We start from the raw sequence: 72,089 nt of genomic DNA, 5'->3' as shown, positions 1-72,089 counted from the left end.
GAATTGTCTCTCTGCACGGTATCCCTCAAGTGATCTCTTCAGACCGTGGCAGCATCTTTACCTCCAAGTTTTGGGATTCTTTTCAGAAGGCCATGGGCACCAACATCCGCTTCAGCACAGCTTTCCATCCTCAAACTAGCAGTCAAGTCGAGCGTGTCAACCAGATTCTTGAAGATATGCTCAGGGCTTGTGTGATCTCATTCGGCATGAAGTGAGAGGATTGTCTTCCTTATGCTGAATTCTCCTACAACAACAGTTTTCAAGGAAGTTCGGGCAAGGCCCCATTTGAAATTCTGTATGGCAGGAAGTGCCGCACCCCTCTCAACTGGTCCGAAACCGGTGAACGTCAGCTTCTTGGAAATGACTTAATCACAGAGGCAGAAGAAATGTGCAAAGTCATTCGAGATAACCTCAAAGCAGCCCAATCCCGCCAGAAGAGCTACTATGATAGTAAGCACCGCAATTTGGCTTTCAAGATCGGAGATCATGTTTACCTCCGCGTCTCTCCTATGAAAGGTACTCGTCGCTTCGGTATCAAAGGGAAGCTTGCCCCCAGATACGTGGGACCTTTCAAGATTGTCAGCAAGAGAGGCGATCTCGCCTATCAACTCGAGCTTCCTTCAAACTTTGCAAATGTTCATGATGTGTTCCATGTCTCTCAGCTCCGAAAGTGCTTCAAGACTCCTGACCGCACCGTCAACTTCGAGGACATTGAGCTCCAAGAAGATCTTTCTTATCGTGAGCACCCAGTCGCTATTCTCGAAGAGACTGAACGCAAGACTCGCAACAAGTCAATCAAATTTCTCAAAGTCAAGTGGTCACACCATTCCGACCGTGAAGCTACCTGGGAACACGAGGATCACCTCCGTTCTGAGTACCCGGCGTTCTTTCAGTCCTAGATCTCGGGACGAGATCCTTTTGTAGTGGTGGAGTGTTGTAACACCCCGGATGTAACTTACCCAATTTGTACTCCAACTCTTGCCGTTTCCGGCGTTAAGTTATTTTATTTTCTCGGGTTCGGGTCTTTGTCTCCATGTGTTGTTGTCGTTGTCATGTGTCTCATATCATGTCATCATGTGCATTGCTTTTGCATACGTGTTCATCTCAGGCATTCGAGCATTTTCCCTGTTGTCCGTTTTGCATTCCGGCGCTTCGTTCTTCTTCGGTGGTCATTTCTACTTTTCTTTCGTGTGTGGGGACTAAACATTTCCGGATTGGACCGAGACTTGCCAAGCGGCCTTGGTTTACTACCGGTAGACCGCCTGTCAAGTTTCGTATCGTTTGGACTTCGTTTGATACTCCAACGGTTAACCGAGGGACCGAAAAGGCCTCGTGTGTGTTGCAGCCCAACACCCCTCCAATTTGGCCCAAAACCCACCTAAACATGCTCCATCATCTAGAGCGTTCGATCACGATCGCGTGGCCGAAAACCGCACCTCATTTGGACTCTCCTAGCTCCCTCTATGTCTATAAATAGATCCCCTCTCGAAAATCCGGATCCTCCCCCGTCCTAACCCTAAAATTTCGGATCTCCGCCGCCGCCGGACACGTCCGAACGAAGCCAGACACGTCCAGATCCGCCGCCAGCCACTCCACGCCTGCCACGTGGCGCCGCTGTTCCACTCCGCCGCCAGGCCCGGGAGCCCTGAGCCGGCCCTCCCGGCCCAGCCGCCCCGCGCGCCGCCTCCTTCAGTGCTCGCGCCGCCTTCGCCCTTCGTCACCGACACCGGCGGGCTGCGCCGCCACCCCTCGCCGCCGGCCGGCGCCCCGCGACACCACCGCACTGGCCCCGCCCGCTCCGGCCGTCGCCAGCCGCCGGCGCCCCGCGCCGTGGGAGCCCCCGCCGCCACCGTCCTCGCCCGGGGCCGGCGAGCCCTTCCCCTCCTTCGGCCGGACTCCGGCGACCTCGAGCCTCTACTCCGGCGAAGATTCTGGCGTTCCTCGATTTCCATGCCCCGATCCAGATCTGGCCGTGAACAGTAAACCCTAGGTCGAATTTTTCTTCTAAGTCCCGGAATCCCAGATCCATGTGCCCATATTCATCATGCTATATCTTTGCATCCGTAGCTCCGATTCATGCATATAGCATATCAAAATGTTCGTCTCAGAGAGTACATCATTTCATTCCATTGCATCATTTTCATTTGAGTTCATCTTGATGCCCGAAATGCTGTTAGAAGAGGGCTACTTGAGATAATTGTCAGATCTGCTACTCCTTTTGCATATTTGTCATTTTTGCCATGATTATTGTGTGCATGTTATGCCCATGAGCTCTACATATGTTTTGTTAAGGGTTTTGTCATCTTTCTAGAGGTGCAACCCATGTATTTTTGTGATGTGTGTGGTGACTAGCACAAGCTTGCAAAGTGAGGCACTTGGTAATGCTGATTTCAGGGACTTAGCATTTCCACTAAGTCCTTGACCTGTTTATCTCATATGGCCATATGTTCTTGTTGTTTCCTAGCGATCCGTGCCTCTTTTGAGGATGATCAGTAAGGATGTTTTGTTAATCTTGTAGTGCTCTATCCATCCATGTCTTTGTTTGCAATTATGGAGCACCCTAGCTTGAGTCAATCGAGCTCTACTTTTGCTACTTTGTGAATCTGGGCAGATTGTCAACTTGTTTGCAATTTTGCCGACGATGTTGTAGTTGATCCGTGCATGCTATGTTATTGTTCTTGCCATGTCTAGCTTGCATTTTGTGTGTTCTTGATGGGTGTATGCTTAGATTGTCATGACTTGCTCCGTAGTGAGTGCATCGAGCTCGTAAACATGCCTACTTGATATCTGTTTTCAGCATGTGCCAGTTTTCACTAAGTCTGAAAACTGATTATATTTTTGCCATGTTCACATGCTTGCAATTGTATTTTCTGATCCCTTTTGACTCAAGGTCACTAAGGGACTTTTGTTAAGCTCTCTGAGTAGCTCCATGCCATACTTTACTTTGACATCTTCAGGTCCTGTAGAATGTAGTTTTGTTGCTCCGAAGTGTGCTACCTGATCTGAAATTCCAGACAAGTGTTAATTTCACTAAGTCTGAGATCTGTTTACCATATGCATTTTTGCCATGCTTGTTTGAACCTGTTAATGGATGAATTGGCCATATCTCAGTGCTAGACTTTTGTTAAGCATCTTGAATGCATCCCTGCCATGTATTTGGTTGTCATGTTCGAATGTTGTAGCTTGTTCATCTCATTGCATTTAGATGGCTACTTGCTGTAAATCGCAGACCGGTGTCATATTTGAATCGCTTGCCATTTCCAAACCGTAACTCCGATTCCGGCGTTCTTTATATCATTTTCAAGCGATTTCATCTCATATTTCCAGTGGCACACTTGGATTTCCAAGTTGAGGCCAGGTTCTTGCATTTCCTGTCATATCTTGCTTATGCATCCCGCATCGCATCCCGCATAGCATACCATCTTTGCATCATGTTGTTTGAGTTGCACGTGGTTGATTTGTGTCCTTGTTGATTGTTTGTCTTGTTTGGGTAGAGCCGGGAGACGAGTTCGCTAGCGAGGAGCCTGTTGAGTTTGCTTTCGAGGATCCAGTCAACTCTGACAACTGTGCAGGCAAGATGATCATACCCTCGAAATCACTACTATCTTTGCTATGCTAGTTTGCTCGCTCTTTTGCTATGCCAATGCTACGATGCCTACCATTTGCTTTCAAGCCTCCCAAATTGCCATGTCAAACCTCTAACCCACCATGTCCTAGCAAACCGTTGATTGGCTATGTTACCGCTTTGCTCAGCCCCTCTTATAGCGTTGCTAGTTGTAGGTGAAGATTGAAGGCCGTTCCTTGTTGGAACATTTATTTACTTGTTGGGATATCATTATATTATCTTGTTATCTTAATGCATCTATATACTTGGCCGGGAGGGGGCGCTGTGGTTAGCGGTGGCGGCGGGAGGCGCGCCGGAGCCAGGGGCGGCCGCAGGAGGCGTGCTGGAATGGGGGCGGCGACGCGCCAGAGCCGGGGGGCCGGTGGCAGGAGGTGCATTGGAGGATTGGAGAGGTTGCGGGGAAGGTGGGCGCCAGAGTAGATAACGTGGGTTCTGGTTCGGGAGGATCTCCTCGGCCCTATATAGGGCTGCTATGATCAGAATAGTTATTCTAATACCATGATCATAATACCGTGATCATATATATAGCCAATGAAGAAAAATGATAGAAATGGTGAAGACAATGAAAATTGAAAAACAACTAAGGAATTTCAAAGAACAGAGGAAAAGCTCAATTGAAGATTTTCAACATTTTGTGGTGGCATGACCCACCGTATAAGAATGATGATTTCAGACACCGCGCACAATTGTCGTAGGGTTCTGAGAATCAAATTCTTCGTTAATTTCTTCACACTTAGTGTTAGTCTTCATTGATTGAAGAAAAACGTTTCTCCATGTGTTGCACATCTAAGTCATCAATTTTGCATAAGTGTTAGGATGGATACGGTGTCCTTTTCAAAGAACATTCGAATATTCTAGGATATTTAGCTCACGTCGCAACTTGCTAAATCTCTTCTCATCCAAGGGCTTAGTGAAGATATCGGCTAGCTATTCTTTAGTCTTCACATGCTTAATAGAGATGTCGCCCTTCAACACATGATCACGAAGAAAATGGCGATGAATCTGAATGTGCTTTGTCTTTGAGTGCTGAACTGGGTTATGAGCAATCTTGATGGCACTCTCGTTGTCACAGTAGAGTGGCACATTCTTCACATTGAAGCCGTAGTCCTTGAGAGTTTGCTTCATCCATAGCAATTGAGCACAACAAGAACCAGCAGCAATGTACTCAGCTTCAGCAGTAGACAGTGATACGCAGTTCTGTTTCTTCGAGGACCAACAGACCAAAGATTGTCCAAGGAAATGGCATGTGCCAGATGTTGACTTGCGATCCACACGATCACAAGCATAGTCAGAGTCTGAAAATCCAATGAGATCAAAAGCCGAGCCCTTGGGGTACCATAATCCAAGTGTTGGTGTGTGAGCTAGATATCAAAGAATATGCTTCATAGCCTTATGGTGTGATTCCTTCGGTGTAGCATGAAATCAGGCACACATGCAAACACTAAGCATAATATCTGGCCTAGATGCACATAGGTACAATAAAGAACCAATCATGGAGCGGTATACCTTTTGATTGAAGTCAATACCATTTTCATCAGTGCATAGATGGTCATTTGTGGGCATAGGGATTTTGACTCCTTTGCACTCTTGCATGCCGAATTTCCTCAGTACATCCTTGAGGTATTTCTCCTGAGATATGAATATGCCATTGCGTTGTTGACGAATCTGAAGACCTAAGAAGAATTTCAATTCTCCCATCATAGACATTTGATATTCTTCACTCATCATATAGGCAAATTTATCAGTATAACGTTGGTCAGTACAGCCAAAGATAATATCGACAACATATATTTGGCACACAAACAATTCACCATCATAAGATTTAGTGAAAAGAGATGGGTCAAGTGAACAAGTTTTGAAGCCTTTCTTCATGAGGAATTCCTTCAAAGTATCATACCACGCCCGTGGGGCCTGCTTGAGGCCATAGAGGGCCTTATTGAGTCTGAAGACTTTGTCAGGATGCTTTGGATCTTCAAAACCTGGGGGTTGAGCAACATACACTTCTTCCTCAAGCTTACCATTGAGGAATGCACTTTTCACATCCATTTGATATAAAGTGATATCATGATGGTTAGCATAAGCAAGTAATATGCGAATAGCTTCAAGTCTAGAAACAGGTGCAAAAGTTTCATCGAAATCAATTCCTTCAACCTGTGTGTAGCCTTGAGCTACAAGTCGTGCCTTATTCCTCACCACAAGGCCATTTTCATCTTGCTTGTTGCGGTAGATCCACTTTGTGTCGATGATATTATGCTTGCGACTATCTGGACATTTGACCAATTCTCGGATGTTGTTGAGCTCAAATTGATGTAATTCCTCTTGCATAGCTTGAATCCACTCTGGCTTCAGAAATGCTTCATCTACCTTAGTGGGCCTTGTGATACAGACGAAAGCAAAGTGCCCACAAAAGTTAGATAAATGTGAAGCTCTTGAGTGTGTGAGAGGACCTGGAATGTTGATGTCGCTGATGATTTTCTCAATTTGCACTTCATTTGCGACCCGAGGATGAGCGGGTTGATGTTGAGGAATTTGATCCGCATTTTCTTCAGCACCATTTTCCTCAGGTGCATTAGCATGAAGTTCTTCATGCTCTGGAATAACTTCTTCAGCTGATTCTTCAGTAGGAATGACATCCTCTGTAGCCTTGAGCTTAATAGATTCCTCAGGAGATATTTCATCTGTCACATGAGGTAGGTGCTCCCTTTGCGAGCCATTAGTCTCATCGAACTGCACATCTAAAGTTTCGACAACCTTGTGATGACAGGTGTTGAAGACTCTGTAGGTGTGCGAGTCCTTACCATAACCGAGCATAAAACCTTCATGTGCTTTCGGTGCAAATTAAGAACTGTGATGAGGATCTCTAATCCAACATTTAGCACCGAAGACTTTGAAATAACTCACATTGGGTTTCTTGTCAGTGAGAAGTTCATATGTTGTCTTCTTGAAGAATTTGTGAAGATATACCCTATTGATGATGTGGCGCGCAGTATCAATTGCCTCAGGCCAGAAGCGAGGAGGCGTCTTGTACTCGTCAAGCATAGTGCGGGCCATCTCAACAAGAGTCCTGTTCTTGCGCTCCACGACGCCATTTTGCTGAGGAGTATAAGGAGAAGATAACTCATGAGTAATACCAAGTTCATCAAGATAGTCATCAAGGCCAGTGTTCTTGAACTCAGTTCCATTATCACTCCTGATGTGCTTGATCTTCACACCAAAGTTAGTTGAAGCCCTCGAGGAAAATCGTTTGAAGACTTCCTGCACTTCAGTTTTGTAAGTGATAATATGGACCCATGTATATCGAGAGTTATCATCAACAATGACAAAGCCATATAAAGATCCAGCATTGATAAATGTGGCATAGTGAGTAGGGCCAAATAGATCCATGTGAAGCAATTCAAATGGTCGAGTAGTAGTCATGATAGTCTTTGTTGGATGCTTGGCCTTGGTCATCTTTCCAGCTTCACAGGCTCCGCATAAGTGATCCTTGAGGAATTTGACATTTTCAATGCCAATGACATGCTTCTTCTTCGCGAGCGTGTGCAGATTCCTCATGCCAGCATGACCAAGTCATCGATGCCATAGCCAGCCTTCTAAAGCTTTTGCAAGAAGACATGTAGCAGGTTGTGGTCCTGTAGAGAAATCAACAATATACAAATCTCCTCTCCTAAAGCCTTCGAAGACTTTGGAATTGTCAGTTTCCATGATCACAACACAATGATACTTGCCAAAGACAACCACCATATCAAGATCACAAAGCATTGAGACAGACATGAGGTTGAACCCTAAGGACTCGGCAAGCATGACTTTGTCCATGTGTCGATCCTTTGATATTGCAATCTTACCTAGACCCAATACCTTGCTTTTGCCTTTGTCAGCGTAGGTGATATGCTTCAGATGTGATGGAGATAAAGCAGTGTCCATCAATAAGCTCATGTCACCAGTCATGTGATTTGTACATCCACTATCGAGGACCCACTCAGTGGCTTTGGGTTGATCATCCTGCAGATGAATTAGTGCAACTTACGAACTCATATACTTCACCAATGAAGAATATGGTATCAATTTCATCAGAAAATAGAACAGATAAAACAATGAGGACATGAGAAGTGAAAATTCATTTCTTCATGATTAGCTTGCGTCCTTTCAAGCATATTCAGGTCTCCAGCAAATTCTTAGGACAATTAAGTTTGTCTGGAGACCTGATCCTACATAAGAGATTAGTTCTTTTTCTTCACCACCCACATCTGAAGGGGTGGCAAAGAGTTCATCATTCTACGAGCTCCATAAGAGAAAGGTGGCATTGACGCCAATCCACTTCGTTTCACATAAGAGGGGTTAGGATAAGCATAAGAGTTGGCAGAGGAATTCTTCGAGGACTTATGGACATAATGATTTGATGAAGCACATATCCATAATCCTTAGATCTTCCCTGCGAAACAGACGGGTTAGCATGATGATGTTCATATGAGGACTTTGACCCTTTTGAGGAATTTGATCCATGTGAGGAGTTTGGTCTGTATGAGGACTTGGATCCATATGAAGAATTTGGTCCATATGAAGAATTTGATCTAGGGTTCCTACTCTTCACATGTGGTGTCATGATGACATTCACCTGAAGATTTTCAAGGCACCTTTTGGGAACCCAGATTTTCTTCATAGGAAGACCGTTCCTGCAGTTAGTGCCAACATATCTAGCAAATACTTCACCATTCTGATTTTTGAACAGTTTATAGTTAGAGTCAATGGATCATCAGAAGAATATGAAAATTCACATGTAAAGCTAGATAAAGTAGATGGATCCACTAAAGGTCCCTTTGCAGCAACCCATGAGGTTTTGGGATACTGCTCAGGTTTCCAGTAGGTCCCATCAACATTGATTTTCCTCTCAAAGGCAATACCCTCTTCCCTAGGGTTCCTGTTGAGGATCTGCTTTTTAAGCACGTCACAAAGAGCCTGATGCCCTTTGAGGCTTTTGTACATGCCTGTCATATACAATTCCTTCAGCCCTGCATCATCAGTGATACTAGCAATGTCCTCAGATGAGGAATTAGTGATAACAGAGGCAGTTGAAGAATTTGCAGCAATGGAAGTATTTGAGCATTCAGGTGAAGAATTAGCAGTTTCACATTCAATGCACTTCAAACATGGAGGAACAAATTCATCCTGAGTAGCGTTGATTTGTTGAGCAAGTAATGAATCACGCTCCTTCTGAAGATCTTCATAACTCACTCTTAGCTTCTCAAGATCTTGCTTTCTTTGAAGAAATTCATAAGAAAGCTTCTCATGATCAGATAGGAGAGTGTTATGATTTTGAAGATTGTCAAACTTGGACTGAAGTCTCTAAAGATTTTCAGTCAAGATTTTAGTGCGATCCATTTCCTCGCCTAACATATCATCGCTTTTATCTAGCATATTTTGAACCTTTTCAAGAGCTTTTTGCAGTTTCACAGCAATCTTAGCAAGTTTAGAATAGCTGGGTTTGAGGTTTTCATCAGATTCATTCTCACTAGACTCAGATGAGGGATATTTGAGTACCTTTGAGCCTTTTTCCATGAAGCAATAGGTGGGAGCGTAGTCCTCATCGCCGTCATCAGTAGTGTTGGGGAGGTCCTTTTCTTCAGAGTTGAAGATGGACTTGCTGACGAACGCGGTAGCGAGGGCTAGGCTCGCCATGCCAGAGTCTGACTCCTCAGATTCCTCCTCTTCCTCATTTTCCTCAAATTCAGCCTCAGAATCCATTTCCTTGCCAATGAATGCTCGAGCCTTCTTGGAGCTGCTCTTCTTGTGAGATGAGGACCTTGAGGGTCTTGATGACGAGGACTTTGAAGATTTCTTCTTCTTCTTTGAATCATCAGAACTGTAATCCGTGTACTTCTTCTTCTTCTTCGATTCCTTTTCCCACTAAGGACAATCTTGAATGTAGTGTCCAGGTTTTTTGCATTTATGGCAGAGTCTCTTCTTGTAATCATGGGATGAGGAATCTGATCTCAAGTCACCACCTCTTAAGGATTTACCAAAACGACCACGTCTTGAAAACTTTTGGAACTTCCTCATGAGCATTGCTAGCTCCTGGCACAGTTCTTCAGGGTCACCAAGGCTGCTGTCAGAATCTTCACCATCAGATTCGAATACTGCCTTGGCCTTCAGAGCCCGTGATCTACCATAACTTGGTCCATAGAGATATGTCTTCTCAACAAGCTGGAACTCATGAGTGTTTAGTCTCTCTAGGATATCAGCGGGATCAAGTGACTTGTAGTCTCCACGTTCTTGTATCATCAATGCCAAGGTATCAAATGAGGGATCAAGCGATCTCAGCAATTTCTTCACCACCTCATGGTCGGTGATATCAGCGGCACCAAGTGCTTGAAGCTCATTTGAGATGTCAGTGAGGCGATTGAAGGTTTGCTAAACATTTTCATTGTCGAATCTTTTGAAGCGGTTGAAGAGATTTCGAGGAACGTCAACTCGAGAGTCACGCTATGTTGAGACTCCCTCATTGACCTTGGACAGCCTGTCCCAGATAAGCTTGGTTGTCTCCAGAGCACTCACTCTGCCATACTGCTCTTTGCTCAGATGGCCACATATGATATTCTTGTTGGGGAACGTAGTAATTTCAAAAAAATTCCTACGCACACGCAAGATCATGGTGATGCATAGCAACGAGAGGGGAGAGTGTGATCTACGTACCCTTGTAGACCGACAGCGGAAGCGTTAGCACAACGCGGTTGATGTAGTTGTACGTCTTCACGGCCCGATCGATCAAGCACCGAAACTATGGCACCTCCAAGTTTTAGCACACGTTCAGCTCGATGACGATCCCCGGACTCCGATCCAGCAAAGTGTCGGGGAAGAGTTCCGTCAGCACGACGGTGTGGTGACGATCTTGATGTTCTACCGTCGCAGGGCTTCGCCTAAGCACCGCTACAATATTATCGAGGATTATGGTGGAAGGGGGCACCGCACACGGCTAAGAGAAAGATCACGTGGATCAACTTGTGTCTATGGGGTGCCTCTTGCCTCCGTATATAAAGGATCCATGGGGGGGTGCGGCCGGCCCTAGTAGGAGGCGCGCAGGAGGAGTCCTACTCCTACCGGGAGTAGGACTCCCCTCCCTTTCCTTGTCCAAGTAGGAGAGGGGGGAAGGAAGGGAGAGAGGAGAGGGGGGCGCCGCCCCTCCCTCCGTGTCCAATTCGGACTAGGGGGAGAGGGGGCGCGCGGCCTGCCCTGGCAGCCCCTCCTCTTCTCCACTTTAGGCCCATGAGGCCCATTAACCCCCCGGGGGGTTCCGGTAACCCCCCGGTGCTCCGGTTTTATCCGAAACTTCCCCGGAACACTTCCGGTGTCCGAATATAGCCGTCCAGTATATCAATCTTTATGTCTCGACCATTTCGAGACTCCTCGTTATGTCCGTGATCATATCCGGGACTCCGAACTAACTTCGGTACATCAAAACTCATAAACTCATAATATAACTGTCATCGAAACCTTAAGCGTGCGGACCCTACGGGTTCGAGAACAATGTAGACATGACCGAGACACGTCTCCAGTGAATAACCAATAGCGGAACCTGGATGCTCATATTGGCTCCCACGTATTCTACGAAGATCTTTATCGGTCAGACCGCATAACAACATACGTTGTTCCCTTTGTCATCGGTATGTTACTTGCCCGAGATTCGATCGTCGGTATCTCAATACCTAGTTCAATCTCGTTACCGGCAAGTCTCTTCACTCGTTTCGTAATACATCATCTCGCAACTAACTCATTAGTTGTAATGCTTGCAAGGCTTATGTGATGTGCATTACCGAGAGGGCCCAGAGATACCTCTCCGACATTTGGAGTGACAAATCCTAATCTCGAAATACGCCAACCCAACATGTACCTTTGGAGACACCTGTAGAGCACCTTTATAATCACCCATTTACGTTGTGACGTTTGGTAGCACACAAAGTGTTCCTCCGGCAAACGGGAGTTGCATAATCTCATAGTCATAGGAACATGTATAAGTCATGAAGAAAGCAATAGCAACATACTAAACGATCGGGTGCTAAGCTAATGGAATGGGTCATGTCAATCAGATCATTCACCTAATGATGTGATCCCATTAATCAAATAACAACTCTTTGTCCATGGTTAGGAAACATAACCATCTTTGATTAACGAGCTAGTCAAGTAGAGGCATACTAGTGACACTCTGTTTGTCTATGTATTCACACATGTATTATGTTTCCGGTTAATACAATTCTAGCATGAATAATAAACATTTATCATGATATAAGGAAATAAATAATAACTTTATTATTGCCTCTAGGGCATATTTCCTTCAGTCTCCCAATTGCACTAGAGTCAATAATCTAGATTACATAGTAATGATTCTAACACCCATGGAGCCTTGGTGTTGATCATGTTTTGCTCGTGGAAGAGGCTTAGTCAACGGGTCTGCAACATTCAGATCCATATGTATCTTGCAAATCTCTATGTCTCCCACCTGGACTAGATCCCGGATGGAATTGAAGCGTCTCTTGGTGTGCTTGGTTCTCTTGTGAAATCTGGATTCCTTTGCCAAGGCAATTGCACCAGTATTGTCACAAAAGATTTTCATTGGACCCAATGCACTAGGTATGACACCTAGATCGGATATGAACTCCTTCATCCAGACTCCTTCATTTTCTGCTTCCGAAGCAGCTATGTACTCAGCTTCACATGTAGATCCCGCCACAACGCTTTGTTTAGAACTGCACCAACTGACAGCTCCACCGTTTAATGTAAACACGTATCCGGTTTGCGATTTAGAATCGTCCGGATCAGTGTCAAAGCTTGCATCAACGTAACCTTTTACGATGAGCTCTTTGTCACCTCCATATATGAGAAACATATCCTTAGTCCTTTTCGGGTATTTCAGGATGTTCTTGACCGCTGTCCAGTGATCCACTCCTGGATCACTTTGGTACCTCCCTGCTAGACTTATAGCAAGGCACACATCAGGTCTGGTACACAGCATTGCATACATGATAGAGCCTATGGCTGAAGCATAGGGAACATCTTCATTTTCTCTCTATCTTCTGCAGTGGTCGGGCATTGAGTCTTACTCAACTTCACACCTTGTAATACAGGCAAGAACCCTTTCTTTGCTTGATCCATCTTGAACTTCTTCAAAACTTTGTCAAGGTATGTGCTTTGTGAAAGTCCAATCAAGCATCTTGATCTATCTCTATATATCTTAATGCCTAATATGTAAGCAGCTTCACCGAGGTCTTTCATTGAAAAACTCTTATTCAAGTATCCCTTTATGCTATCCAGAAATTCTATATCATTTCCAATTAGTAATATGTCATCCACATATAATATCAGAAATGCTACAGAGCTCCCACTCACTTTCTTGTAAATACAGGCTTCTCCAAAAGTCTGTATAAAACCAAATGCTTTGATCACACTATCAAAGCGTTTATTCCAACTCCGAGAGGCTTGCACCAGTCCATATATGGATCGCTGGAGCTTGCACACTTTGTTAGCTCCCTTCGGATCGACAAAACCTTCTGGTTGCATCATATACAACTCTTCTTCCAGAAATCCATTCAGGAATGCAGTTTTGACATCCATCTGCCAAATTTCATAATCATAAAATGCGGCAATTGCTAACATGATTCGGACAGACTTAAGCATCGCTATGGGTGAGAAGGTCTCATCGTAGTCAATCCCTTGAACTTGCCGAAAACCTTTTGCGACAAGTCGAGCTTTGTAGACAGTAATATTACCATCAACGTCAGTCTTCTTCTTGAAGATCCATTTATTCTCAATAGCTTGACGATCATTGGGCAAGTCAACCAAAGTCCATACTTTGTTCTCATACATGGATCCCATCTCAGATTTCATGGCTTCAAGCCATTTTGCGGAATCCGGGCTCACCATCGCTTCTTCATAGTTCATAGGTTCATCATGATCTAGTAGCATGACTTCCAGAACAGGATTACCGTACCACTCTGGCGCGGATCTCACTCTGGTTGATCTACGAGGTTCAGTAGTATCTTGTTCTAAAGTTTCATGATCATCATCATTAGCTTCCTCACTAACTGGTGTAGGTGTCACAGAAACAGGTTTCTGTGATGTACTACTTTCCAATAAGGGAGTAGGTACAGTTACCTCATCAAGTTCTACTTTCCTCCCACTCACTTATTTCGAGAGAAACTCCTTCTCCAGAAAGTTTCCGAATTTAGCAACAAAAGTCTTGCCTTCGGATCTGTGATAGAAGGTGTATCCAATAGTTTCCTTTGGATATCCTATGAAGACACATTTCTCCGATTTGGGTTCGATCTTATTAGGTTGAAGCTTTTTCACATAAGCATCGCAGCCCCAAACTTTCAGAAACGACTACTTTGGTTTCTTGCCAAACCACGGTTCATAAGGCGTTGTCTCAAGGGATTTTGATGGTGCCCTATTTAACGTGAATGCGGCCGTCTCTAGAGCATATCCCCAAAACGATAGCGGTAAATCAGTAAGAGACATCATAGATCACACCATATCTAGTAAAGTACGATTACGACGTTCGGACACACCATTACGCTGTGGTGTTCCGGGTGGCGTGAGTTGCGAAACTATTCCACATTGTTTCAAATGTACACCAAACTCGTAACTCAAATATTCTCCTCCACGATCAGATCGTAGGAATTTTATTTTCTTGTTACGATGATTTTCAACTTCACTCTGAAATTCTTTGAACTTTTCAAACGTTTCAGACTTATGTTTCATTAAGTAGATATACCCATATCTGCTTAAGTCATCTGTGAAGGTGAGAAAATAACGATATCCGCCACGAGCCTCAATATTCATCGGACCACATACATCTGTATGTATGATTTCCAATAAATCTGTTGCTCTCTCCATAGTACTGGAGAACGGTGTTTTTGTCATCTTACCCATAAGGCACGGTTCGCAAGTACCAAGTGATTCATAATCAAGTGGTTCCAAAAGCCCATCAGTATGGAGTTTCTTCATGCGCTTTATACCGATATGACCTAAACGGCAGTGCCACAAATAAGTTGCACCATCATTATCAACTCTGCATCTTTTGGCTTCAACACTATGAATATGTGTGTCACTACTATCGAGATTCAATAAGAATAGACCACTCTTTAAGGGTGCATGACCATAAAAGATATTACTCATATAAATAGAACAACCATTATTCTCAGATTTAAATGAATAACCGTCTCGCATCAAACAAGATCCAGATATAATGTTCATGCTCAACGCTGGCACCAAATAACAATTATTTAGGTCTAATATTAATCCCGAAGGTAGATGTAGAGGTAGCGTGCTGACTGCGATCACATCGACTTTGGAACCGTTTCCCACGCGCATCGTCACCTTGTCCTTAGCCAATATTCGCTTAATCCGTAGTCCCTGTTTCGAGTTGCAAATATTAGCAATAGAACCAGTATCAAATACCCAGGTGCTACTGCGAGCATTAGTAAGGTACACATCAATAACATGTATATCACATATACCTTTGTTCACCTTGCCATCCTTCTTATCCGCCAAATACTTGGGGCAGTTCCGCTTCCAGTGACCAGTCTGCTCGCAGTAGAAGCACTCAGTTTCAGGCTTAGGTCCAGGTTTGGGTTTCTTCTCTTGAGTAGCAACTTGCTTGCTGTTCTTTTTGAAGTTCCCCTTCTTCTTCCCTTTGCCCTTTTTCTTGAAACTAGTGGTCTTGTTGACCATCAACACTTGATGCTCCTTCTTGATTTCTACTTCCGCAGCTTTCAGCATTGCGAAGAGCTTGGGAATAGTCTTATTCATCCCTTGCATATTATAGTTCATCACAAAGCTCTTGTAGCTTGGTGGCAGTGATTGGAGAATTCTGTCAATGACGCAATCATCTGGAAGATTAACTCCCAATTGAATCAAGTGATTATTATACCCAGACATTTTGAGTATATGCTCACTGACAGAACTGTTCTCCTCCATCTTGCAGCTATAGAACTTATTGGAGACTTCATATCTCTCAATCCGGGCATTTGCTTGAAATATTAACTTCAACTCCTGGAACATCTCATATGCTCCATGACGTTCAAAACGTCGTTGAAATCCCGATTCTAAGCCGTAAAGTATGGCACACTGAACTATCGAGTAGTCATCAGATTTGCTCTGCCAGACGTTCATAACATCTGGTGTTGCTCCAGCAGCAGGCCTGGCACCCAGCAGTGCTTCCAGGACGTAATTCTTCTATGCAGCAATGAGGATAATCCTCAAGTTACAGACCCAGTCCGTGTAATTGCTACCATCATCTTTCAACTTTGCTTTCTCAAGGAACGCATTAAAATTCAACGGAACAACAGCACGAGCCATCTATCTACAATCAAGCATAAACAAGCAAGATACTATCAGGTACTAAGTTTCATGATAAATTTAAGTTCAATTAATTTACTTAAAGAACTCCCACTTAGATAGACATCCCTCTAATTCTCTAAGTGATTACGTGATCCAAATCAACTAAACCATGTCCGATCATCAAGTGAGATGGAGTAGTTTCATTGGTGAACATCACTATGTTGATCATATCTACTATATGATTCACGCTCGACCTTTCGGTCTCCGTGTTCCGAGGCCATATTTGTATATGCTTGGCTCATCAAGTATAACCTGAGTATTCCGCGTGTGCAACTGTTTTGCACCCGTTGTATTTGAACGTAGAGCCTATCACACCCGATCATCACGTGGTGTCTCAGCACGAAGAACTTTCGCAACGGTGCGTAATCAGGGAGAACACTTCTTGATAATTAGTGAGAGATCATCTTATAATGCTACTGTCAATCAAAGCAAGATAAGATGCATAAAAGATAAACATCACATGCAATCAATATAAGTGATATGATATGGCCATCATCATCTTGTGCTTGTGATCTCCATCTTCGAAGCACCGTCGTGATCACCATCGTCACCAGCGCGACACCTTGATCTCCATCGTAGCATCGTTGTCGTCTCGCCAATCTTATGCTTCCACGACTATCGCTACCGCTTAGTGATAAAGTAAAGCATTACAGCACGATTGCATTGCATACAATAAAGCGACAACCATATGGCTCCTGCCAGCTGCCGATAACTCGGTTACAAAACATGATCATCTCATACAATAAAATTTAGCATCATGTCTTGACCATATCACATCACAACATGCCCTGCAAAAACAAGTTAGACGTCCTCTACTTTGTTGTTGCAAGTTTTACGTGGCTGCTACGGGCTTAAGCAAGAACCAATCTTACCTACGCATCAAAACCACAACGATAGTTTGTCAAGTTGGTGTTTTTTTAACCTTCGCAAGGACCGGGCGTAGCCACACTCGGTTCAACTAAAGTTGGAGAAACTGTCACCCGCAAGCCACCTCTGTGCAAAGCACGTCGGGAGAACCGGTCTCGCGTAAGCGTACGCGTAATGTTGGTCTGGGCCGCTTCGTCCAACAATACCGCCGAACCAAAGTATGACATGCTGGTAAGCAGTATGACTTATATCGCCCACAACTCATTTGTGTTCTACTCGTGCATATAACATCAACATATAAAACCTAGGCTCGGATGCCACTGTTGGGGAACGTAGTAATTTCAAAAAAATTCCTACGCACACGCAAGATCATGGTGATGCATAGCAACAAGAGGGGAGAGTGTGATCTACGTACCCTTGTAGATCGACAGCGAACGCATTAGCACAACGCAGTTGATGTAGTCGTACGTCTTCACGGCCCGACCGATCAAGCACCGAAACTACGGCACCTCCGAGTTTTAGCACACGTTCAGCTCGATGACGATCCCCGGACTCCGATCCAGCAAAGTGTCGGGGAAGAGTTCCGTCAGCACGACGGCGTGGTGACGATCTTGATGTTCTACCGTCGCAGGGCTTCGCCTAAGCACCGCTACAATATTATCGAGGATTATGGTGGAAGGGGGCACCGCACACGGCTAAGAGAAAGATCACGTGGATCAACTTGTGTCTATGGGGTGCCTCTTGCCTCCGTATATAAAGGATCCAAGGGGGGGTGCGGCCGGCCCTAGTAGGAGGCGCGCAGGAGGAGTCCTACTCCTACCGGGAGTAGGACTCCCCTCCCTTTCCTTGTCCAAGTAGGAGAGAGGGAAGGAAGGGAGAGAGGAGAGGGGGGCGCCGCCCCTTCCTCCTTGTCCAATTCGGACTAGGGGGAGAGGGGGCGCGCAGCCTGCCCTGGCAGCCCCTCCTCTTCTCCACTTTAGGCCCATGAGGCCCATTAACCCCCCGGTGCTCCGGTTTTATCCGAAACTTCCCCGGAACACTTCCGGTGTCCGAATATAGCCGTCCAATATATCAAATCTTTATGTCTCGACCATTTCGAGACTCCTCGTTATGTCTGTGATCATATCTGAGACTCCGAACTAACTTCGGTACATCAAAACTCATAAACTCATAATATAACTGTCATCGAAACCTTAAGCGTGCGGACCCTACGGGTTCGAGAACAATGTAGACATGACCGAGACACGTCTCCAGTCAATAACCAATAGCGGAACCTAGATGATCATATTGGCTCCCACATATTCTACGAAGATCTTTATCGGTCAGACCGCATAACAACATACATTGTTCCCTTTGTCATCGGTATGTTACTTGCCCGAGATTCGATCGTTGGTATCTCAATACCTAGTTCAATCTCGTTACCGGCAAGTCTCTTTACTCGTTTCGTAATACATCATCTCGCAACTAACTCATTAGTTGTAATGCTTGCAAGGCTTATGTGATGTGCATTACCGAGAGGGCCCAGAGATACCTCTCCGACATTCGGAGTGACAAATCCTAATCTCGAAATACGCCAACCCAACATGTACCTTTGGAGACACCTGTAGAGCACCTTTATAATCACCCATTTACGTTGTGACGTTTGGTAGCACACAAAGTGTTCCTCCGGCAAACGGGAGTTGCATAATCTCATAGTCATAGGAACATGTATAAGTCATGAAGAAAGCAATAGCAACATACTAAACGATCGGGTGCTAAGCTAATGGAATGGGTCATGTCAATCAGATCATTCACCTAATGATGTGATCCCATTAATCAAATAACAACTCTTTGTCCATGGTTAGGAAACATAACCATCTTTGATTAACGAGCTAGTCAAGTAGAGGCATACTAGTGACACTCTGTTTGTCTATGTATTCACACATGTATTATGTTTCCGGTTAATACAATTCTAGCATGAATAATAAACATTTATCATGATATAAGGAAATAAATAATAACTTTATTATTGCCTCTAGGGCATATTTCCTTCAATTCTTCGCTTGAGAGTCGAGTTGCTTGAATCTCTTCACATCAGCAGCATTAATGGTGGGAGTGACAGAGGGAACATCATTCTCCACAACGTACCAGAGATCGTTATAAATTGCCTCAAGATGCATGCACATCTTATTCTTCCAGTAGGGGTAGTCCGTCCCATCGAAGGTAGGACACCCAGCAGAAACCTTGATCATACCTGCGGTCGACATAACTAAAACTCTAGGTGGTTAAACCAAAATCACACAGAACAAGGGAGTACCTTGCTCTAATACCAATTGAAAGTGCGTTATATCGACTAGAGGGGGTGAATAGGTGATTTTTATGAATTCTTCACTGGGGAATTTGCGGGTGAGGAAATTCCTGAGTGAAGAACTACTTGCAGCGGAATAAGTACTCAGAAGTAAACATAGCAGTGCATGAGCATGGTCTCCATGATGAAATGAAAACAAGTACAGAGTACAGAAAGCGTAAACACAGGATAACACAAACAAACTGAAGGAATTGAACTGAGGAAATTGAGAAAGTCTTCAGTCAAAGTCTTCAAACAGATATGAACAAGCACTCAACACATAAAAGAGGAAATGGAAGGGTTGAGGAAATGGAACCAGGTAGCTTGGTGAAGACCATGATTTGGTAGACTAGTTCCAACTGCTGTAACAGTTGTACGTCTCGTTAGGGCGGCTAGGTATTTAAACCAGAGAACACACGGTCCCGGACACCCAGTTCTGAACACGCAGTTCAGAACACTCAGTCCTCACCATCTTCCCCTTGAGCTAAGGTCACACAGACCTCGCCCAATCACTCATGGTAAGTCTTCAGGTGACTTCCAAACCTTCATAGACTTGGTCACTCGGCGATCCACAATTTCCTCTTGGATACTCTAGACCATGACGCCTAACCGTCTGGAAGATGCACAGTCTTCAAAGGTAACAAGCGTCAGATCCAGGCAGGATCAATCTCTTTAGTGATGCTCAATCACTTTGGGTTTGTAGGTGTTTGGGTTTGTAGGTGTTTGGGTTTGGGTTTGGGTTTTCCTCACTTGATGATTTTCACTCAAAGTCCTCGGAGGATGGGATGCTCTCAAATGACAAGTGTCAGTTTCTCTCGGAGCAGCCAACCAGCTAGTGGTTGTAGGGGGCAGCTATTTATAGCCTAGGGAGCAGCCCGACATGATAAGACATAAATACCCTTCAATGATATGACCGTTAAGTGGGTAGATATTTTGGGACAGCTGGCGCATAGCACAACAACGGTCAGAATTTTGAGTATCAAATTCCTCAGGGCTATCATGTTCCTCACTGTGTAGGCAATCCGCACTGGCGAATTCCTAACTCCTCAGTCAGAACAAATTCCTTAGAGACCAGAAGAACTTCGTCTCTGTCATTGAAGAAATTTGACTGAACTGTATGAGATTTCCAATGGCTTCACTCGAAGGGATTGGTAGGTGGGATTTCAGTTGAGCATCACATGGAAACTTTTCCTTAGTATTTCCTCGACCCCCTTTAACAGTACGGTGTTTCCTATGACTCAAGAAAGAGAAAATGAAACTACAAAAAAAAAGTCTTCATGCTTCATGTTCCTCGTATGAATACCAGGTCTTCAGGATTGCACCAATTTCTTCACTATCAAAGTCTTCAGAAAGTCTTCAGAAAGCCAAAGTCTTCAGTTGAAGAACTTCATTTTTAGGGGTCGACTTTATCTGTAAATATCAAACTCCTCATAGACTTATGCACCTGTGTACACTCATAAACACATTAGTCCCTTAACCTATAAGTCTTCAATACACCAAAATCACTAAGGGCACTAGATGCACTTACACTTCATATGTGTATGAGGTTTGCAGTTCGATTCTTAGCTGGGTCATGTATTTTGTGAATTTTTACATCTCGCATCGCGCAACTGATACGTCTCCAATGCATCTATAATTTTCGATTGCTCCATGCTATATTATCTACTGTTTTGAACATTATTGGGCTTTATTATCCACTTTTATATTATTTTTGGGACTAACCTATTAACCGGAGGCCCAGCCCAGAATTGCTGTTTTTTGCCTGTTTTAGGGTTTCGAAGAAAAGGAATATCAAACGGAGTCCAAACGGAATGAAACCTTCGGGAACGTGATTTTTAGGAAGATTATGATCCGGGAGACTTGGACCCTACGTCAAGAAAGAAAACAGGAGGCCACGAGGTAGGGGGCGCGCCTACCCCCCAGGCGCACCCTCCACCCTCATGGGCCCCCTGTTGCTCCACCGACGTACTCCTTCCTCCTATATATACCTACGTACCCCCAAACGATCAGATACGGAGCCAAAACCCTAATTCCACCGCCATAAATTTCTGTATCCACGAGATCCCATCTTGGCGCCTGTTCCGGAGCTCCGTCGGAGGGGGCATCAATCACGGAGGGCTTCTACATCAACACCATAGCCCATCCGATGAAGTGTGAGTAGTTTACTTCAGACCTACGGGGCCATAGTTAGTAGCTAGATGGCTTCTTCTCTCTTTTTGGATCTCAATACAATGTTCTCCCCTTCTCTTGAGGAGAACTATTTGATGTAATCTTCTTTTTGCGATGTGTTTGTTGAGACCGATGAATTGTGGGTTTATGATCAAGTCTATCTATGAATAATATTTGAATCTTCTCTGAATTCTTTTATCTATGATTGGTTATCTTTCCAAGTCTCTTCGAATTATCAGTTTGGTTTGGCCTCGATCTTTCTTGCAATGGGAGAAGTGCTTAGCTTTGGGTTCAATCTTGCAGTGTCCTTTCCCAGTGACAGTAGGGGCAGCAAGGCACGTATTGTATTGTTGCCATCAAGGATAACAAGATGGGGTTTTCTTCATATTGCATGAGTCTATCCCTCTACATCATGTCATCTTGCTTAAGGCGTTACTCTGTTTTTAACTTAATACTCTAGATGCATGCTGGATAGCGGTCGATGAGTGGAGTAATAGTAGTAGTTGTAGGCAGGAGTCGGTCTACTTGTCTCGGACATGATGCCTATTTACATGATCATTCCTAGATATTCTCATAACAATGCTCAATTCTGTCAATTGCTCAACAGTAATTTTTTCACCCACCGTAGAATACTTATGCTCTCGAGAGAAGCCACTAGTGAAACCTATGGCCCCCGGGTCTATCTTTATCATATTAATCTCCTACTACTTTGTTATTTACTTTGCCTTTATTTTACTTTGCATCTTTATCACAAAAATACCAAAAATATTATCTTATCATATCTATCAGATCTCACTCTCGTAAGTGGCCTTATAGGGATTGACAACCCCTATTTGTGTTGGTTGCGAGGATTTATTTGTTTTGTGCAGGTACGAGGGACTTGCGCGTAGCCTCCTACTGGATTGATACCTTGGTTCTCAAAAACTGAGGGAAATACTTACGCTACTTTGCTGCATCATCCCTTCCTCTTCGGGGAAAACCAACGCAGTGCTCAAGAGGTAGCAAGAAGGATTTTTGGCACCGTTGCCGGGGAGGTCTATGCAAAAGTCAACATACCAAGTACCCATCACCTACCCTTATCTCCCGCATTACATTATTTGCCATTTGCCTCTCGTTTTCCTCTCCCCCACTTCACCCTTGCCGTTTTATTCGCCCTCTCTCTCTATCCTCCCTCTCTTTCTCTATTTGCCTCTTTTTGCCCGCTTGCTTTTTGTTTGCTTGTGTGTTAGTTTGCTTGCTTATCACGATGGCTCAAGATAATACTAAATTGTGTGACTTCACCAATACCAACAACAATGATTTTATTAGCACTCCGATTGCTCCTCTTACCGATGCTGAATCTTATGAAATTAATACTGCTTTGCTGAATCTTGTCATGAAATATCTGTTTTCCGGCCTTCCTAGTGAAGATGCCGCTACCCATCTAAATAGCTTCGTTGATTTGTGTGACATGCAAAAGAAGAAATATGTGGATAATGATATTCTTAAATTGAAATTATTTCCTTTTTTGCTTAGAGATCGTGCTAAAGCTTGGTTTTCGTCTTTGCCTAAAAATAGTATTGATTCATGGAATAAGTGCAAAGATGCTTTTATCTCTAAGTATTTTCCTCCCGCTAAGATCATCTCTCTTAGAAACGATATTGTGAATTTTAAGCAACTTGATCATGAACATGTTGCACAAGCTTGGGAGAAAATGAAATTAATGATACGTAATTGCCCTACTCATGGTTTAAATTTGTGGATGATTGTTCAGAATTTTTATGCCGGATTGAATTTTGCTTCTAGAAATCTTTTAGATTCGGCCACGGGAGGCACTTTTATGGAAATCACTTTAGGAGAAGCTACTAAACTCCTAGATAATATTATGGTTAATTATTCTCAATGGCATACTGAAAGATCTACTAATAAAAAGGTGCATGCGATAGAAGAAATTAATGTTTTGAGTGGAAAGATGGATGAACTTATGAAATTATTTGCTAATAAGAGTGTTTCTTCTGATCCTAATGATATGCCCTTGTCTACTTTGATTGAGAATAATAATGAATCTATGGATGTGAATTTTGTTGGTAGGAACAATTTTGGTAACAACGCGTATAGAGGAAATTTCAACCCTAGGCCTTATCCTAGTAATCCCTCTAATAATTATGGTAATTCCTACAACAATTCTTATGGAAATTATAATAAGATGCCCTCTGATTTTGAATCTAATATTAAAGAATTTATTACTTCGCAAAAGAATTTTAATGCTATGATTGAAGAAAAAATGCTTAAGATTGATGATTTGGAACGTTGATAGAATTTCTCTTGATGTTGATTCTTTGAAACTTAGATCTATTCCACCTAAGCATGATATCAATGAGTCTCTCAAAGCCATGAGAATTTCCATTAATGAGTGCAAAGAAAGAAACGCTATGATGCGTGCTAAGAAAGATGCCTTTATAAGAGCATGCTCTTCTAGTTGCTATGAAAATTATGATGAAGATCTAAAAGTTATTGATGTGTCCCCTATTAAATCTTTGTTTTGCAATATGAATCTTGATAATGATGGGACTGAATATGATCCACCTTTACCTAGAAGGCGTTCCAAGAATTCGGAATTTGTTGATCTTGATGCTAAATTTGATAAAAGTGGGATTGAAGAAATTAAAACTCTAGATGTTGCTAAACCCACTATTATGGATTTCAAGTAATTTAACTATGAAAATTGATCTTTGATTGATTGTATTTCCTTGTTGCAATCCATGCTAAATTCTCCTCATGCTTATAGTCAAAATAAAGCGTTTACTAAACATATCGTTGATGCCTTGATGCAATCTTATGAAGAAAAACTTGAATTGGAAGTTTCTATCCCTAGAAAACTTTATGATGAGTGGCAACCAACTATTAAAATTAAAATTAAAGATCATGAATGCTATGCTTTATGTGATTTGGGTGCTAGTGTTTCCACGATTCTAAAGACTTTGTGGGATTTGTTAGGTTTCCGTGATTTTCATGATTACTCTTTAAACTTGCACCTTGCGGATTCCACTATTAAGAAACCTATGGGAAGAATTAATGATGTTCTTATTGTTGCAAATAGGAATTATGTGTCCGTAGATTTTATTGTTCTTGACATAGATTGCAATCCTTCATGTCCTATTATTCTTGCTAGACCTTTCCTTAGAACGATTGGTGCAATTATTGATATGAAGGAAGGAAATATTAGATTCCAATTTCCATTAAGGAAAGGCATGGAACACTTTCCTAGAAAGAAAATTAAATTACCTTATGAATCTATTATGAGAGCCACTTATGGATTGCCTACCAAAGATGGCAATACCTAGATCTATTCTTGCTTGTTATGCCTAGCTAGGGGCGTTAAACGATAACGCTTGTTGGGAGGCAACCCAATTTTATTTTTATTCCTTGATTTTTGCTCCTGTTTAGTAATAAATAATTTCTCTAGCCTCTGTTTGGTTGTGTTTTTTGTGTTTAATTAGTGTTTGTGCCAAGTAGAATCGTTGGGAAGACTTGGGGAAAGTCTTGTTGAACTTGCTGTAAAAAACAGAAACTTTAGCGCTCACGAGAACTGCTGTCATTTTTATTTGGAAAGTGATATTTAGTTAATTCCTTTTGCATATGATTAATAGATAAATTCCTCACGCCCAGAAATTTATTTTAGAATTTTTGGGGTTCCAGATCTTGCGCTAGCTACAGATTACTACAGACTATTCTGTTTTTGACAGATTCCGTTTTTCGTGTGTTGTTTGCTTATTTTGATGAATCTATGGCTAGTAAAATAGTTTATAAACCATAGAGAAGTTGGAATACAGTAGGTATAACACCAATATAAATAAAGAATGAGTTCATTACAGTACCTTGAAGTGGTCTTTTATTTTCTTTCGCTAACGGAGCTCACGAGATTTTCTACTTTAAGTTTTGTGTTGTGAAGTTTTCAAGTTTTGTGTAAAGATTTGATGGATTATGGAACAAGGAGTGGCAAGAGCCTAAGCTTGGGGATTCCCATGGCACCCCCAAGATAATCTAAGTACACCTAAAAGCCAAAGCTTGGGGATGCCCCGAAAGGCACCCCCTCTTTCGTCTACTTCTATCGGTAACTTTACTTGGAGCTATATTTTTATTCGCCACATGATATGTGTTTTGCTTGGAGCGTCTTGTATTATTTGAGTCTTTATTTGTTATTTTACCACAATCATCCTTGCTGTACACACCTTTTGAGAGAGCCATATATGATTTGGAATTTGTTAGAATACTCTATGTGCTTCGCTTATATCTTTTAAGCTATATAGTTTTGGTCTAGTACTTCACTTATATCTTTTAGAACACAGTGGTGGATTTGTTTTATAGAAACTATTGATCTCTCATACTTCACTTAGATTATTTTGAGAGTCTTTAATAGCATGGTAATTTGCTTAAAGTCTTAATATGCTTGGTATACAAGATTAATAATAAAACTTTCTTATGAGTGTGTTGAATACTATGAGAAGTTCGATGCTTGATAATTGTTTTGAGATATGAAGATGGTGATATTAAAGTTGTGCTAGTTGAGTAGTTGTGAATTTGAGAAATACTTGTGTTAAAGTTTGTGATTTCCGTAGCATGCACGTATGGTGAACCGTTATGTGATGAAGTCGGAGCATCATTTATTTATTGATTGTCTTCCTTATGAGTGGCGGTCAGGAACGAGCGATGGTCTTTTCCTACCAATCTATACCCCTAGGAGCATGCGCGTAATACTTTGCTTTGATAACTTGTAGATTTTTGCAATAAGTATATGAGTTCTTTATGACTAATGTTGAGTCCATGGATTATACGCACTCTCACCCTTCCACCTTTGCTAGCCTCTCTAATACCGTGCACCTTTCGCCGGTATCATACACCTACCATATACCTTCCTCAAAACAGCCACCATACCTACCTATTGTGGCATTTCCATAGCCATTCCGAGATATATTGCCATGCAACTTTCCACCGTTCCGTTTATTATGACACACCCCATCATTGTCATATTGCTTAGCATGATCATGTAGTCGACATCGTATTTGTGGCAAAGCCACCGTCCATAATTTCTTCATACATGTCACTCATGAGTCATTGCATATCCCGGTACACCACCGGAGGCATTCATATAGAGTCATATTTTGTTCTAAGTATCGAGTTGTAATTCTTGAATTGTAAGAAAAATAAAAGTGTGATGATCATCATTATTAGAGCATTATCCCAATGAGGAAAGGATGATGGAGACTATGATTCCCCCACAAGTCGGGATGAGACTCCGGACTAAAAATAAATAAATAAATAAGAGAAAGAAAAGAGGCCATAAAAAAAGAGAAAATTCCCAAATAAAAAAATGAGAGAAAAAGAGAGAAGGGACAATGCTACTATCCTTTTACCACACTTTGCTTCAAAGTAGCACCATGATATTCATAGTAGAGAGTCTCTCATGTTATCACTTTCATATACTAGTGGGAATCTTTCATTATAGAACTTGGCTTGTATATTCCAATGATGGGCTTCCTCAAAATGCCCTAGGTCTTCATGAGCAAGCAAGTTGGATGCACACCCACTTAGTTTCTTTTTTTTTAGCTTTCATATACTTATAGCTCTGGTGCATCCGTTGCATGGCAATCCCTACTCACTCACATTGATATCTATTGATGGGCATCTCCATAGCCCGTTGATACGCCTAGTTGATGTGAGACTATCTTCCCCTTTTTGTCTTCTCCACAACCACCATTCTATTCCACCTATAGTGTTATGTTCATGGCTCACGCTCATGTATTGCGTGAAAATTGAAAAAGTTTTGAGAATGTCAAAAGTATGAAACAATTGCTTGGCTTGTCATCGGGGTTGTGCATGATTTAAATATTTTGTGTGGTGAAGATGGAGCATAGCCAGACTATATGATTTTGTAGGGATAACTTTCTTTGGCCATGTTATTTTGAGAAGACATAATTGCTTTGTTAGTATGGTTGAAGTATTATTATTTTTATGTCAATATTAAACTTTTGTCTTGAATCTTTCGGATCTGAATATTCATACCACAATTAAGAAGAATTACATTAAAATTATGCCAAGCAGCACTCCGCATCAAAAATTCTGTTTTTTATCAATTACCTACTCGAGGACGAGCAGGAATTAAGCTTGGGGATGCTTGATACGTCTCCAACGTATCTATAACTTTGATTGCTCCATACTATATTATCTACTGTTTTGAACATTATTGGGCTTTATTATCCACTTTTATATTATTTTTGGGACTAACCTATTAGCCGGAGGCCCAGCCCAGAATTGCTGTTTTTTTGCCTGTTTTAGGGTTTCGAAGAAAAGGAATATCAAACGGAGTCCAAACGGAATGAAACCTTCGGGAACGTGATTTTTAGGAAGATTATGATCCGGGAGACTTGGACCCTACGTCAAGAAAGAAAACAGGAGGCCACGAGGTAGGGGGCGCGCCTACCCCCCCCCCCCAGGCGCGCCCTCCACCCTCGTGGGCCCCCTGTTGCTCCACCGACGTACTCCTTCCTCCTATATATACCTACGTACCCCCAAACGATCAGATACGGAGCCAAAACCCTAATTCCACTACCGTAACTTTCTGTATCCACGAGATCCCATCTTGGGGCCTGTTCCAGAGCTCCGCCGGAGGGGGCATCGATCACGGAGGGCTTCTACATCAACACCATAGCCCCTCCGATGAAGTGTGAGTAGTTTACTTCAGACCTACGGGTCCATAGTTAGTAGGTAGATGGCTTCTTCTCTCTTTTTGGATCTCAATACAATGTTCTCCCCCTCTCTTGTGGAGAACTATTCGATGTAATCTTCTTTTTGCGGTGTGTTTGTTGAGACCGATGAATTGTGGGTTTATGATCAAGTCTATCTATGAATAATATTTGAATCTTCTCTGAATTCTTTTATGTATGGTTGGTTATCTTTGCAAGTCTCTTCGAATTATCAGTTTGGTTTGGCCTACTAGATTGATCTTTCTTGCAATGGGAGAAGTGCTTAGCTTTGGGTTCAATCTTGCGGTATCCTTTCCCAGTGACAGTAGGGGCAGCAAGGCACGTATTGTATTGTTGCCATCGAGGATAACAAGATGGGGTTTTCTTCATATTGCATGAGTCTATCCCTCTACATCATGTCATCTTATTTAAGGCGTTACTCTGTTTTTAACTTAATACTCTAGATGCATGCTGGATAGCGGTCGATGAGTGGAGTAATAGTAGTAGATGCAGGCAGGAGTCAGTCTACTTGTCTCGGACATGATGCCTATACACATGATCATTCCTAGATATTCTCATAACTATGCTTAATTATGTCAATTGTTCAACAGTAATTTGTTCACCCACCGTAGAATACTTATGCTCTCAAGAGAAGTCACTAGTGAAACCTATGGCCCCCGGTTCTATCTTTATCATGTTAATCTCCTACTACTTAGTTATTTCCTTTGTTATTTACTTTGCCTTTATTTTACTTTGCATCTTTGTCACAAAAATACCAAAAATATTATCTTATCATATGTATCAGATCTCACTCTCGTAAGTGGCCTTATAGGGATTGATAACCCCTATTTGCGTTGGTTGCGAGGATTTATTTGTTTTGTGCAGGTACGAGGGACTCGCGAGTAGCCTCCTACTGGATTGATACCTTGGTTCTCAAAAACTGAGGGAAATACTTACGCTACTTTGTTGCATCATCCCTTCCTCTTCGGGGAAAACCAACGCAGTGCTCAAAAGGTAGTAACAACCTTCATCAATGGGTCGGCCCAGCCGAAAGTATCTCCCACGCCATATATGTTTGGGACGTATTTCAAAAAAAGACCATCCTACCCTTTATTATGAAAGGGTATCGAAGAATCTCGTGCGTTGATGTGTTTAAGGGTGTTGTACCAAAGAAGAAGTGAATAAACAATCTTCTTAAGTCTCTATCGCCAAGGGGCTTCATTTTAAAAACAATATCTGCTTGAACGGAGCAACATGTCGTAGCCACATCCTAAATTCTTGTAGTTGTTATTAGTCGGCTGCCAAGATTATTTTCTGGGAAAGCATGTTGAATAACACGCCATGCATATATATCCCATATATCATCAACTATGGTCAGGTACCTAACAATAAATTCACCACAATGTTAAGTCCAATAGCATATATTTTTTAAGTAGTGTTAAATGTGAAAGTAGAGAGAAAATAATTAATTCGTTGAAATATAAGTTATGATCAAAGTATAAAAGAGCCATGATAATTCGCTGTATTACCTAACCGGTGAAAGGTATAAATTGAAGTTTTGAACATTTTCTATTTAGGAAGGATTATCTAGACACGAGAAACGTAGCAAACTATTGAAGCAACTATAAGTTATTTGGAGGGGAAATAGTTTTTTAGGTCTTTAGGGATATTGATGATTTTCTTCACTAGGTCTTTTTCTTTTCAAACAAAGCAACGCAAAATACACTTTAGAAAACAACTTGGTACCAAAAAATGAATTATAATACAAAGAGCAACCGCGGAGGAGGCGCTGAACACGTCGGAGAAGAGGTGTCGTCGATTCGTCACCGTCGTCAACCGGTGGCTGGAGTAGTTGCGCCGCTTACCTCGTCGTCGATGTGGATCTGCGCCGGAGGAAAGCTCGAGACAGGGAAAATGGTGGCGGGAGTTTTGCCGCTGCGATCGCCCTAGCTATATAGGTCGACCGAATCGGCGAGCGGTGACGCGAAATCATCCGCCGCTTTTTCGGAGACATGCACGAGCTCCTGCCATCTTCGTAGCCGCAGAAGGTCAGCCTCGTGTTCCCTTCCCTTGCATTGCTCGAGCCTGACTCGTTGGAAACTGCTGATTCGGACGTTCCTAGCGGGCCTCGCTGAGGAGTGCTTTAAGTTTTGTGTGGGACAAGATTCTGATGCGTGCTAGACAACCAAACAACCGTTTTTTGGCTGGGTTTAATGCGAGCAAACCAAGCGCGCCGGGCATCTCCAACGACAACCCGCAAATTCCTCCCGCATCCGTCCACAGACAAGAATGCGGAAGGACGCCATCCAACCGTAGCCGCATACATTTTCACAACAACTCGAACCATCTGGACAAAATTCGTGCAAACACAACCGGATTTCATATAAACATGACGGATTTCATATAAAAATGCCGGATTTTCATATAAACATGGCAGATTTCATTACATTTACATCAACTAAGTGGTGCTAATCCGGCTCTGGAGGTATAATAATACCTAATCTAAATGGCCTCCCGCGGGTCCCTTTGTCTTCCTCATGTCCGGCAGCCCGATCATCGGACTGTCGGGAGCCCCGGAGGTATATGCTTCAGCGCAAAGGACGGCTCACTTCCCCACCGCTCATCGGAGTGGAACCCCCGGCTGATGCTTTAGCGAAGGGGAAGGCGGCGCTTCCGCTTCTATGGACTCCGTGCGGGATCGGCGAAGGTCCTCGCAAGAGAAGAACTGGGCAAGACACCGACTGTGTACACGGCGTCGCCTCGGCGTCGGCCTTCATGGGACCCAAGCGGCGGTGATCTCTCGTGTTCTACTTCTCCTCGATGATGGCGACAGGCGTGAAGGCACTGGCATCGACTCGTTGCTCTCTGCGTGCCCGAGTTCTGTCTCTGTCTACATGGCACGGCCGCAGGCACGGGAGGCGCGGGCGCAGACACGGGAGACGCGGTACGATGAGACGTCGTCGACGGCAGCGACGACGCCCGCGCCGTCGTGCTCCCCTTGCTACTCCTCATTGAGCTGGTCTGGAGCAGAGAGTTGCTAAACCACGCGCTGACTTGGGGCGGCAACTTGCTTCATCGGGCTAGGCGGGGGAGGTAAAGCAGCGAGTTGCCTCGCTCGTATCCGTTGGTCTCGACGGGCCATCCAGCCGGCTTGTATCCCGAAGAAATGCTTTCGGAAGTCATCGAAGAGTGGAGAAAATGGTGAAGGAGGAGATGGGGTAGCGGCGGAGGGGTGCGATTCTTGCCCAACGTATGACCTCGTTTAAATAGAGGGCGGACAGAAGGAGCTCGGCCGGCGTTGCGTTTAATGTTGGCCCGCTCATGAACGGACGTGTGGCCGAAGTGGATTTCTCAGCTTCCACGCGGGTTTAATGGAGGTGTATGAATGCAGCGAGGAGGCGTGTTCAGCCGGGCGTGCAGCGGCGGTGTCCTCGGGCGACGCGCCGTTTCCATGGCAGATGCAATGAGAGATTGTGTCCGCCCTGAGCCGCCTTCAATACGGAGCGGTGCGCTCTACAGCGGCATGAATGCGGGCAGCTGCCGGCGGGCGAAAAGTGTGTGCCGGGGAGGGGGAGGGGGGGTCAGGGCGGTCAGAAGCGGGCTTAGGATCGGTTCGGACTCCCACAAACCTCCCCAACTTTTGTTTCCGGTTTGCGAAAAAAAACCGTCCGGATTGTTCCGCAAACCGACACAGGTCTATATTGGATGGCTTCCGTGATCCAGACAACGCGGTCCGGATGGTTGCGGGAAGTTTGAGAGTCCGGATTGAAGATGCCTTTAATATTTCGAGATTTGAGGGTCAGCGAGGCCCTTAATATTTCGCTCATACGCCAGTGAAAAAAACATTTCGCTCATACGGATCGTACAGTATCTTAGCAATATTCGGAAGTCACAAAAAGAGAACAAAAAGTGCGAATCTAGAGGTACCTGCGGGCACGAGATCGCCCATCCATCCGTGCGGCCGCCACCCACGGATGCCGTTAAACCCTAACTCCCATCTCCCCTATTTCTAGGGTTTTTCTCACTGCCAGCACGCCACTACCCCTCCCCACCCCCCTTCAGCAGCGCAACACACCAACGCCGCCGCCGCGCCGCCAGCCCGCCGGGAGCACCGCCGGAGAAACCAGCCATGGATCGGTACCAACGGGTCGAGAAGCCGCGGCCGGAGGCCGCCGCCATCAGCGAGAACGAGATCCGTATCACCACACAGGGCCTCATCCGCAACTACGTCACCTACGCCACCTCCCTCCTCCAGGTACCGCACCATCCGCCACCCCCGTAGCCACCGGCTCAGGCCCCAAGGGGGCAGCCTCGAATAGGCGCCGTATCATCGGTCAGATCTTGTGGCGGCACGTCTTAAAATGGCAAATTTGGGCGGAATATTCTTCCTGACCCCATACAGCATCGAACGTGACTGTTGATTATCGGCCGGCCACTGATATATACGGCAATGATATCTTGTTTTGCTTGCATTTTTTTTCTGTGAGATTTGGTGCTGCAGTGTGATATTTTCCATGCCGTCTTAAAAAGGAATGCCATCTGGTTAAGGATATCTGCAGTATCTAAGTTAGCGAGTAATGGATTTACGGAATGCGGACATAGCATTATGTTGTCCTACCGGGGTGAGTGATCAGGGACAGGGAGGTAGTTTTTTGCTTATCTTGGATGACAGGTGGTAGTTTTGGTATGCTAATTGGACAGGGCCACATCAAAGCTCTAGCTAATCTGAAGATTTAAGGGCCTTCCGTGGGCTCTTTGATGTTACAGGCTGTATGATATACTCTTGTTATCTGAAATACAATAAATTCAGCGTCCCTTTGTCGAGTGCAAATTGGCATTTGTTGATGTTTACTCTGAATGCACTGAAATCTTTAATAATCTTGAGCTTATCGAATTTAGTTGGTAGGTACATGAGTCATCAGTCTGGATATATAACAGATTCAATCATGTTGGCAAAGGCTTGTATTCTCTTGGTGTGAGCCCTTCATCGTGGAGCCAATTGCTGCCATTAAAAGGAAATGAGATTGAAGCCAGAACATTAGTGGCTTTCCTGCCCTGTCTATCTTTTGTAATGTCAAACTGGTTTCCCTGCTGGTCCTCGCATGCACCTAACTGATATTGTTTCTGTAATGCTGCCAGCAGGCTTTGCTGTTTTGCATTTTCATGGATGCTACTTGCTATTAGTCATTGCCATTTCCACAAGTTACAGCCCTCTTTTGTTGTAGGTGCGATATCGCACCACTTCCCGGAGTCTGTTTATTTTGTAACAATTGTTTCAAAGTTGGGGCGTGCCACTCAGTCTAAAGTTCTCAACCTTGATCCTTATAAGGGCCACACATCCATGCAATCCTTCTTTGTATCAAGGAGGATGCATCATGTAACAATGTGGTAATTCCACCGTTCTTCTACAACCATGACCTGCTACACCACTTCTGCTGGGTGTATAGTTTATTACTGTGATATGTGGTGCCATCTGTACTTAGCTAACTATTACAGCTCACCCGTATCACATGTACCTGTATGCATACAGTGAACCTTATAAGTTGTTCAAATCAGGAAAAAAGGGTGAAAGAAATTGTGTTGAAGGCCATGGGACAAGCTATCAGCAAGACAGTGGCTATTACCGAGATCATAAAGGTTGGTCTGTTCTTAGCTCTCTTTTGATACCATCATTTGGACTCCTTAAAATTAACTAGCTCCATCTAATCACAGAAAAGGATCCCTGGGTTGCATCAAGATACAACGATCAGTTCAGTCAGTATTACTGATGTATGGGAACCCATTGAGGAAGGCCTTGTACCGTTAAGTATTGCAAAACTATATTGCTTGCTGATTCCTTGGATCACCCTCTTTGTTAGTGTTTTTATATATGTCATCTTGTTGCAGATTGGAGATGACTCGTCATGTTTCAATGATCTCAATCTCCTTGTCACCTAAGGAGCTCGACACAAATTCACCCGGGTATTATGTTTGACATGTTTTCCTTCCCATGATTTGTTTTGAAGCATCTAGGATGCTCTACCTTGATTTCATGTGTACTGTAATATACAATTTTATGTGATCTTGTAGATATCAAGCTCCATTGCATGCAGAGCCACTTAAACCAAGGTACCAGCAAGTTCAGCGGTATCAACAACAGCACCAGCCAAGACAAAATCAAGGTCAAACAGGTGAACATACAATCACTAAATGTAGTTTGTCTATGTTACTGATTGCTAACTTGTTCCATGTGCATTGAAGATTCATATGTACGTGGAAGAGGCAGAGGGAGAGGAAGGGGCTGGGGTGGTAGGGGAGGGTATGGTGGAGGTTATGGTGGGTATGATAATAACCAAGGAGGTTATGGTGGATATAGCAACCAGGGAGGATACGGCCACAACCAAGGTGGGTATGGCAATCATGGAGGTTACGGCCACAACCAAGGTGGGTATGGCAACCAGGGAGGTTACGGCAATCAGGGAGGGTATGGCCAAAACCAAGGTGGCTATGGAGGGGGTTATGGTTATGATCAAGGTGGATATGGGGGATATGGTAAGTTCTATCATAATTTTTTTTTGTTTACTGTTATTCAAGGTTGCCCATCAGCGAAGTATTTATGATAATCTAATCCTTACAGAAGTGGAGTTTAGTGTTTGACTGCTTCAGTTGATTTTTTTGGATGCTTTTTTGGGTCTTCCCTGAAGATCGTTACAAAAAGTTGGGGTGTTACACTATACATACACAACTATGTGTTCTCACCATTTTATCTTGTCAGATAATGGTGGCTGGAATTACAACCAGAACAGAGGCCGTGGTGGCGGTGGGCGAGGAAGAGGCAACTGGGGATACAGTGGTATGTACAAATCACAGCAACATACAGTCTATTTAGGCATGAATTGAACTTTCTGTTGGTACCCACCTATCTTGTGCATTTACTTCATCTTGGTACAAATCTAAGTAACAATAATTTCTGCTGCTGACTGATGTCTCCATTATGGCAGAACTTCAGTGAATGGTATTCGTGACGATAGAACAGGGTTTTAATCACCAGTAATAAGATTTCAGTGCTAATCTGATTTCCCTTTAAACACATTCAGAAAATGAGTTATACATATTGATAAACAAAGAATAATTTCTTCACACTTGCTGTTTTATCTCAAGTTATATATTTAGACCATGTGCATGTGTACTGTGATTATTTTCCAAGCCTGAACTTGTATTTGAAACCATGATTGAAACAATAACTGTATGTGCTTTAGAGAAAAGATGCAGTTTAAATGATCGCTATCCTGGGCATTAATTCAAAAGGTTCGAAGCTTGCTTGTATAGATTTAGTAAGTCTTTAAACAATACAGCACTGTGTATCAGATTCGGTTGTCTTGTTCTTGCATAATAAGCCTTTAAACAATCAATCATGGAATCTGTCCATCACAGGTCCAGGATACGAGCGCGGTGGCCGAGGTGCAGGCGGCCCAGGTGGCCCAGGCGGCAGGGGCTACGTGCGGGGCCGTGGTCGGATGGGCCCTGGCCGCGGGCGCGGGAACGAGAACTATTAGGTCACATAGTGCTGTATTGTTGCAAAAAAGAGAGACAAAAGGTACGCGTTCTGTGAATCGGAACCGAACCTTGGCGCTGTTTCATTGTGAACCATCGACTAGGCTTCCCAGTTTTTAGCTATAATCGCCAATGGTATCGGTACCATTGCTTCCATTCTGTGGGATTTTGACAAGCATGTTATGTTGTTCCTGGGACACCTTTACTGTATCTAAGAGTGCAGTTTTGAATAGTAGTTCATCTGTTTACCAGCTTTGCCTTTCCTAGCTCCTTGCCATCTACTCCCTCCGTTCGGAATTACTTGTCTCGGAAATGGATGTATCTAGATGTATTCTAGATACATCCATTTCCGAGACAAGTAATTCCAAACGGAGGGAGTAGTATGCTATAAAAAAGATTGTTTGGCCTGGGTAAGGATTTGTAGCTTACTGACCTGGGCGAAGAGAACTGAAGCTTATGTACTGTGAAAACTATAGCCCCAATCCAGGTTGCTCAAATTCGCAAAATCAGCTGGAAATCTAGTTTGACCCTCTACGATAGACCCTGACCGCTTCCACCGGACATAATTTTTTTTGGGAAAGGCCACGGGGCATATCTGGGTAAAAAACCTCACAATCAATTAAGGTGTTTAATTGAAATTGGGTCACCTGACCAAGTCAACAATTTCTCAAAGCTCTCATTCAATTCTTTGATACTGTACACTATTGTGGTCTTCAGTTTAGAACTTGGTCATCTGATTTTGACCGGACCAATAATATCTCAAGAAGCTCTCTCATTTAGTTATTTTATTAATTCATCATATTCCCTAATTTTGAAGCTTTTTTTATTTGATTGAGATATTCAATTTTGAATTTGGTTTACGATTTTGATTGGGCCAACGATTTTGATTGGGCCAACGATTTTTGAAATCAATCAACACCAACCGGCTAGAAAAACATATCTACCCTGTGCACCCTCTTACCATCTAGACAAAAAAAAGCGAAGGGGTATTAGTTTTTTGGAAAGTCAATTTTCTTTAACTTTGATCAAGTTTAGAGCCAAAAATATCAACACCCCAACATTAAGCCAAAAAATTATGAAAATTCATTTCATTATGAATATAATAACACCAATTTTGATATTACAAATTTTGATATAATTCTTCATAAATTTGATCAAACTTAAAGAGGTTGGACTTTTATAAAAAGTAATAGATCTATATTTTAAAACAAAATGAGTATTTTTTTTCTTCACAATCTCAACAACACCAACGACGTAGCAAAGGGCGCCCAACCCTTCAAGTGATTCCTGAATCTAGTTTGAGGGGTCTGTTTGGATTGAAATTTGATAATTTTTGTAGGACTTCAATTCATAATAAATTTTCTATGTGAGCTCACCATTTTTTAGAACAAATTTGTACACTTCAATTTTATATAAGATTAGTGAGATGTGGAAATTTGCACTAGTGCTTTACATAAACTTAATAACTGGCAGCCGTTTCTCAGGGAGGAGCCACCAGCGAACGGATAGTTCTCCCTGGGCGGTTCGATCACTATTTCGGCCTTTTCTCAGTGAGGAGGCAATAACTGGGCCAGTATAGTACTCTTCCCAGCCTGATCACTATTTTCCAAAAAAAGTCCAAACCTTTTGCCATATTATAAAAACAGCAGCTAAAATGAATTTTACTCTAGATAATTGCCATCCCCAAAAAAAAAATTACTCCACAAAAAGTTTTCAAAAAATTGCGCGTGACATACTTTTTTTTAATGAATTTTGTTCATGAGATGTTTTATGCCATGTCACTGTGCAGAAAAATGCCATGTTTGCGAGAACATTTGTTCTTTGTTTTTGCCATGTACCAATACAAAATGCCATGCCACAGTAAAAAAAATTCTAAAAGTTTGCCATGCTCTTAATAATACAAAGCCATCATCTTAATAATAAAAATGGCATGCTATTAATAATTAAACTATCTTGTACAAAAACAAACTTGACTGGTGAACATTAGAAAAAATGTTCAAATTTGCCATGTGAGAAATTTTGAAAAATTATAAAAGCTGCCATGCATTTTTTAGAAAAGAAATGCTTGTACCTAAGAAAAAAAACATATTTTGTCATCTACTAGAAAAAGGAGAAAAACAAGGAGGGGCCAGGATTCGAGCCCATGTCTCACGACACTAACCAATGCAGTGGGCGGTATTGTTTTGAATGGGATAATGTTCGTCGGGTTTTGTATCACAGCGAACGAGTTAAAAATATGATGTGTCTCCTATCTCCTTCGCCAAGGTTTGTGCAACGAAACCGACGGAAGACTGAAGAGGGAGCTTTCACTGGGATAGGACCACTGGCGAATGATCGTCAGCTAACATTTCCGAAACCTTTTTTTGTCATTTCCTAGAAAGAATCCTGATCTCATCAAATTTCTGCAACTTGCATGTAGAGCACATAGTCAATTTTACAGATTCATATGTTGTTCTTTGTTAAGAATTCCATAATTTATGACGTATTAGTTCTGCACTTTTTCTTAGTTCCGCATTTTTAGATTGTTTCAACTATCTAACCATGATTGAGCCTAAGTATGAAACAAATTCAAATTATTACTAATCCTAAGGATTTCTCTGCGGAGCACATCATCAAAAAATGTTCCCCAGAAACTCCGATTACAACATAGACGCACACACTGTCACCACCACACACCTGCTGAAAACCGAGTTGAAGTTGCGGAGCTTGAATATTGACGAAGTCACCACAGGTGTCTCGCTGTCGAGAGATACTCGCCTCCCACTGAGAGAATAATCCGCATTAATGAGACATCAAACCGTCAAACCCGGGGTTTGATCTCTGGTGGATTGAGGATATCACTGACCTCCTAACCACCCAATCATTGATTGGTTCTTCATCGCAATTATTTAGAAAATACTTACCTGCAGGTTTTTTGATCAAGTGCCCTCCATTCAATCGTTTACTAGGCCCACATGAGGTTGACCAATGGATGCCTGTTTTCCCGGCTCCACCGAGTTTGCCTCCAGGAAGGGGGAGGACTCTTCATGTCCTCGACCTTGAAGAGGTCCATGCAATTCTTCAATCACTCCCTATACCCCTCTCAAGGGCCAAGTATGCTTGAAATCATGGAGCCGTGGAGATCTTGGAGTGCCCGTTAAAATCAAAATCTATCTATGGCAACTGATCTGAGGTAAGCTACCAATTGCCGACCAAGTCCAAAAGCGCCATGGCCTCAGGAAGAGACAGATTATGCATCATTCGTAATCAACCTAGGATTAGTATCACATTTTATTCTCTTGTGTGATGGCACAATTTTTGCAGTTTTATATGGGATACACTAGCGTGTACCGTGTAGGTGAGCACCCTCGTCCTTTGCCAAATCTTCCATGCTCATAAGCTCATTCAAGGCATTTTTGGGCAATAACAGCCCCTCATTTGACTGGAGTTCGCCATGATAATGTGGGCCCTCTGCAATACTAGGAACAAAGCTCTAACACTGCTAATGCTTTTAAAAAAGTCACCGTCTATTTGCGACTGTTGAGCGGGAAGGACATGGAATACTTGGACTCCCTCATTTACGGCATGGGAGCACAAGTGAAGGCGCTTCGAGCAGGAGCAACAGAGCAATCCTCCTCCTACCTTTGGGACATTTTTGCAACCCTGTCCCATTCCGACAATCTGTATCATTCGTTTTATCTTTTTCTTTCATGATATGTATGTCCTGTTGTAAGACAACATCCCAGACTAATTTGTTACCTCTGCTTTGTTAAGCGCTTTATTTATAAAATCGGGTTATAAGCTTTCTTTCTCTAAAAGTTTTATCGCTTGTGTTAGTAGCAGTACTACTTGCGTAATATGTAGTACTCCCTCCGTTTCTAAATATAAGTCTTTTTAGAGATTTTAATATAAACTATATACGGAGCAAAATACTACATAGGGAGCACAATAAGTGAATCTACCCTCTAAAGTATGTCCATATACATCCGTATGTAGTCTATATTGAAATCTTTAAAAGGATTTATATTTAGAAACGAAGGGAGTAGATGTGTAGCACATCTACCTCTACAATAGAGGCGATCCTACTAATTATCATGCAAGAATGCGTTTAAGGAGTTGAATTTTGATTAAATCGCCAATCAGTCACTGGGGATAATACAGTTCTCAATTTAGTGGTCGACTCTAGCGGCTCAATGGTCGTTTATCATGATGTTCACAAATGTGTGGGTTGCAAGCATATAGACAAGGAGACGTCCTCATTCAATGCACCAAATTCATGCGACTACCTTCCTTTCTTTCACCCTCTCCGCAAAATTATGTTTTTCTTTTCATATTTGCAGTGCTCAAACGTAGTCATCTTTTCATCCCGGTGCGTCTGAAGAAGTGATATCTCTTCATCGTTGGCGTCACCATGTCCACAATAAAGTTTAAGCATCCCAAGTGTAACATCGTTTGGAACGCTACTAGCAAAATGCCCCTTATGTTCCATTATATAGTGCACATATTTTTTTCATAAGTCAACTTCATAATTTTTTTATCGAGTTTATAAGAAAAAATATCTTCATTTTTTGGGGGGTATTGCAGTTGTAGATTCAGAAACAGTTTAAATAAAGATCAAATGTGAGTCAAGCCGACAGTTTAGGGCTAGTTCTTTTGGGCGGCTTAAAAAATAAGTTGTCTCTTCCCGGCTTAAAAAATAAGCCACCCCTAATATTTTATGAGACTTCTAAATTATTTATTCCGTAGCTAGTTTAGAAGTCCTAATGAATAAGAGAGGCGGCTTATGAAAAAAGCTAAGGAGAAGACGGCTTATTTTTTAAGCTACCAAAAGAACTGGTAATTAGAAAGAAAAGGCGAGCTTCCTTACAAAGAAAAATATTGGTTGGCTGGTAAATAACCATGAATTTGACACAATGAGGGTATATACAATAATGCTATTATAAGAGTGCCACGTAAGCTGAATACAGAAGTGGAGGAGACAGAAACATGAAGAAAATGACTGCCTTCTCTTAATTAAGAAATGATCTCTTAGCTGTAATATCTCTCACTACATATTTATGTGTATCTTGTTATTGAAGATAACATTGAAAAATAACCTATAATATATTATTTTTATTGTCATCTCTAGATTACATGGCGAACTTAAGATAATATATCTACGTGTGCCCTGAAAGCTGTACTTCATCCTATCCATATTAATTATCGTTCAAAACGAATGTATCTAGCACTAAAATAATATCTAGATACATCATAAAATAATATCTAGATACATTAATTCAGCAACAACTAATATGAATCGAAGGGAGGAATAGTTTTGACGTGCAGATGCGCCATCCATAACCCAACCTGGTGAGTGCCACGTGTGCCGTCACGCTAACGAGAAGGGGGCCGATTTTGTCCATCATCAGGCGCCAGCTACTGGACGCTGTCGGATGAACATGCCCGACTAAGCAGGCTCCATCCAACGAGTCCACTGAACCATTCACCACCGAATCTGGATGCATCCCCGTCCAGGTGCGTCGTTCGGTCGGCCAGATTCATCCGATCGGCCGTCTGGGCTATATATTACAGCGACAGCTCCCCCGCCAGCCTCGACACCGTGACTGACTCGGCCGTACGGTATCGATTCCCGCCGGAAAAGGAATCAGCGGCGAGCGCCATCGACGGAAGCAAATCATTAGGTATCTAGCTAGCTCCTTTAAGAGAGAGAAAAAAAAGAGTTATAGCTACTTCTAGGCGGAGGTCGACATGGTTCAGGCCGGATTGGCTCAGCCGGCGCCGAGCACGGGGGCGCCGGCGATGGCGGCAGCGGCAGCGGCGGTGCACGTCGCGCTCAAGATCCCCTCCGGCGGCGGGCCGTATGCACGGGCCAAGCACTACCAGGTAAACCCAAGCACTAGCTATGTACTACTCCTATTCATTTTCTGGACGATGAGGGATGTGAATGGTGGCCTCCGGGCCGGAAGGATCGAATCTATCTCACCTCGAAAACACTTTGTTAATTGGCTGTAATGGGATTGAAGTGCTACTTATAGTTAGACTATTCAGTTAGAAGTTGCAACATAGTACAACCTCTACTTCCTAAATATAAGACGTTTTGGTAGTTCAATTTAAATTGCTACCTGTAAAAAAAAGTTCAATTTAAATTGCCAAAACGTTTTATATTTATAAACGGAGGTAGAAGTAGTACGGAGTAGTTGGTTAGATTTCATTCAATATACCCCGTCTTAGTACATGCTGGTGGTGGGCTGGTGGCCACACTGCTTCGTTTAGAGTAGTTCAGAATCGTCACGCAAGACGGTTTCTGCACCCAGAGTAGCTCTTCCAGCATCTACATCACAAGGTGGAGTGGCAAAGCATTTCAAGGAAATGAGAAAACAACAAATTTCTCTTTTTAGTTTTTGTACGAAAAGGCAAAGGCCATATATTAAGTAGTAGAATATATCATTACAAAAGCACCCTTATAAATAAAAAAAATACTTCTTCATCCTGTATCCACCGATAGCATGCTGTGAGCAAAGCTCATTGTCATCTCTGGCATCCGTCTCAACGGAGCAAACTTGTTTAAACTCATGATCTTGTAGAAGTAGTGGCCATACAGTGGTCGATGTAGACCGAAAAACGCCAACGGCCATGATCTACAGAGCAAATCGTTGCATCGGAGAGGAAAACACTGGAGAGGGCCTATAGCCCCAGTTCCTGCCAGACACAAATCTCACTCACTCCCAAACAAGGCCGAGACTGGTCAACCTTTGCCGGTCAGAACTGGAGATGAAGGATCAAGATGCACGGCCATGTTATCCGATCCGCATTGTAGCATCACCGAGGCAAACCTATTGGTGAAAAAAAAAACCAGACCTGAAGAACTAGATTCACACACCAGGGGCGGATCCAGAGATAAAATGATCCAGTGTGCTAGCATAGAATCACACATATTTTTCATCTAAAGATAAAGATGGGGGTGTCACATTCTATAAAATCATGAATCAATGATATGAAGAAGCACTCCCGGGCGAGACGACAAGACCTTATTCCATGCCGATGACGCCATAACATCTCACCACCCCTGACTGGAGACAAAACCTAACTTATTCCTAACCCTACTACCACCGGACCGAAGACCAAGGGTCACTGCCCCCTCACGTCGCCGGAATGACAGACGGGGAGAGGGTACCCGTGGTCTCACCGGGAAAGAGGGTAAATAGTCCGCCGCCTCTGGTGGAGGAGAAGAGAACGACCCGTACATATAGAAGATCGCCTGCCCGTTGATCCTTAAGAACAACATCATTTCTAAACGACCACATGGGCCAAACATAGAGCAATGGGCACAAGCATTGTCTTAAATCTGCGTTTATGATTAGTAGCCAGTCCTCGTATATACATGGGGCGGAGCAATGGATCCGACCAAAAGGAAGTGATGTTCCATTTGAAACAAAAGTACGGCAAAAGAGATGTCCTAACATTTAGCTAGTGATCACTTTTCGTCATTCTTCAAGCATGCAAGCGCCGATTTCATCAGATCATAAACTAAGTACAAGGTTCCATGTAACGAGAAATAATCACTCCCTTCGGTAGGATTTAGAAGGCGCAGTTTGTTTATCCAAAGTCAAAATTTTGAAGTTACACTTACAGTAACAAAATTCTGTGACTGGAGGGTTTAACAAATAAGTATGGACTTGTACATGAGCGGAAAATGATCTATAATTGACGACTATTTCGAATAAATTGGTTCATCAGCTAGTGGAGAAGGACCTGGACGCGTCGATCGCGTGGTTCTGGAAGGCGATCGAGACGGGGGACAAGGTGGACAGCGCGCTCAAGGACATGGCGGTGGTGATGAAGCAGCGCGGCTACCTGGACGACGCCGTGGACGCCATCCGGTCGCTGCGCCACCTCTGCCCGGGGAAGCAGTCGCAGGAGTCCCTGGACAACATCCTGCTCGACCTCTACAAGGCCAGCGGGCGCACCAAGGAGGAGATCGAGCTGCTCAAGCACAAGCTCCGCCGGATCTACCACGGCCAGGCATTCCCCGCCGGCAAGGCCACCAAGCGCGCCCGCTCCCACGGCCGCAAGATCCACGTCTCCGTCCAGCAGGAGACGTCCCGGGTGCTGGGCAACCTCGCCTGGGCCTACATGCAGCAGCGCAACTTCATGGCGGCCGAGGCCGTGTACCGCAAGGCGCAGATGGTGGAGCCCGACGCCAACAAGGCCTGCAACCTCGCGCTGTGCCTCATGGAGCAGGGCCGGCTGGGGGACGCCGAGGGGGTGCTCGCCGACGTGGTCGCCGGCGCGTTCCGCGACGGGAGGGAGAGGGAGCACGGCGGCGGGAAGGTCGTCAGGAAGGCGGAGGAGCTGCTGGAGCGGATCAGGGCGGAGATAGGCGGCGGCGGCGAGAAGGAGGCCGGGGAGGAGGACGGCGCCGAGGCCGACGAGATGGCGGAGCTTCTGGACATGGTGGCCAGGCAGTGGGCCGCGCCGTACCGGAAGAGCCACCGGAGGCTGCCCGTGTTCGAGGAGATCACACCCTTCGGCAGGGAGCAGATGGCTTGCTAGCTAGAAGCTCATGAGAACTCAATAGAAGCTGTGAGTGTGCAGTAGCTTGATCAGAATAGTGTGAAGCTCGTGAGAACTCAATAGAAGTTGTGTGTGTGTGTGTGCAGTACTGCAGTAGCTTGATCAGAATAGTGTGAAGCGTACGTGTTAATCAATGTGACATACAGTATGTTCTATGTTGGTGCTCATGTATGTAGATGTGTTGCATGTGCAGTGTACAAGTTCTTTTTGGCGGTTTCATGTGTACAACAATTTCAGTGTATATGTACATATATATACTACCAATATATTTTTGGTAAATGATTCTATTCACCCGACCCAATCATCCATGCTGGCATGTCATGCGGGTATAGTGCCTCAGACAACTTCCTTCTTTTGTACAACATTCTCTTTTCTTCTCTCCCGGATAATGTCTCTTTTCTCCAACCCCTCTCTCATGAGTTCCTCCTCTCCCATGGGATCCCCCTGCAGGCCAGTGGCTCATATCGCTAGTTCACGACCACCATGGACGGCGCTAGGTGACTCCCCCTCCTCTCATCATTTCTCAAATCGAAAGTCAAGTTGGAGCTTGGATCCAGATGTTTTCTCCAGCTCAATCAAGTGCGATGGAGGGGTGAGGGGGAATGAGTTTACTCACCAGATTTGGCAATAGCGATGTTCCGACAAGCCAGATTTTCCATTGCAATCTCAAGGCGGTGAGACGAGGGACCCAAATGTTGACGGTGCAAGGTTAGTGATTTTGCACCTTTTCCGATGTTGCCCATATACATTTTGTTGCAAACATACGATCAACATGTTGTGATATTGCTACAAATGTTTGCTTTTCACGATACAACTGTTTTCACGTGCTACAAACATTGGTTTACATGATGCATTTGGCGACAATTCTTTTCAGGGATTTTGCTTCAGCCAATGGAGATTTGTTGCATACACATAAGAATGTGTTGCTTGGGTGTGTTTCAAATGACGTGACATTCTTTTACCCTGTTAGGGTATCTACAGCCATAATTGGCAAATTTGGTCTCTCAAACGTCCGCGGACGCATCCGGTCAGTGTCCGAATTTGTTTTGTTTCAGACCACCATTTGTGCGTGCATGCAACCATGTCACCAAATTATCCGGTTGGCATGTGATTGGTGGAGAGAGAGAGAGAGAGGGAAGAAAGAATATAGAAAGAGAAAATGTGATCCGGGGTGGGCCGCATCCTACGTGGAGAACTGTCCAGACACACCCGTACATCCCCATATCCTCCCCATATATGAATTGTTTATGGGGATTTGCGGAAAACCCAAATACGTGAGGACAACATGAGGGGAGGGTGATCGGGTGCCTTTTCTCTTTCTCTCTCTTGTCTGTGCAGTGACCTGGCCCGGACGCTTGGGGAGGATATGAGCGGTTCGGTTGTAGATACTCTTATTCATATCACGAGTAAAATGATGCGGCGATGTTGCAAACATACATAACAAATGTTGCGCGGGGGGAAGAGGGAGGGGGTGGGATATGCTGGAATGTCAATTGCGCTGAAGATCACGATCTTAGGTCTAATTGGACGATGTGGATTTATTTCTGCCCGGTCAACCCATAGCTTTGCCCTTTTTTTGAACAAACTTGGAGTTAAAAATTCTTTTTTTTCACAAATACATATATGTGCTCTTTGGGCGCCTGAAAACATTTACGAAGAAATATTTTTATTTGTAGGTAAGACCAGAACGAAAACAAATAAATGGTTCTATAATGGATATACTATCATAGAACCACATTTGTTTTATCTTAAAAATTAAAACATAACTGTAAAGATATGTAGAGAACATCTATATGCAAATGTGGGTTAAAATTTCAACTTCTTTTTTTGGAGAATAAAATTTCAACCTTTTCAGAAACCTATGAATTTGCCTTTTGAATTAACTTTGAAAATCCCATACTCCATGGAGCCACCACACTCCAGCGACCCTACACAGGCACCAAAGGTGGTGTCGACCTAGGATTGCGGGGAAATGACAGTAATTTCACAAGGAGAGTTCAGTGTATGTTGGACCAAGGAAGTGTATGGATAGTGTTAAGATATTCTAATGCAGCTCCCTAAAAAAGGTAAGATGCTCTAAGCTTGTTCAAGAGCCATGAACACAGAAGCATATTTCAGGAATATCAAATCGCCGTACGGAATTGCAGTAAAAGTACCTCATCTGAATTACAACAATGCAAAATAAATATTTGGGCATTGACTCTTATATATTGCGAGCCTTGGGACCTAGATATATATAACTAAATTAAAGAATGCGATCAGCGGAAACTATAATAACACTGACATATTCTAGCATCACGACGCTGTTGATGGTGATTGCACTCTCTATGTGATTGTTTTCTCGGAAACAGCGCTCTCTACATATGTTGTAGCAGCATGCCCTTTAATTTCCCCCTTATTTCCTTTCCTGCATTTCTTTCTTCTCTTCGACAATGCGACGTCAAACTGAAGGCTATAGCAGTAGTTAAAACAGTGGGGTGAGGTGAGCAGTGCACTCTCCAGTCACATCACCAGCATTTGAAGTCGCGGCAAACTGTCAAGATGATGCAGAGGATCAGCAAGACAATGATGCCAAAAGCGATGAGCTTTATCTTCATGTTCTCCCACCACATCTTCTGCCGTATCTTTGTTCCTTGCTTCTTGAAATCTTGTGCCTGCAGGCAGGCAAATATGACCAGATATGTCATGCACCGAGGATGGTGACAGAGGAAAGAAAAGATCGAATCGAGGTGCGTATGAGTATATGATACCTGTGAGCGGAGATCCTCGGTCTTATCGACAAGCAGTTCGATTTTCTCACCACGATCTAGTACCTGATGTACAGGTTGTAAGGAAAAAAGTAAACACGCCGAAGCTTCAGAAATGCCCCGATAGGGATCACTATCAGACTGAAAGTAGAATTGACATGCACCTTTTCAATGTTTTGCATCATCACTCCCTTCACCTCTGAAACCTGAGCCTTCACTTTTGCAAGCTTGTCAATTTCCTCAGGATGCAGGTCACAATACTTCATGTGTTCTTTAAGCTTAGGCCTGGAAAAAGACATCCACTGTAATAGTAACTCACACTGTTTATATTTATTTATTTCTGAACCATGCATGCTCATATAAAGTAGCTAGCACCCATGTATTGTAATGATTCGGTATTCACATTCACATTATATGATAAGATGAGACTTGCTGGAATTTCGAAATATGTGTGCACAGATATCACGGGAAGTACCCAAATTCTCGTTTGAGGCTATTGGGACCAGCAGTTTTGGCTTTTCCTCCGCTGTATTTCTTGGCGAAATCCTCCTTAACCCTCTCAATGAAGCCGATTGGAAGTTGCCGACCAGCAGACTCGGTAGCAACAACACAATATGCTGAAAATCAAATGCACGGTTACATAAAAAACTGACTGAATCTGCTTGACTCTTACATAAGTGTCCTACACTTACAATTTTATCTCTACTATTGAACAACAAAGCCAAAACAGAATGCAGTGAGTTATCAATAGGAAGATAATACTTCTAAAGTATCAGAATACTTTACAGGGATACACGTCATTCTGAAAAACTGATGTATGCGAATTTGGTGAAATTTTAATTTCTCGTGTGCGATTCCAATATAAATGGCTTCAAAGAGGACCCCATACACTATGTCAAGGAAAAAAGTGTCTAAAATTGTTATAGACAATGACACGACACTGAAAAAAATTACCGCACGGCAGTAACCACCCTACTCATCGCAACATTATCATGATAACCATGTCCTCAACCAAAAACATGAAAACCACATTTATCAAATCAGACAAGGCAAGCAAGTCAGGTATCACATTTTCCATCATCATGCTATCCATAAGTACATAACAAGAATGAAAATCCATTCGGATCAAAGTACTCCCTCCGTCTCACAATGTAAGACTGTTTTGCAAAAATGGGACGGAGGGGGTACCAAACAAGAAAAGGAGGTCTCCGGCATTTGTTGCCTTCTGCGAAAGAAATGCCTTGATGGTTTCAAATTATGTAGAGGCACACTTAGATTTGCCTAGATCTTGACAAAGCCAGTTCACCTAGCAAGCATCAAGCCAACAAAGTTGTATTGATTCTCCACCCCCAATTCACCATGTCCATGAGAAATGTGAACATTGCTGAAGACATGTAACCTATTAAACCGAGAAGGTCAGCAATCAAGCCAATGCCAGATCGCCAGCGCAACCAGCGATCGAGAACACGTGAACGCACGCACGAATCATACAACTCGATGGGAAGACGACGGATCAGGCGGGTTGGGGAGTGGGGCATTACTGAATCCATCGTGGATGTGGTAGTTGAAGGTGTGGCCGTCGCAGTTGTAGCTGAGCCGGTTGTTGTTGGGCGGGAGCTTCTGGAGGCACTGGGCAGCGACGGAGGCGAAGTTGCCGGAGGCCTCGGCGTGGTCGGCCAGCACCGTGGTGCCGCGCCCCACGAAGCTGTAGACCAGCTTCTTCGGAGGAGGCCCCATCTCTCCGGCCGCCGGCGCCTGGACGGAGGAGGGGAGGGGCGGAGGAGGAGGAGGATCGGGGTGGCGAGTGGTGGGAGAGCGCGCGGGGACGGTGGGAGCGGGAGCGTTAGGAGATCGGAAGGGGTGGCGGGGAATTGTGGTCGTCCCGCTACACAAGCTAAATTTAGATCTTGTGGTGCTTTTGCTGGTTTTTGTATTTATTTTGCAAAGCAAATGTGCTGAGTTTCTTTAGACCATACACATCCGCAGCAAGCCTCCTTGTTGCACATCATTTTCACTTTCTTAACTTCTTTTACTTACTTTAGTACTTCGACGACTTGATATTGGTGCTCGCATTCTTTTGGATTCATTTTAGGTCTTTTGACGATATGCATCCAGTAAAAGGAGACGTTTTCATCGACTACGAAGTGGCGACTTCGTCAATTTCAAAATAATGTGTCGGCCCAGCTCTCGGAGATACTCCCTCCGTTTCTTTTTAGTCCGCATATAAGGTTTGGTCAAAGTCAAGCTTTGTAAAGTTTGATTAACTTTATATTAAAAAATATAAATATTCATAATATGAAATCAATATTATCAGATGCACCACCAAATGTATGTTCATATTATATAGTTTTTAGTATTGTAGATGTTCATATATTTTTATATAAATTTGATCAAACTTTGTGCAGTTTGACTTTGACCAAATCTTATATGCGGAGTAAAAAGAAGGGAAAAGTATATTTTCTGTCCCTTAACTCTTTTGAAAGTAGAGAAATGGTCCCTTAACTCTAAAACCAGCAAAACGTTGTCCCTCTATTTTTAAAACCGGATAAGTTTAGTCCCTCGTGCTGTTTTAGATGGTTTCCTGCCAATATGGTGTGGTATTATGGTATTCACTACAAAAAAAAGTGAGAGCTTGGAAAGGTTGCGCGCTGCCAGTCTCATCACGCTCCCGGTTGCCACTTACGCCGCCGCCTCATGGGCCCACAAGCAGAACAGCAGTGCCCGTTCGTCCATGCAGGCTGCGACATATGCCAGTCTGAGTTTGCCCATGGCGAGATCGTCCAGGTGCCAGCCTGCTCGACGGCGGCAACGCGACTTTCCGGCGAGAGTGGGCTTGGAACGCTGGCTTGATGTGGTCCGCTCGTAGTAGATACGATTACATGCCGATGCATGCGCGCAGCAAAAGCAAAGCCAACAACTAGCTTACGTATGCACGTCAAGTTGATTCCTCTCGGGCCAAAAGCACCGGCCGCGCCAGTGTTAGGTCTCAACTCACACGCCCAGATGCACTTTGATGTGAACACTAGGACTCGAGTAGTTTGTGCAGCAAACAACTTGACGCGCAGCTGGACACTTGCATCGACATGCAACGACACGCATGCAGCTGCCGGAATCCACGCGCACGGCCTCCACACAAAATAGTGGATCTCGTGCCCTGCTGACTGAATGGGATGAAAACGGGAAAAAAAATCAACGGCCTAACTAATTATTCAGCAGCCAGAAGCGCACCAGGGAGAGGTTGCTTTATACACGAGCGAGCTGGTACAAGTCTAGCTTTGTACAGCTGAATGACCGTAAGTTGGGTGCTGCCCCGGCCGGAAGGGGTGCGTCGTGGCCGACAGCCACCGCGCACAGTCAAAACCACTGCACGTCGGCATAAAACCACCCGAAGCGGTGTGAGGGACTAAACTTATCCGGTTTAAAAAGTTGAGGGACTAAACTTATCCGGTTCTGAATGTTAAGGGACTAAGATTTACTGGTTTTACAGTCGGGGGACCATTTCTATACTATCGAAAAAGTTGAGGGATAGAAAATATACTTATCCCTAAAAAGAAACAGAGGGAGTACTCACAGTGATAGAATATGTGTGCGTACGGTCATAGAGATGAGTGTATGTATGAGCGTCTGCATTTGTACTATGTTAAAGAAAATCATGACTTAGAACCCGGCTTTTGTCAATATAAACAAGTTGGACGATTTTGTCCGTATGGTCTTCATAGTTGTCTCTGGTTTCATGTGACAATGGTTGTGGAACCCTCTTTTCTCCTTCAAAATCACTCATAGCTAGTGTCGTGAACAATTTGTTATAGGTACTTAAAATTCACTTATAAAATGTCACAAATAATTTGTGGTAGCTACATTGATAATGCAGAGGAAATGACGTGATATCAGCAATGGTGTAGTTCTAAAAGACAAGCTTAAAATCCAATAATATGTTGCTATAATGAAAAGTAGGACACAAAAGACAAATGCTCGAGAGAGGATATTATGAGGGAATCTTTAGAGAATGTATGGCGTCAGGGCATCTCTAAAACGGACCCTTAAATCGCTTATAACCGTCCAGACTGCACGGTCCGGACGTGTTTAGCCAACCAGCATAAAAACTTGTATCGGTTCATCGAGCGGTCCTGACGCACATTTTTCGACAAATCCGAGACGAAGTGGGGGGGGGGGGCTTGCGGGGGTCTGGACAGCAGCCATGTAGGACTCTGACACCCGAAACCCCTCCAAAACCTCGTGCCTCCATCGTACCATTTCTTTCCTTCAGTTTTTCTCTCTTGCCTTCGCCGCCGCTCCACCACCCCGGCCGCCACACCGCACCCCTGTCGGAACTCGACGAGTCCATCACCTCAAACGGTACACCCGGACTCCACGCCGCTTCTTCTTCGCCGCCGTTTCATGCCTTTCCTCCGACCGCCGCGCGGCTACGTACCATCCGCTCGTACGATGCTCACCATGCCCAACAACTGTTCGGTGAATTTCCCTAGCTAACTAAGCAATGGATCCGGATATGGAGTGCACATACGAGCACTATGTTGATTCATCCGACTCGTCCGACGAGAAGGACTACACAGATGAGACGATGATGATGCAGGCGATGCTTGCAGACGCGGAGCGTGCGAAGGGGCATGTTCTCAATTTCAAGAGATCGATCAAGGGTCATCGAGTGCTCAACCGCAACCGGGCGCATGGCCATTTGACACTGATGGACAACTACTTTGCCCCAGATGCGCTCTTCGCTGACAATTTTCGCAAGCTTTTCGGATGCGCAAAAATGTCTTCGATCGTCTCTACCATGGCATCCGGTCAGGTTTGCAATTGCCGTGGTCGAGGTGTTTGGCCCGTAGTACTTGAGAGAACCAACTGTGACAGACACCAAAAGGATTTTGGCAATCTCAGAAGCAAGAGTGTGACTAGGTTTGCTCGGATCTCTTGACTCCATGCATTGGAAATAGAAAAATTGCCCGAAAGCTTTACAAGGGCAATATCATGTCATGTTAAGATGCCTGCAATCATTATTGAAGCAATTGCATCACATGATCTTTGGAGCAACTCACGAGCAACTAAAGGAAGATCTGATTGAGCATCTGTGCGCGGTTTAAGGGGGACAACAATGTTAGAGTGCAATATTTGAACTTTTTAAATTAGAACTACTGCTGCATTTAGCATTTGAACAATTGTAGACTATGTATGCGGCTATTTGAACGTGCATAATAAAAAAGGGTCTGATGTATGTGGATAGCGTTGGATGGCCGGCTCCCATATCTGTGTCCATGGACTAGTCCCTCCCTGTCCGCGGACAGATGCCAGAGCAAATTTACGGGTCAACGTTGAAAAATGCCATTACATGGCAATAACCCACAATACATATTGACATGTATTACCTCCGTCTCAAATTACTTGTCTTAGACTATTCTAGAAACGGATGTATCTAACACTAAAATTGTTGGGGAATGTAGAAATTTAAAAAAAAAATCCTAAGCACACGCAAGATCATGGTGATGCATAGCAACAAGAGGGAAGAGTATTGTCCACGTACCCTCGTAGACCGTAAGCGGAAGCATTATGAGAACGCGGTTGATGTAGTCGAACATCTTCACGATCCGACCGATCCAAGTACCGAACGCACGACACCTCCTAGTTCAGCACACGTTCAGCTCGATGACGTCCCACGAACTTTGATCCAGCTTCACGGGAGAGTTCCGTCAGCACGATGGCGTGATGACGATGATGATGTTGCTACCGACGCAGGGCTTCGCCTAAGCACCGCTACGATATGATTGATGTGGATTATGGTGGAGGGGGCACCACACACGGCTTGGAACAATCAACTTGTGTGTCCTAGGGTGCCCCCTGCCCCGTATATAAAGGAGCAAGGGGGAGGCCGGCCGGCCCCTGTAGGGCGCGCCAAGAGGAGGAGTCCTCCTCCTAGTAGGAGTAGGACTCCCCTTTCCTACTCCTACTAGGAGAAGGAAAGGAAGGAGGTGAGGGATAAGGAAGGAGAGGGAGGAAAGGAGGAAAGGGGGCCCGCCCCCCTAGTCCAATTCGGTTTGGGCTAGGGGGGCCGCGCGCCCTACCTCCTCTCTTCCACCACTTGGCCCATGAGGCCCAATACTTCTTCCCCATATTCCCGTAACTCCCCGATACTCCGAAAAATACCTGAATCACTCGGAACCTTTCCAATGTCCGAATATAGTCGTCCAATATATCGATTTACGTCTCGACCATTTCGAGACTCCTCGTCATGTCCCTGATCTCATCCGGGACTCCGAACTACCTTCGGTACATCAAATCACATAAACTCATAATACTGATCGTCACCGAACGTTAAGCGTGCAGACCCTACGGGTTCGAGAACTATGTAGACATGACCGAGACACGTCTCCGGTCAATAACCAATAGTGGAATCTGGATGTTCATATTGGTTCCTACATATTCTACGAAGATCTTTATCGGTTAAACCGCATAACAACATACGTTGTTCCCTTTGTCATCGGTATGTTACTTGCCCGAGATTCGATCGTCGGTATCTCAATACCTAGTTCAATCTCGTTACCGGCAAGTCTCTTTACTCGTTCTGTAATGCACTATCCCGCAACTAACTCATTAATTGCATTGCTTGCAAGGCTTATAGTGATGTTGCATTACCGAGAGGGCCTAGAGATACCTCTCCGACAATCGGAGTGACAAATCCTAATCTCGATCTATGCCAACTCAACAAGTACCATCGGAGACACTTGTAGAGCACCTTTATAATCACCTAGTTACATTGTGACGTTTGGTAGCACACAAAGTGTTCCTCCGGTATTCAGGAGTTGCATAATCTCATAGTCAGAGGAACATGTATAAGTCATGAAGAAAGCAGTAGCAACAAACTAAACGATCATCGTGCTAAGCTAACGGAATGGGTCAAGTCAATCACATCATTCTCTAATGATGTGATCCCGTTAATCAAATGACAACTCATGTCTATGGCTAGGAAACTTAACCATCTTTGATTCAACGAGCTAGTCAAGTAGAGGCATACTAGTAACACTCTGTTTGTCTATGTATTCACACATGTACTAAGTTTCCGGTTAATTAAATTCTAGCATGAATAATAAACATTTATTATGATATAAGGAAATAAATAATAACTTTATTATTGCCTCTAGGACATATTTCCTTCAGTCTTCCACTTGCACTAGAGTCAATAATCTAGTTCACATCTTTATGTGATTAGTTCACATCTCCATGTGACTAATACCCAAAGGGTTTACTAGAGTCAATAATCTAGTTCACATCGCTATGTGATTAACACCCAAAGAGTGATCATGTTTTTCTTGTGAAAGAATTTTAGCCTACGGGTCTGTAACATTCAGATCCGTATGTATTTCGCAAATTTCTATGTCTACAATGCTCTGAACGGAGCTACTCTAGCTAATTGCTCCCACTTTCAATATGTATCTAGATCGAGACTTAGAGTCATCTAGACCGATGTAAAAAGCTTGCATCGACGTAACTCTTTACGGCAAACTCTTTTATCACCTCCATAACCGAGAAATATTTCATTAGTCCACTAAGGATAATTTTGACCGTTGTCCAGTGATCTACTCCTAGATCACTATTGTATTCCCTTGACAGAATGATTCTAAGGTATACAATAGGACTGGTAAACATCATAGCATATTTTATAGAACCTATGGCTGAGGCATAGGGAATGACTTTTCATTCTCTTTCTATTTTCTGCTGTGGTCGGGTTTTGAGTCTTTACTCAACATCACACCTCGCAACACAGGCAAGAACTCCTTCTTTGACTGTTCCATTTTGAACTACTTCAAAATCTTGTCAAGGTATGTACTCATTGAAAAAACTTATCAAGCGTCTTGATCTATCTCTATATATCTTGATGCTCAATGTGTAAGCAGCTTCATCGAGGTCTTTCTTTGAAAAACTCTTTTCAAACACTCCTTTATGTTTTCCAGAAAATTCTACATTATTTCCGATCAACAATATGTCATTCACATATACTTATCAGAAATGATGTAGTGCTCCCACTCACTTTCTTGTAAATACAGGCTTCACCGCAAGTCTGTATAAAACCATATGCTTTGATCACTTTATCAAAGCATATATTCCAACTCCGAGATGCTTGCACCAGTCCATAGATGGATCGCTGGAGCTTGCTCACTTTGTGAGCACCTTTAGGATCAAGAAAACCTTCTGGTTGCATCATATACAACTCTTCTTTTAAGAAATCCATGAAGGAATACAGTTTTGACATCCATTTGCCAGATTTCATAAAATGCGGCAACTGCTAACATGATTCGGACAGACTTTTAAGCATTGATACAAGTGAGAAAATCTTATCGTAGTCAACACCTTGAACTTGTTGAAAACATTTTGCGACAATTCGAGCTTTGTAGATAGTAACACTACTATCAGCGCCCGTCTTCCTCTTGAAGATCCATTTATTCTTAATGACTCACCGATCATCGGGCAAGTCAATCAAATTCCATACTTTGTTCTCATACATGGATCCCATCTCAGATTTCATGGCCTCAAGCCATTTCGCGGAATCTGGGCTCATCATCGCTTCCTCATAGTTCATAGGTTCGTCATGGTCAAGTAACATGACATCCAGAAAGGGATTACCGTACCACTCTAGTGCGGATCTTACTCTGGTTGACCTACGAGGTTCGGTAGTAACTTGATCTGAAGTTACATGATCATCATCATTAGCTTCCTCGCTAATTGGTGTAGGAGTCACAGGAACAGATTTCTGTGATGAACTACTTTCCAATAAGGGAGCAGGCATAGTTACCTCATCAAGTTCTACTTTCCTCCCACTCACTTCTTTAGAGAGAAACTCCTTCTCTAGAAAGGATTCATTCTTAGCAACGAATGTCTTGCCTTCGGATCTGTGATAGAAGGTGTACCCAACTATCTCCTTTGGATATCCTATGAAGACACATTTCTCCGATTTGGGTTTGAGCTTATCAGGATGAAACTTTTTCACATAAGCATCGCAACCCCAAACTTTAAGAAACGACAACTTTGGTTTCTTGCCAAACCACAGTTCATATGGCGTCATCTCAACGGATTTAGACGGTGCCCTATTTAACGTGAATGCAACTGTCTCTAATGCATAAACCCAAAACAATAGTGGTAAATCAGTAAGAGACATCATAGATTGCACCATATCTAATAAAGTACGGTTACGATGTTCGGACACACCATTATGCTGTGGTGTTCCAGGTGGCGTGAGTTGCAAAACTATTCCGCATTGTTTCAAATGAAGACCAAACTCGTAACTCAAATATTCTTCTCCATGATCAGATCGTAGAAAATTTATTTTCTTGTTACGATGATTTTTCACTTCACTCTGAAATTATTTGAAATTTTCAAATGTTTCAGATTTATGTTTCATCAAGAAGATATACCCATATCTTACTCAAATCATCTGTGAAGGTCAGAAAATAACGATACCTGCCACGAGCCTCAACACTCATTGGACAGGATACATCAGTATGTATTATTTCCAACAAGTCTGTTGCTCGCTCCATTGTTCCAGAGAATGGAGTTTTAGTCATCTTGCCCATGAGGCATGGTTCGCAAGCATCAACTTGATTCATAATTAAGTGATTCCAAAAGCCCATCAACATGGATTTTCTTCATGCGCTTTACACCAATATGACCTAAACAGCAGTGCCACAAATAAGTTGCACTATCATTATTAACTTTGCATCTTTTGGCTTTAATATTATGAATATGTGTACCACTACGATCGAGATTCAATAAACCATTCAACTTGGGTGTATGACCATTGAAGGTTTTATTGATGTAAACAGAACAACAATTATTCTCTGACTTTAAATGAATAACCGTATTGCAATAAACATGATCAAATCATATTCATGCTTAACGCAAACACCAAATAACATTTGTTTAGGTTCAACACTAATCTCGAAAGTATAGGGAGTGTGCGATGATGATCATATCAATCTTGGAACCACTTCCAACACACATTCACCCTTAACCAGTCTATGTTCATTCTGCAACTCCCGTTTCGAGTTACTAATCTTAGCAACTGAACTAGTATCAAATACTGAGGGGTTGCTATAAACACTAGTAAAGTACACATCAATAACATGTATATCAAATATACCTTTGTTCACTTTGCCATCCTTCTTATCCGCCAAATACTTGGGGCAGTTCTGCTTCCAGTGACCAGTTCCTTTGCAGTAGAAGCACTTAGTCTCAGACTTAGGTCTAGACTTGGGCTTCTTCACTTGAGCAGCAACTTGCTTGCCGTTCTTCTTGAAGTTCCCCTTCTTCCCTTTGCCCTTTTCTTGAGACTAGTGGTCTTATCAACCATCAACACTTGATGCTTTTCTTGATTTCTACCTTCATCGATTTCAGCATCACGAAGAGCTTGGGAATCGTTTCTGTTATCCCTTGCATATTATAGTTCATCACGAAGTTCCAGTAACTTGGTGATAGTGACTAGAGAACTTTGTCAATCACTATCTTATCTGGAAGATTAACTCCCACTTGATTCAAGTGATTGTAGTACTCAGACATTCTGAGCACATGCTCACTAGCTGAGCTATTCTCCTCCGTCTTGTAGGCAAAGTGCTTGTCAAAGGTCTCATACCTTTCGACATGGGCATGAGTCTGAAATACTAATTTCAACTCTTGGAACATCTCATATGCTCCGCGACGTTCAAAACGTCTATGAAGCCCCGATTCTAAGCCGTAAAGCATGGTGCACTAAACTATCAAGTAATCGTCATATTGATCTCGCCAAACGTTCATAACGTCTGCATATGCTCCTGCAATAGGTCTGTCACCTAGCGGTGCATCAAGGACATAATTCTTCTGTGCAGCAATGAGGATAATCCTCAGATCACGGATCCAATCGGCATCATTGCTACTAACATCTTTCAACTTATTTTTTCTCTAGGAACATATCAAAAAATAAACGGGGAGCTACATCACGAGCTATTGATCTACAACATAGTTATGCAAATACTATCAGGACTAAGTTCATGATAAATTAAAGTTCAATTAATCAAATTACTTAAGAACTCCCACTTAGATAGACATCCCTCTAATCATCTAAGTGATCACGTGATCCATATCAACTAAACCATGTCCGATCATCACGTGAGATGGAGTAGTTTTCAATGGTGAACATCACTATGTTGATCATATCTACTATATGATTCACGCTCGACCTTTCAGTCTCAGTGTTCCGAGGCCATATCTGCATATGCTAGGCTCGTCAAGTTTAACCCGAGTATTTCTGCGTGTGCAAAACTGGCTTACACCCGTTGTATATGAACGTAGAACTTATCACACCCGATCATCACGTGGTGTCTCGACACGACGAACTTTGGCAACGGTGCATACTCAGGGAGAACACTTGTACCTTGAAATTTAGTGAGAGATCATCTTATAATGCTACTGTCAATCAAAGTAGAATAAGATGCATAAAGGATAAACATCACATGCAATCAAAATATGTGACATGATATGGCCGTGATCATCTTGCGCCTTTGATCTCCATCTCCAAAGTACCGTCATGATCTCTATCGTCACCGGCATGACACCATGATCTCCATCATCTTGATCTCTATCAACGTGTCGTCATATGGTCATCTCGCCAACTATTGCTTTTGCAACTATTGCTATCGCATAGCGATAAAGTAAAGCAATTGTATGACGCTTGCATCTTATGCAATAAAGAGACAACCATAAGGCTTCAGCCAGTTGCCGATAACTTTAACAAAACATGATCATCTCATACAACAATTTATATCTCATCACGTCTTGACCATATCACATCACAACATGTCCTGCAAAAACAAGTTAGACGTCCTCTACTTTGTTGTTGCAAGTTTTACGTGGCTGCTACGGGCTGAGCAAGAACCGTTCTTACCTACGCATCAAAAACCACAACGCGGTATAGTGATTGCTTTTTGATCTTCACAAAGAACCCTGTTCATTGAATCCGATTCAACTAAAGTTGGAGAAACAGACACCCACTAGCCACCTCTGTGCGAAGCACATCGGTAGAACCAGTCTCGCGTAAGTGTACGCGTAATGTCGGTCTGAGCCGCTTCATCCAACAACGCCGCTGAATCAAGAATCAACTAGTGACGGCAAGCAATATGTATATACCTACACCCGCAACTCCTTTGTGTTCTACTCATGCATATAACAACTACACATAAACCTGGCTCGGATGCCACTGTTGGGGAACATAGTAATTTCAAAAAAAAATCCTACGCATATGCAAGATCATGGTGATGCATAGCAACGAGAGGGAAGAGTATTGTCCACGTACCCTCGTAGACCATAAGCGGAAGTGTTATGAGAACGCGGTTGATGTAGTCGAACATCTTCACGATCCGACCGATCCAAGTACCAAACGCACGGCACCTCCGAGTTCAGCACACGTTTAGCTCGATGACGTCCCACGAACTTTGATCCAGTAGAGCTTCATGGGAGAGTTCTGTCAGCACGACGGCGTGATGACGGTGATGATGTTGCTACCGACACAGGGCTTCGCCTAAGCACCTCTATGATATGATCGAGGTGGATTATCGTGGAGGGGGGCACCGCACACGGCTTGGAACAACCAACTTGTGTGTCCTAGGGTGCCCCCTGCTCCCGTATATACAGGAGCAAGGGGGGAGGCCGGCCGGCCCCCGTAGGGCTTGCCATGAGGAGTCCTCCTCCTAGTAGGAGTAGGACTCCCCTTTCCTCCTCCTACTAGGAGGAGGAAAGGAAGGAGGTGAGGGAGAAGGAAGGAGAGGGAGGAAAGGAGGAAAGGGGGAAAGGGGGGCCGCCCCCCTAGTCCAATTCGGTTTGGGCTAGGGGGGCTGTGCGCCCTGCCTCCTCTCTGAAGGAAATATGCCCTAGAGGCAATAATAAAGTTATTATTTATTTCCTTATATCATGATAAATGTTTATTATTCATGCTAGAATTGTATTAACCGGAAACATAATACATTTGTGAATACATAGACAAACAGAGTGTCACTAGTATGCCTCTACTTGACTAGCTCGTTAATCGAAGATGGTTATGTTTCCTAACCATGAACAAAAGAGTTGTTATTTGATTAACGGGATCACATCATTAGAAGAATGATGTGATTGACATGACCCATTCCATTAGCTTAGTACCCGATCGTTTAGTATGTTGCTATTGCTTTCTTCATGACTTATACATGTTCCTATGACTATGAGATTATGCAACTCCCGTTTGCCGGAGGAACACTTTGTGTGCTACCAAACGTCACAACGTAACTGGGTGATTATAAAGAAGCTCTACAGGTGTCTCCAAAGGTACATGTTGGGTTGGCGTATTTCGAGATTAGGATTTGTCACTCCGATTATCGGAGAGGTATCTCTGGGCCCTCTCGGTATTGCACATCACATAAGCCTTGCAAGCATTGCAACTAATGAGTTAGTTGCGAGATGATGTATTACGAAACGAGTAAAGAGACTTGCCGGTAACGAGATTGAACTAGGTATTGCGATACCGACGATCGAATCTCGGGCAAGTAACATACCGATGACAAAGGGAACAACGTGTGTTGTTATGCGGTCTGACCGATAAAGATCTTCGTAGAGTATGTAGGAGCCAATATGAGCATCCAGGTTCCGCTATTGGTTATTGACCGGAGACGTGTCTCGGTCATGTCTACATTGTTCTCGAACCCGTAGGGTCCGCACGCTTAAGGTTTCGATGACAGTTATATTATGAGTTTATGAGTTTTTATGTACTGAAGGAGTTCGGAGTCCCGGATGAGATCGGGGACATGACGAGGAGTCTCGAAATGTTCGAGACGTAAAGATCGATATATTGGACGACTATATTCGGACGTCGGAAAGGTTCCGAGTGGTTCGGGTATTTTTCGGAGTACCGGGGAGTTACGGGAATACGGGAGAAGAAGTATATGGGCCTTATTGGGCTTTAGGGGAGAGGGAGAGGCAGGCCACGCGCCCCCAAGGCCTAGTCCGAATTGGACTAGGGGAAGGGGCTGCGCCCCCTCCTTCCTTCTCTTCCCTCTTCCCCTTCCTTGTCTCCTACTCCTACTACATGGAAGGACTCCTAGTTGGACTAGGAAAGGGGGAATCCTACTCCCGGTGGGAGTAGGACTCCCCTAGGGCGCGCCATAGAGAGGGCCGGCCCTCCCCTCCTCCACTCCTTTATATACGGGGGCAAGGGGCACCCCATAGACACACAAGTTGATCCACGTGATCATATTCTTAGCCGTGTGCGGTGCCCCCTTCCACCATATACCTCGATAATATTATAGTGGTGCTTAGGCGAAGCCCTGCGACAGTTGAACATCAAGATTGTCACCACGCCGTCGTGCTGACGGAACTCTTCCCCGACACTTTGCTGGATCGGAGTCCGGGGATCGTCATCGAGCTGAACGTGTGCTAGAACTCGGAGGTGCCGTAGTTTCGGTGCTTGATCGGTCGGGCCGTGAAGACGTACGACTACATCAACTGCGTTGTCATAACGCTTCCGCTGTCGGTCTACAAGGGTACGTAGATCACACTCTCCTCTCGTTGCTATGCATCACCATGATTTTGCGTGTTCGTAGGAAAATTTTGAAATTACTACGTTCCGCAACAGTGGCATCCGAGCCTAGGTTTTATGTGTTGATGTTATATGCATGAGTAGAACACAAGTGAGTTGTGGGCGATATAAGTCATACTGCTTACCAGCATGTCATACTTTGGTTCGGCGGTATTGTTGGACGAAGCGGCCCGGACCGACATTACGCGTACGCTTACGCGAGACCGGTTCTCCCGACGTGCTTTGCACAAAGGTGGCTAGCGGGTGACAGTTTCTCCAACTTTAGTTGAACCGAGTGTGGCTACGCCCGGTCCTTGTGAAGGTTAAAACAACACCAACTTGACAAACTATCGTTGTGGTTTTGATGCGTAGGTAAGATTGGTTCTTACTTAAGCCCGTAGCAGCCACGTAAAACTTGCAACAACAAAGTAGAGGACGTCTAACTTGTTTTTGCAGGGCATGTTGTGATGTGATATGGTCAAGACATGATGCTAAATTTTATTGTATGAGATGATCATGTTTTGTAACCAAGTTATCGGCAACTGGCAGGAGCCATATGGTTGTCGCTTTATTGTATGCAATGTAATTGCGCTGTAATGCTTTACTTTATCACTAAGCGGTAGCGATAGTCGTGGAAGCATAAGATTGGCGAGACGACAACGATGCTACGATGGTGATCAAGGTGTCGCGCCGGTGACGATGGTGATCACGACGGTGCTTCGAAGATGGAGATCACAAGCACAAGATAATGATGGCCATATCATATCACTTATATTGATTGCATGTGATGTTTATCTTTTATGCATCTTATCTTGCTTTGATTGACGGTAGCATTTTAAGATGATCTCTCACTAATTATCAAGAAGTGTTCTCCCTGAGTATGCACCGTTGCGAAAGTTCTTCGTGCTGAGACACCACGTGATGATCGGGTGTGATAGGCTCTACGTTCAAATACAATGGGTGCAAAACAGTTGCACACGCAGAATAATCAGGTTATACTTGATGAGCCAAGCATATACAGATATGGCCTCGGAACACGGAGACCGAAAGGTCGAGCGTGAATCATATAGTAGATATGATCAACATAGTGATGTTCACCAATGAAACTACTTCATCTCACGTGATGATCGGACATGATTTAGTTGATTTGGATCACGTGATCACTTAGAGGATTAGAGGGATGTCTGTCTAAGTGGGAGTTCTTCAGTAATATGATTAATTGAACTTTAATTTATCATGAACTTAGTCCTGGTAGTATTAGCATATCTATGTTGTAGATCAATAGCTCGCGTTTAGCTCCCCTGTTTTATTTTGATGTGTTCCTAGAGAAAATTGTGTTGAAAGATGTTAGTAGCAATGATGCGGATTGGATCCATGATCTAAGGTTTATCCTCATTGCTGCACAGAAGAATTATGTCCTTGATGCACCGCTAGGTGACAGACCTATTGCAGGAGCAGATGCAGACGTTATGAACGTTTGGCTAGCTCAATATGATGACTACTTGATAGTTTAGTGCACCATGCTTAAATGGCTTAGAATCGGGACTTCAAAGACGTTTTGAACGTCATGGACCATATGAGATGTTCCAGGAGTTGAAGTTAATATTTCAAGCAAATACCCGAGTTGAGAGATATAAAGTCTCCAACAAGTTCTATAGCTAAAAGATGGAGGAGAATCGCTCAACTAGTGAGCATGTGCTCAGATTGTCTGGGTACTACAATCGCTTGAATTAAGTGGGAGTTAATCTTCCAGATAAGATAGTGATTGACAGAATTCTCTAGTCACCATCACCAATTTAGTAGAACTTCGTGATGAACTATAATATGCAAGGGATAATGGAAACGATTCCCAAGCTTTTCGCTGAAATTGACGAAGGTAGAAATCGAGAAAAACATCAAGTGTTGATGGTAGACAAGACCACTAGTTTCAAGAAAAGGGCAGAGGGAAGAAGGGTAACTTCAAGAAGAACAGCAAGCAAGTTGCTGCTCAAGTGAAGAAGCCCAAGTCTGGTCCTAAGCCTAAGACTAAGTGCTTCTACTGCAAAGGGACTGGTCACTGGAAGCGGAACTACCCCAAGTGATTGGCGGATAAGAAGGATGGCAAAGTGAACATAAGTATATTTGATATACATGTTGTTGATGTGTACTTTACTAGTGTTTATAGTAACCCCTCAGTATTTGATACTAGTTCAGTTGCTAAGATTAGTAACTCGAATCGGGAGTTGCAGAATAAACAGAGACTAGTTAAGGGTGAAGTGACGATGTGTGTTGGAAGTGGTTCCAAGATTGATATGATCATCATCGCACACTCCCTATAATTTTGGGATTAGTGTTGAACCTAAATAAGTGTTATTTGGTGTTTGCATTGAGCATGAATATGATTTGATCATGTTTATTGTAATACGGTTATTCATTTAAGTAAGAGAATAAATTGTTGTTCTGTTTACATGAATAAAACCTTATATGTTTACACACCCAATGAAAATAGTTCGTTGGATCTCGATCGTAGTGATACACATAATCATAATATTGAAACCAAAAGATGCAGAGTTAATAATGATAGTGCAACTTATTTGTGGCACTACCGTTTAGGTCATATTGGTGTAAAGCGCATGAAGAAACTCCATGCTGATGGGCTTTTGGAATCACTTGATTATGAATCAGTTGATGCTTGCGAACCATGCCTCATGGGCAAGATGACTAAGACTCTGTTCTTCGGAACAATGGAGCAAGCAACAGATTTGTTGGAAATCATACATACTGATGTATGTGGTCCGATGAATATTGAGGCTCGCGACAAGTATCATTATTTTATGATCTTCACAGATGATTTGAGCAGATATGAGTATATCTACTTGATGAAACATAAGTCTGAAACATTTGAAAAGTTCAAAGAATTTCAGAGTGAAGTGAAAAATCATCATAACAAGAAAATAAAGTTTCTACGATCTGATCGTAGAGAAGAGTATTTGAGTTACGAGTTTGGCCTTCAGTTAAAAACAATATGAAATAGTTTCACTACTCACGCCACCTGGAACACCACATTGTAATGGTGTGTCCGAACGTCATAACCGTACTTTATTAGATATGGTGCGATCTATGATATCTCTTACCGATCTACCACTATCGTTTTGGGGTTATGCATTAGAGACAGCTGCATTCACGTTAAATAGGGCACCATCTAAATCCGTTGAAATGACACCATATGAACTATGGTTTCGCAAGAAACCTAAGCTGTCGTTTCTTAAAGTTTGAGGTTGCAATGCTTATGTGAAAAAGTTTCAACCTCATAAGCTCAAACCCAAATCGGAGAAGTGCGTCTTCATAGGATACTTCTATCACAAATCCGAAGGCAAGATATTCGTTGCTTTGAATGGATCCTTTCTAGAGAAGGAATTTCTCTCGAAAGAAGTGAGTGGGAGGAAAGTAGAACTTGATGAGGTAGCTGTACCTGCTCCCTTATTGGATAGTTCATCACAGAAATCTGTTCTTGTGACTACTAGACCGATTAGTGAGGAAGCTAATGATGATGATCATGTAACTTCAGATCAAGTTACTACCGAACCTCGTAGGAAAAAACAGAGTGAGATCCGCACCAGAGTGGTACGGTAATCCAGTTCTGGAGGTCATGTTACTTGACCATGATGAGCCTACGAACTATGAGGAAGCGATGATGAGCCCAGATTCCGCGAAAGAGCTTGAGGCCATGAAATCTAAGATGAGATCCATGTATGAGAACAAAGTATGGACTTTGATTGACTTGCCCAATGATCGGCGAGCCATTGAGATTAAATGGATCTTCAAGAGGAAGACGGACGTTGATAGTAGAGTTACTATCTACAAAGCTAGAATTGTCGCAAAAGGTTTTCGACAAGTTCAAGGTGTTGACTACGATGAGAGTTTCTCACTCGTATCTATGCTTAAGTCTGTCCGAATCATGTTAGCAATTGCCGCATTTTATGAAATCCGGCAAATGAATAAACAAAACTGCATTCCTTAATGGATTTATTAAAGAAGAGTTGTATATGATACAACTAGAAGGTTTTGTCAATCCTAAAGGTGCTAACAAAATGTGCAAGCTCCAGCGATCCATCTATGGAATGGTGCAAGCATCTCGGAGTTGGAATATGCGCTTTGATGAGATGATCAAAGCATATAGTTTTATACAGACTTGCGGTGAAGCCTGTATTTACAAGAAAGTGAGTGGGAGCACTACAACATTTCTGATAAGTATATGTGAATGACATATTGTTGATCGGAAATAATGTAGAATTATTCTACAAAGCATAAAGGAGTGTTTTGAAAGAAGTTTTTCAAAGAAAGACCTCGGTGAAGCTGCTTACATATTAAGCATCAAGATCTATAGAGATAGATCAACACGCTTGATAAGTTTTTTTTCAATGAGTACATACCTTGACAATATTTTGAAGTAGTTCAAAAATTGGAACGGTCAAAGAAAGAGTCCTTGGCTGTGTTACAAGGTGTGAAATTGAGTAAGACTCAAAGCCCGACCACGGCAGAAGATAGAAAGAGAATGAAAGTCATTCCCTATGCCTCAGCCATAGGTTCTATAAAGTATGCCATGCTGTGTACCAGATCTATTGTATACCCGACACTGTGTTAAGCAAGGGAGTACAATAGTGATCTAAGAGTAGATCACAGGACAGCGGTCAAAATTATCCTTAGTGGAATATTTCTCAATTATGGAGGTGACAAAAAGGTTCGTCGTAAAAAGTTACATCGATGCAAGTTTTGACACAGATCTGGATGACTCTAAGTCTCGATCTAGATACATATTGAAAGTGGGAGCAATTAGCTAGAGTAGCTCCATGCAGAGCATTGTAGACATAGAATACGCAAAATACTTACGGATCTCTATGTGACAGACCCGTTGACTAAAATTATCTCACAAGCAAAACATGATCACACCTTAGTACTCTTTGGGTGTTAATCACATAAACGATGTGAACTAGATTACTGACTCTAGTAAACCCTTTCGGTATAGGTCACATGACAATGTGAACTATGGGTGTTAAATCACATGGTGATGTGAACTATTAGTGTTGAATCACATGGCGATGTGAACTAGATTATTGACTCAAGTGCAAGTGGGAGACTGAAGGAAATATGCCCTAGAGGCAATAATAAAGTTATTATTTATTTCCTTATATCATGATAAATGTTTATTATTCATGCTATAATTGTATTAACCGGAAACATAATACATGTGTGAATACATTGACAAACAGAGTGTCACTAGTATGCCTCTACTTGACTAGCTCGTTAATCAAAGATGGTTATGTTTCCTAACCACGAACATAAGAGTTGTTATTTGATTAACAAGATCACATCATTAGAAGAATGATGTGATTGACATGACCCATTCCATTAGCTTAGCACCCGATCGTTTAGTATGTTGCTATTGCTTTCTTCATGACTTATACATGTTCCTATGACTATGAGATTATGCAACTCCTGTTTGCTGGAGGAACACTTTGTGTGCTACCAAACGTCACAACGTAACTGGGTGATTATAAAGGAGCTCTACAGGTGTCTCCAAAGGTACATGTTGGGTTGGCGTATTTCGAGATTAGTATTTGTCACTCCGATTGTCGGAGAGGTATCTCTGGGCCCTCTCGGTAATGCACATCACATAAGCCTTGCAAGCATTGCAACTAATGAGTTAGTTGCGAGATGATGTATTACGAAACGAGTAAAGAGACTTGCCGGTAACGAGATTGAACTAGGTATTGAGATACCGACGATCGAATCTCAGGCAAGTAACATACCGATGACAAAGGGAACAACGTATGTTGTTATGCGGTCTGACCGATAAAGATCTTCGTAGAATATGTAGGAGCCAATATGAGCATCCAGGTTCCGCTATTGGTTATTGACCGGAGACGTGTCTCGGTCATGTCTACATTGTTCTCGAACCCATAGGGTCCGCACGCTTAAGGTTTCGATGACAGTTATATTATGAGTTTATGAGTTTTGATGTACCGAAGGAGTTCGGAGTCCCGGATGAGATCGGGGACATGACGAGGAGTCTCGAAATGGTCGAGACGTAAAGATCGATATATTGGACGACTATATTCGGACATCGAAAGGTTCCGAGTGGTTCGGGTATTTTTCGGAGTACCGGGGAGTTACGGGAATACGGGAGAAGAAGTATATGGGCCTTATTGGGCTTTAGGGGAGAGGGAGAGGCAGGCCGCGCGCCCCCCCAAGGCCTAGTCCGAATTGGACTAGGGGAAGGGGCTGCGCCCCCTCCTTCCTTCTCTTCCCTCTTCCCCTTCCTTGTCTCCTACTCCTACTACATGGAAGGACTCCTAGTTGGACTAGGAAAGGGGGAATCCTACTCCCGGTGGGAGTAGGACTCCCCTAGGGCGCGCCATAGAGAGGGCCGGCCCTCCCTGTTGGGGAACGTAGCAATAATTCAAAATTTTCCTACGTGTCACCAAGATCAATCTATGGAGTCATCTAGCAACGAGGGAGGAGTGGATCTACATACCCTTGTAGATCGCGCGCGGAAGCGTTCAAGAGAACGGGGTTGATGGAGTCGTACTCGTCGTGATTCAAATCACCGATGATCCTAGCGCCGAATGGACGGCACCTCCGCGTTCAACACACGTACGGAACGGAGACGTCTCCCATGCCTTGATCCAGCAAGGAGAAGGGAGAGGTTGATGGAGATCCAACAGCACGACGGCGTGGTGGAAGTAGCGGGATTCCAACAGGGCTTCGCTAAGCGCTGCGGGAGGAGGTAGATGTGTCACGGGAGGGAGAGGGAGGCGCCAGGCCTTAGATTGGTTTGCTCCTCCTTTTTCCCCACTATATACAGGGCCAAGGGAGAGGGGGAGGCGCAGCCCTTGCCCCTTCCTCCAAGGAAGGGTGCGGCCAAGGGTGGGGAGGAGTCCATCCTCCCCAAGGCACCTCGGAGGTGCCTTCCCCCTTTAGGACTCTCCCCTTTTTCCTCTCTCTTGGCGCATGGGCCTCTTGGGGCTGGTGCCCTTGGCCCATATAGGCCAAGGCACACCCCCTACAGCCCATGTGGCCCCCCGGGGCAGGTGGCCCCACCCGGTGGACCCCCGGGACCCTTCCGGTGGTCCCGGTATAATACCGATGACCCCGAAACTTGTCCCGATGGCCGAAATAGGACTTCCTATATATAAATCTTTACCTCCGGACCATTCCGGAACTCCTCTTGACGTCCGGGATCTCATCCGGGACTCCGAACAACTTTCGGGTTACCGCATACTAATATCTCCATAACCCTAGCGTCACCGAACCTTAAGTGTGTAGACCCTACGGGTTCGGGAGACATGCAGACATGACCGAGATGACTCTCCGGTCAATAACCAACAGCGGGATCTGGATACCCATGTTGGCTCCCACATGTTCCACGATGATCTCATCGGATGAACCACGATGTCAAGGACTTAATCAATCCCGTATACAATTCCCTTTGTCTAGCGGTATTGTACTTGCCCGAGATTCGATCGTCGGTATCCCGATACCTTGTTCAATCTCGTTACCGGCAAGTCTCTTTTACTCGTTCCGTAACACATCATCTCGTGATCAACTCCTTGATCACATTGTGCACATTATGATGATGTCCTACTGAGTGGGCCCAGAGATACCTCTCCGTCACACGGAGTGACAAATCCCAGTCTCGATTCGTGCCAACCCAACAGACACTTTCGGAGATACCCGTAGTGTACCTTTATAGCCACCCAGTTACGTTGTGACGTTTGGCACACCCAAAGCACTCCTACGGTATCCGGGAGTTGCACAATCTCATGGTCTAAGGAAATGATACTTGACATTAGAAAAGCTTTAGCATACGAACTACATGATCTTGTGCTAGGCTTAGGATTGGGTCTTGTCCATCACATCATTCTCCTAATGATGTGATCCCGTTATCAACGACATCCAATGTCCATGGTCAGGAAACCGTAACTATCTATTGATCAACGAGCTAGTTAACTAGAGGCTTACTAGGGACATGGTGTTGTCTATGTATCCACACATGTATCTGAGTTTCCTATCAATACAATTATAGCATGGATAATAAACGATTATCATGAACAAGGAAATATAATAATAATCAATTTATTATTGCCTCTAGGGCATATTTCCAACAGTCTCCCACTTGCACTAGAGTCAATAATCTAGTTCACATCGCCATGTGATTAACACTCACAGGTCACATCGCCATGTGACTAACACCCAAGAGTTTACTAGAGTTTGATCATGTTGCTTGTGAGAGAGGTTTTAGTCAACGGGTCTGAACCTTTCAGATCCGTGTGTGCTTTACAAAACTCTATGTCATCTCCTAGATGTAGCTACCACGTTCTATTTGGAGCTATTCCAAATAACTGTTCTACTATACGAATCCAGTTTACTACTCAGAATAATCTGGATTAGTGTCAAAGTTTGCATCAGCGTAACCCTTTACGACGAACTCTTTTACCACCTCCATAATCGAGAAAATTCCTTAGTCCACTAGTTACCAAGGATAACTTTGACCGCTGTCCTGTGATCCATTCTTGGATCACTCTTGTACCCCTTGACTGACTCATGGCAAGGCACACTTCAGGTGCGGTACACAACATAGCATACTGTAGAGCCTATGTCTTAAGCATAGGGGACGACCTTCGTCCTTTCTCTCTATTCTGCCGTGGTCGAGCTTTAAGTCTTAACTTCATACCTTACAACTCAGGCAAGAACTCCTTCTTTGACTGATCCATCTTGAACACCTTCAAGATCATATCAAGGTATGTGCTCATTTGAAAGTACCATTAAACGTTTTGATCTATCCTTATAGATCTTGACGCTCAATGCTCAAGTAGCTTAATCCAGGTTTTCCATTGAAAACACTTTCCAAATAACCCTATATGCTTTCCAGAAATTCTACGTCATTTCCGATCAACAATATGTTAAAACATATACTCATCAGAAATTCTATAGTGCTCCCACTCACTTCTTTGGAAATACAAGTTTCTCATAAACTTTGTATACACCCAAAATCTTTGATCATCTCATCAAAGCATACATTCCAACTCCGAGATGCTTACTCCAGTCCTTAGAAGGATCGCTGGAGCTTTGCATACTTATTAGCATCTTTCAGGATTGACAAAACCTTCCGGTTGTATCACATACAACCTTTCCTCAAGAAAATCGTGAGGAAACAATGTTTTGACATCCTATCTGCAAGATTTCATAAATAATGCAGTAATCGCTAATATAATTCCAACAGACTCTTAGCATCGCTACGAGTGAGAAAGTCTCACCGTAGTCAACTCCTTGAACTTGTCAGAAAACATCTTAACGACAAGTCGAGCTTTCTTAATGGTGACATTTACCATCATTGTCCGTCTTCCTTTTAAAATCCATATGTACCCAACAGCCTTACGACCATCAAGTAGTTCTTCCAAAGTCTACACTTTGTTTCCATACATGGATCCTCTCTCGGATTTTATGGCCTCGAGCCATTTATCGGAATCCGGGCCCACCATCGCTTCTCCATAGCTCGTAGGTTCATTGTTGTCTAGCAACATGACTTCCAAGACAGGATTACGTACCACTCTGAAGTAGTACGCATCCTTGTCATCCCACGAGGTTTGGGAGTGACTTGATCCGAAGTCTCATGATCAATATCATAAGCTTCCACTTCAATTGGTGTAGGTGCCACAGGAACAACTCTTTGTGCCCTGCTATACACTAGTTGAAGTGACGGTTTAATAACCTCATCAAGTCTCCACCATCCTCCCACTCAATTCTTTCGAGAGAAACTTTTCCTCGAGAAAGGACCTGATTCTAGAAACAATCCTTTATTGCTTTCGGATCTGAGACAGGAGGTATACCCAACTGTTTTTGGGTTGTCCTATGAAGATGCATTTATCCGCTTTGGGTTCGAGCTTATCGGCCTGAAACTTTTCCACATAAGCGTCGCAGCCCCAAACTTTTAAGAAATGACAGCTTAGGTTTCTCTAAACCATAGTTCATACGGTGTCATCTCATCGGAATTACGTGGTGCCCTATTTAAAGTGAATGTGGTTGTCTATAATGCTTAACCCATAAACTATTGTGGTAATTCGATAAGAGACATCATGGTATGCATCATATCCAATAGGGTGCAGTTATGATGTTCGGACACACCATCACACTATGGTGTTCCAGGCTGTATTAGTTGTGAAACGATTTCCACAATGTCTTAATTTTGTGCCAAACTCGTAATTCAGATATTCATCTCCATGATCATATCGTAGATCTTTTATCCTCTTGTCACGACGATCTTTCAACTTCACACTGAAATTACTTGAACCTTTCAATAATTCAGACTCGTGATTCATCAAGTAAATATACTCAATATCTACTCAAACCATCTGTGAAGTAAGAACATAACGATGTCCACTACACGCCTCAGCACTCATTGGACTGCACACATCAAAATGTATTACTTCCAACAAGTTGCTTTCTAGTTCCATTTTACTGAAAAACGAGGCTTTCAGTCATCTTGCCCATGTGGTATGATTTGCATGTCTCAAGTGATTCAAAATCAAGTGAGTCAAAA

General features: G+C 43.4%; 3 protein-coding genes across 4 annotated transcripts; 2 read left to right on the top strand and 1 right to left on the bottom strand.

Moving 5' to 3' along the window:
- The first annotated feature begins 32,100 nt into the window (after positions 1 to 32,100).
- Positions 32,101 to 35,877, top strand: LOC125552746 (uncharacterized). Of its 2 annotated transcripts, none has more exons than XM_048716418.2 (8): positions 32,101 to 32,351; positions 33,653 to 33,733; positions 33,809 to 33,897; positions 33,983 to 34,057; positions 34,166 to 34,257; positions 34,337 to 34,627; positions 34,851 to 34,928; positions 35,510 to 35,877. In XM_048716418.2, exons 1-8 carry the CDS (start codon positions 32,226 to 32,228, stop codon positions 35,629 to 35,631), a joined length of 954 nt encoding a protein of 317 aa, XP_048572375.1. In that variant the 5' UTR covers positions 32,101 to 32,225; the 3' UTR covers positions 35,632 to 35,877. The 2 variants fall into 2 exon arrangements, with proteins under 2 accessions (XP_048572375.1, XP_048572374.1); XM_048716417.2 differs by having other exon boundaries at positions 32,102 to 32,351; positions 34,166 to 34,266.
- A 5,222-nt stretch (positions 35,878 to 41,099) lies between these two features.
- On the top strand, positions 41,100 to 44,469 carry LOC125552747 (protein SULFUR DEFICIENCY-INDUCED 2). The gene is made up of 2 exons (XM_048716419.2): positions 41,100 to 41,491; positions 43,346 to 44,469. Exons 1-2 carry the CDS (start codon positions 41,357 to 41,359, stop codon positions 44,159 to 44,161), a joined length of 951 nt encoding a protein of 316 aa, XP_048572376.2. The 5' UTR covers positions 41,100 to 41,356; the 3' UTR covers positions 44,162 to 44,469.
- A 1,835-nt stretch (positions 44,470 to 46,304) lies between these two features.
- LOC125554180 (putative vesicle-associated membrane protein 726) lies at positions 46,305 to 48,758 on the bottom strand. Its single transcript, XM_048717775.2, has 5 exons — positions 48,471 to 48,758; positions 47,405 to 47,546; positions 47,094 to 47,214; positions 46,933 to 46,995; positions 46,305 to 46,836 (listed from the first exon to the last, which is right to left on the bottom strand). Exons 1-5 carry the CDS (start codon positions 48,664 to 48,666, stop codon positions 46,690 to 46,692), a joined length of 669 nt encoding a protein of 222 aa, XP_048573732.2. The 5' UTR covers positions 48,667 to 48,758; the 3' UTR covers positions 46,305 to 46,689.
- Between the last annotated feature and the right edge of the window lie 23,331 nt (positions 48,759 to 72,089).

This window comes from Triticum urartu, chromosome 4A (assembly GCF_056163025.1).
Source record: "Triticum urartu cultivar PI428250 chromosome 4A, HENAU_Tu73, whole genome shotgun sequence".
In the NCBI taxonomy this organism is placed as follows: domain Eukaryota; kingdom Viridiplantae; phylum Streptophyta; class Magnoliopsida; order Poales; family Poaceae; genus Triticum; species Triticum urartu.
The sequence above is the reverse complement of the archived record's forward strand: the minus strand, read 5'-3'. Positions and strand labels throughout refer to the sequence as shown.

Coding starts and splice junctions, on each gene's coding strand:
- LOC125552746 (XM_048716417.2), top strand. CDS start 32,226: ATGGATCGGTACCAACGGGTCGAGAAGCCGCGGCCGGAGGCCGCCGCC. Junction 32,352..33,652: donor ACGCCACCTCCCTCCTCCAG/GTACCGCACCAT, acceptor TGTTCAAATCAG/GAAAAAAGGGTGAAAGAAAT. Junction 34,628..34,850: donor AGGTGGATATGGGGGATATG/GTAAGTTCTATC, acceptor TTATCTTGTCAG/ATAATGGTGGCTGGAATTAC.
- LOC125552747 (XM_048716419.2), top strand. CDS start 41,357: ATGGTTCAGGCCGGATTGGCTCAGCCGGCGCCGAGCACGGGGGCGCCG. Junction 41,492..43,345: donor CACGGGCCAAGCACTACCAG/GTAAACCCAAGC, acceptor TTGGTTCATCAG/CTAGTGGAGAAGGACCTGGA.
- LOC125554180 (XM_048717775.2), bottom strand. CDS start 48,666: ATGGGGCCTCCTCCGAAGAAGCTGGTCTACAGCTTCGTGGGGCGCGGC. Junction 47,215..47,404: donor AGCCTCAAACGAGAATTTGG/GTACTTCCCGTG, acceptor GTCTTTTTCCAG/GCCTAAGCTTAAAGAACACA. Junction 46,837..46,932: donor CCGAGGATCTCCGCTCACAG/GTATCATATACT, acceptor GCCTGCCTGCAG/GCACAAGATTTCAAGAAGCA.